Raw genomic sequence first — 72089 nt, 5'->3', positions numbered from 1 at the left:
TAAAGAAAAATTGTCTAACTAGCATGATATCATGAAATCCCCATGTATGTACAAGATCATGCCTATTACATATTTGATGAAATGCTCCTATGAAGGTAGTATGTATTATGATGATAGTTAAGCCTTCGAGTATATTATACTATGTTAGTTTACTTCTATCGAGTCCTAGGGGTATTTGTACCTGAAATATTAGCTGTGTGCCTAGATCCATGTCATGTTTTCACGATACACTCAGTCATGCTATGCATTCTTAGACTTCAGATAGTCTTATGACTTAGGAAAAATCTCCATGATCTCATGACTCAGTTAGTTGTCAGATATCAATAGTATTCCATTAGCCATGAAAATTCAATAACTCAGTTCAGTAAATCATGTTCAGTGTCTATTCATAAGGGAGTAGGAATTAGCACCGAGTGAACCCAAGGATAGGAACTTACCTGTTATATGAGGGCGTGATTCCTAGAAGCAATCCTTGTATTCCAAAACTATGTAGCCAGCATAGGTTGAGACATCGTTGCCTGCTATATGAGGGTAGATGACGTGGATTAACCTATTATGTGAGGGTTCCCACCATTCTAGCTAGAGTTACCTGTTATATAAGTGTTACACACATGTTGTCCTTACCAGTGACGTGGTATTGACAACCTTCCAATCAGGGCATAGATTGGACCCCAACTCTGCTAATATAGCACATTTGGGGCGTGTCGGTTAGATACTACTTCCCTCAGATTCATGTTACAGAATCAGGACTGTTAGATACAGTCAATTAGTATCAGTAATAGAACTCAAATAGTTCTTTAGATTTTAGGACTGTTAGATAAAGTCAACTAGGTTATAGTACAAAACTCAGATATTTCCCTCAGATTCAAGACTATCAGTTATAGTCACCCACGTTATCAGTTATACTCAGATACAGTCACCATGTTATCAGTTATATTCAAATACAGTCATGCATGTTATCAGTTATGTCATATTATCAGTATCCAGACTCAGTATTCATGCTACCACAATATTAGTATTATGTTATCGTATTGTCAGTTACAGTTGTATATTTATGTATGCATTCTCACGTTCATGTTAGAAAGTTAGTTAATATTGATCTTACATACAAACCATTGTATATAGACTACCTTACAGGTATACTCAGTACATATGTACAGACGTATTCATGCTATGGTGCTTTCTTATTATGTTACACCATAGGTTCAGAGACACGAGATTCAAATCAGCAGTAGATTCCAGATTCAGCAGTCAGAGTAGAAGCGAGTCCTCATCCTTTGAGGACATAATGATTTTCTAGTATCTCATTGATTAGCTTATTAGTTGGACTTAGTTGGGGACGTGTCATTAGTTGGACTTAGTTGGGGACGTGTCCCATTAACTCCTTATTCAGATTCTTTAGACGATAGAGGCTTTCAGACTAGATATAGACTAGATACAGACTATTATGTTCAGATTAGATGCAGATTACATACAGACTATCATGTTCAGACTAGATGTAGATTAGATACAGACTATCATATTTTAGACTTCAATTTTATTTTGGGTATTCTATTACCCCACATAGATCATACACTATTTAGTTATGCTCATGATCAAATCTTATGGCCTTTCAGTGCATGCATCCATATTATTATGTTATCTTATGTAGTGTACAGGTGAAAATATTAGTCATGGGTTAGGTTGTCGTCCATCAGGGTCATAAGCATCGTGTAGCATTCGGTTTAGCAAATCGGTCGTTACAAACTTGATATTAGAGTCTAAGGTTCAATAGAGTCCAAGAAAGTCTGAAAGTCGCATCTAGTAGAGTCTTGTACATGGGTGTATTGCGCGCCATTTTATGCGCAAGAAGCTACAAGTTGTTTAAGAAAAAATTCCTTCTTTCACTATTCATGTTGTACCTGTGAGCATAATCACAAGTCAGTCTCTCAGTCTAATGCGCTTCTTATCTTTATTTCAGCACATGCCTCTTAAGAGAAGAAATCAATCAGCCCCTCAGCTCGAAGAACCTTTAGGCGGTCATGTTTCTCATGCGGAGTTTAGGACCGCATTTACTAATCTTGATCAATCATTCATTGCTCATAATGAACGACAAACAGTCATTCCGGCCAACCCAGTTTCTAACTCAGTCGCAACTAGAATTTGGGACTTCACCCAAATCAATTCTCCAACCTTCTCGGGTCTAAGGTAGATGAAGACCCTCAGGAATTCTTAGATTAAGTTCAGAAAGTGACAGACACCATGGTGATGGCTACTGTTGAGAGTGCTAAGCTAGCTTCATACCAGTTGCAGGATATGGCTCATGCTTGGTTCAAACAATAGAAGTATGAAAGATCAGATGACACAGGTCCTATAGAGTGGGAAGAGTTTGTCACTGCTTTCTTAGATAGATTCTTTCCCCAAGATCTTAGAGAAGCCAAGGTGCTAGAGTTCATCAACCTCGGTCAAGGAAATTTGACAATGAATGAGTATTCTTTTAAGTTTACTCAATTAGCCAGGTATGCCCCTCATATGGTTCCAGACAGTACATCTACGATGAGAAAGTTTGCTTTAGAGGTGAACGACAGCACGGTTAATGAGTGTAGATTAGCCATGCTGAACAGTGATATGACCTTAGCTAGACTTATGACCCATGCTCAGCAGATAGAACAGTAGAAAATTAAGTAGAGGGAAAAGCAAAATAAGAGAGCGAAGATCGGTAGTTTCAACATCGCTCAGCCTAAATCAGAAGGAGAAAACCATTCCAAATTTAGTCCTTTGTCATCAGTTCTAGTTCCTTCTATATCTAGTGCTCTAGTTCCTATGTTCAAAGAGGGTAACAAAGATAGAGCGCCAGGCTCTAAGACCCAGGGCAGTGTTAGCAGTGCTCGCATCTATCCTCTTTGCCAGACTTGCAGTAAGCACTATCAAGGTGTGTGTAGAGTAGGTAGTGGCATTTATTTTGGTTGTGGAAAGCCAGTCCATAGAGTTAGATACTGTCCTCATCCAGGTCCTCAGGGTTAACAAAATCGCTCCTTAGCTTAGTCCGATCGCCCAAATCAGTAGGGTGCCACTTCTAGTGCTACTAGCGGGCAACGCCCAAATCGTCTCTATGCTCTTCAAAGCCGACAGGATTAGGAAAGTTCTGCTGATGTAGTTACTGGTATGTTACAGATCTTTCATGTAAATGTTTTTGCTTTGCTAGATCTAGGAGCTTCCTTGTCTTTCATTACTCCTTATATAGCATTTGTCTTCGGAATCAGTCCCAAAATTCTAGCAGAGCCCTTTTCAGTCTCTACCGCAGTGGGTAAAACCATCATAGCTTGATGGGTATATAGGAACTACCCGATTATGATATTTTAGAAAGTCACTTTAGCAGGCTTAGTCGAATTAGAGATGACTGATTTTGATGTCATTCTCAATATGGATTGGTTTCATACCTGCTATGCCATAGTCGACTGTAGAAATAGAATAGTTCAGTTTCATTTCCCGAATGAACCCATCCTAAAGTTAAAGAATAGTGTATCCGCTTTCAGTGGTTAGTTTGTTTCCTACCTTCGGGCAAGGAAATTGATATCTAAGGGATGTGTTTATCATGTAGTTCATGTGAGAGATTTCAGTGTCGAGGCTTCCAATCTTGAATCAGTCCCAGTAGTGAATGAATATTCAGATGTCCTTCCCGAATATCTTACAAAAATTCCTCCCAAAAAGGAAATAGACTTTGGTATTGATCTTCTTTCAGACACTCAGCCTATCTCTATTCTACCATACAGAATGGCACCAGCAAAACTCAGAGAACTGAAAGAACAGTTGAAGGATCTCTTAGATAAGAGATTCATCAGACCTAGCATTTCCCCATGGAGCACACCAGTCTTATTCATGCGCAAGAAAGACGGTTCTCTCAGAATGTGTATAGATTACCGTCAACTCAATAAGGTTACGGTGAAGAAAAAGTATTCTCTATCTAGAATCGATGACTTGTTTGACCAACTTTAGGGTGCCAGTTATTTATCTAAGATAAACCTCAGATCCGGTTATCATCAGCTTAGAGTTAGAGAATGTGACATCCCAAAAATAGCTTTCCGTACTCGGTATAGTCACTTCAAATTTTTAGTTATTTCCTTTGGTCTTACCAATGCCCCAACAACTTTTATGGACTTGATGAACTATGTGTTCAAGCAGTACTTAGAAATGTGCATTATAGTCTTCATAGATGATATTCTGTACTATTTCTGTACTGAACGAGATCATGTAGACCATCTCAGAATAGTACTCCAAACTCTAAAAAATTATCAGTTATTTGCCAAATTCAGTAAGTGCAAATTTTGGCTAAGATCAGTAGCATTCCTTAGCCATATTATTTTTGGTGATGGCATTAGAGTAGATCCTCAAAAGACCAAAGTAGTAAGAAAATGGCCTTGTCTGGAGTTTCTTGGGTTTGGCTAGCTATTACAGATGGTTTGTTGAAGGATTTTCTTCTATTGCATGTCCTATGTCTAGATTAACTTAGAAGAAGATCAAGTTTCAGTGGTCAGATTAATGCGAGAAGAGTTTTCAAGAATTAAAGACTAGACTCACCTCAACTCCAGTTCTAGCATGACAGATAGTTCAAACGGTTTCATAGTTTATTGTGATACATCCAGAGTGGGTTAAGGTTGTGTCCTTATACAGCATAGTAAGGTCATAGCCTACGCATCTAGACAACTTAAACCCTATGAGAAGAATTATGCTACTCATGATCTTGAATTAGCAGCCGTAGTCTTTGCCTTAAAGATTTGGAGGCATTATCTCTATGGAGTTCATGTAGACGTCTTCACAGTTCATAAGAGCCTTCAGTATGTCTTTTCTAAAAAGGATCTCAATCTTCGTCAGAGAAGGTGGTTAGAGCTCTTAAAAGATTATGACATGAGTGTCTTCTATCATCTGAGCAAGGCCAACATAGTGGCCGACGCTCTCAGTATACTATCCATGGGTAGTATTTCTCATTTTGATGATAGTAAGAAGAAGTTAGCTCAAGAAGTACAACAGATTTCCAGACTAGGTGTTCGCTTAGTCGATTCTTCAGAGAGTGGTGTATATGTTCAGAGTAGTTCAGAATCATCTCTAGTTTTTGCAGTAAAAGAAAAGCAAGTTAAGGATCCTAGCCTTGTCAAGCTAAAAGAGTCAGCTCAGAATTAGAAAATTGAGGTTTTCTCCCAAGGGGGAGATGGCGCCTCCGTTGTCAGAGTCGTCTATCTATTCTAGGTGTAGATGACATAAGGTAGCAAATTCTTGTAGAAGTGCATGGTGCGTGCTACTCTATTCATTTAGAGGATACAAAGATGTACCGTGACTTGCAGGAAATCTATTGGTGGAGTGGGATAGAAAGAGATATTGTAAAGTTTATGGATAAGTGCTCTACATGTCAGCAAGTTAAGATAGAGCATCAGAAGCCTAGTGGTATGTAGGAGTTTAGTATTCCTACTTGGAAGTGGAAAGTTTTGAACATTGGCTTCGTGATAGGTTTGCCTCAAACTCATCGTCAGCATGATTCACTTTGGGTCATTATAGACAGAATGACCAAATCAGCTTTTTTCCTTTTATTTCATACTCTTATTCAACCCAGGATTATCCCAAGCTCTACATTAAGGAGCTGGTGATATTGCACGGTGTTCCATTGACTATTACCTCAAACAGAGGTACCCAGTTCACCTCTCATTTTTGAAAAGCATTCCAAAAGGGTCTTGGTACCCAAGTTTAACTCAGTACAACCTTTCATCCTCAGACAGATGGTCAAGCATAAAGGACCATTCAGATGTTAGAAGATATGCTAAGGGCGTGTGCAATTGATTTCAAGGGTAGTTGGGATGACTACTTGCCTTTGATTGAATTTGCATACAACAATAGCTATCATTCCAGTATTTAGATGGCTCTATTCAAAGATCTCTATGGTAGGAGATGCAGATATCCAATTGGTTGGTTCGAAGTTAGTAAGGCCTCAGTCATAGGTCCTGACTTAGTATTCGATGCCTTAGAGAAAGTTCAGTTAATTAGAGAAAGACTCTAGGCTGCTCAGAGCCAATAAAAGTCACATGCAGATGTTCGTAGAAAGGATCTCAAGTTTGAGATTGGTGATCATGTCTACCTCAAGATCTCTCCTATGAAGGGACTGAAGAGATTCGACAAGAAGGGAAAGCCCAGTCCCCAATATGTCAGTCCCTTCAAGATTCTCAGTCAATTCGGCAAGGTCGATTATGAGCTCGAATTGCCTTCAGATCTAGCCTCAGTTCATCTAGTCTTTCATGTCTCTTTGCTCAAGAAGTGTATAGGTGACCCATCATTCGTAGTCCCTATTCAGAGGATAGATGTTCAGAATGGCCTCTTTTATGAAGAGAATCAAGTTGAAATCCTAGACTATCATACTCGTAGATTGAGGAACAAAGAAGTCCCTCTAGTTAAAGTTCTTTGGCGAAATCAGTCCGTAGAGGGAGGTACTTAGGAAGCAGAAGCAGATATGCGTACCAAGTATCCTCACCTCTTTCTCGCCAACTCAGATTAATGTCTAGGTAATAGTTCTCCTTAAGCTTACTCAGTTTCATGATTAGTGTACATCACTAACTTAGTATTCAGTATCATGCTCATGTTACCATGATAAACTTGGTATCAAGTACCACCTCATATTCAGTCATGTATTCATGTATCAGATCAGTTATATAGTATGCATTAAACATGCATTCTTATTGTGAGAAAATTTAGTTCTTCAAAAATTTCAGTTATGCATTTATGAATCAGTTATGCATGCATCAGATATGCATGTTCAGTATGTTATTTTCAGCTTGTCAGTCACGTCTGTCATGAGATCATGTTCCAGTTGTTCATTTTTATCTCATTGTTTCCCTCTCAGTCAATCTCATTCAAGGACGAATGTTCTCAAGGGGGAAATATTATAATACTCGTGCTTTTTCTTAGCTTGAAAATCATCTCAAGGATATTAGAACTTTCTTTTAAATAAGAATTCATTCTTATACACATGTTTTATCCATAATTTTTAATTCCTAACATGTTGGAAATTGAATAAGCTTTCTATCAATATATAATTTGCCTAAATTCGACACCCTGGCAAAGAGTTAGAGCATTTTTAGTGAGACAGTGTTTGACCTGAGCCTTCAACACGTCACGGAGATAGCTCAAATAGCAATTGTCAAATTCCAGTGTTTCTCCACGATACTAGAGCATCGCACCAAACATCCAGGTTATAGACAAGGTGGCAATGCAATAGCTCCGCGTTGCACCACCATTCAGTTTCCAAATTATCAATTTCCAGTGACACGGAGCAATAACGCCACATCGTGCCAAGGGCCCAACTCGGGAAATTTAACTGAAAATTTAATGATGTGTCCAGGGTTAAAAGGGTCAAATTCCTAGCCTTATATAATCACTTTAACACGTGATTAAACCACTTTTCACCTAAAATATTTAGTTTATCTCAAGAATAAACTAGGGTTTATATTGAGGATTCAAATTTAGGAAGGTTTCACCGTCTATCTTCACGAAATCACGGTCTAAGGTATGCATAGTGTTCATTCATGGACTCCTTTCATCCATGAAGTCCAAGAATCTTTTTTAAATACAAGTTATGGATTTTATTCATATTTTCATACTTTGTATATTCTCTTTCATGTTGATAAATGAGGAATTGATTTCTATTCCATGATTTGATGATAAATTCCATGTGGGTTGATTAGTATAGATAAAGATTTATGAAATCTCATGACTAAAACCTTGTATGATGGAATTAGAATTTAAGGATGATGTTTAATTGTTGTATGATGTGCTTTACATGTACTATGCCTACAATATGTTTGATTAAATGCCTAGATGAAGGAAAATTGCCTAACTAGCATGATATCATGAAATTCCCATGTATATACAAGATCATGCCTATTAAATGTTTGATGAAATGCTCCTATGAAGGTAGTATGTATTATGATGATAGTCAAGTCTTTAAGTAAATCATGCTATGTCAGTTTCTTTCTATCGAGTCCTGGGGGTACTTGTACCCGAAATATTAGCTGTGTGCCTAGATCCATGTCATGTTTTCACCATACTCTCAGTCATGCAATGCACTCTTAGACTTTAAATTGTCTTATGACTCAGGAAAAATCTCCATGATCTCATGACTCAGTCAGTTGTCAGATATCAGTAGTATTTCGTTAGCCACAAAAATTCAGTAACTCAGTCCATGCTCAGTTCAATTCAGTAAATCATGTTCAGTGTCTATTCAGATGGGAGTAGGAATTAGCACCTAGTGAATCCAAGGATGGGAACTCACCTGTTATATAAGGGCGTGATTCGTAGAAGCAATCCTTGCATTACAGATCTATGTAGCCAGCATAGGTTGACATATGGTAGCCTGCTATATTAGGGTAGATGAGGTGGCTTAACCTGTTATGTGAGGGTTCCCACCGTTCTCGCTAGAGTTACCTGTTATATGAGGGTTACTCATATGTTGTCCTTACCAGTGGCATGGTATTGACACCTCTCCAATCAGGGCATAGATTAGACCCCAGCTCAGCTATTATAGCACATTTGGGGCATGTCAGTTAGATACTACTTCCCACAGTTTCATGTTATGGAATTAGGACTGTCAGATACAGTCAATCAGTCTCAGTAATAGAACTTAGATAGTTTTTTCAGATTTCAGGGCAATCAGATACAATCAACTCTGTTACAGTACGGAACTCAGATAGTTCCATCAGATTCATGGTTGTTAGTTACAGTCACCCATGTTATCAGTTATATTCAGATACAGTCATTTATGTTATCAATTATGTCATATTATCAGTATCTAGACTCAGTAATCATACTACCATGGTATCAGTATTATGTTATCACGTTGTCTGTTACAGTTATGTATTTATGTATGCATTCTCACATTCATGTTAGAAAGTCAGTTAATATTGATCTTGCATGCAAACCATTACATATAGCCTACCTCACATGTATACTCAGTACATATGTACTGACGTATTCGCGCTATGGTGCTTTCTTATTATGTTACACCATAGGTTAAGAGACACGACTTTCAGATCAGCAGTGGATTCCAGATTCAGCAGTTAGAGTAAAAGCGAGTCCTCATCCTTCGAGGACATAATGATTTTCTAGTATCTCATTAATTAGCTTATTAGTTGGAGTTAGTTGAGGACGTATCCCATTAACTCCTTATTCAGATTCTTTAGACAGTAGAGGCTTTCAGACTAGATACAGACTATCATGTTAAGACTAGATACAGACTAGATACAGACTATCGTGTTCAGACTGGATGCAGACTAGATACAGACTATCATGTTTTAGACTTCAGTTTTGTTTTCGGTATTCTATTACCTTACATAGATATTACGTTATTCAGTTATGCTCATGATCGAATCCTATAGCCTTTTAGTGCATGTTTCCACATTATTATATTATCTTATCCAGGATATAAGTACAGATATCAGTCATAGGTTAGCTTGTAGTCCTTCAGGGTCATGAGCACCGTGTAGCATTCCGGTTTACCAAATCGGGTTGTTACAGTACATCCTGTCCTAGATGCTAATTCAAGTCTCTTATTTTATAAAGAAACAAGAACCCTACTTTGCTTATTCCCTTGTTCTATCTCCCTATTCCCTCTCCCAAGATCACAAGATTGATAATTGATGTATTCTAAGGGTAGCTAATCCTTAAAATAGTTAAAAAAACGAGTAAACAAGAAACCAATAATGATAAGCAAATCAATAAACTTAATTCAAAACAAAAATAATCATGAACGTGGCCTAAACCCCGAATAGGATTTTTAGCCTTTGGATAGATGATACAAACCATAATGAAACTAAATTAAAGAATGATAAAACCTAAAAAGAGGTTGTGGTAGCCTTCAATGCTCCAAGATGTCCAAAAGTATGTAAAAAATATGATATAACATATATTTATAGTATAGGAGAAAGCCCAATCCGTGTTTGAGTATAAAACCTTCAGTTATTGAGCCCAGGAGTGGGTGAGGTGGCGACCTCGTTAAAGCCCCGCTATAGGTAGGGCTTCAACTCCAAATCTTCCTAAGCTACTGGAAATTGTTCTTTCGAATTTTTCTATGGTGAAACGGGCACCGAAATAATCCTACATCGCGGGCTAATTGCCTTTAGGATCAACACGCATCATGTCATTGCAATTTTAGGCCTCTATTGAATCCATTATTGTTTTTTACAATTCCATTGGCCATTTCGTTCAATACATCATGAGTGGCTAAACTCCATTAACCTGAGTTATGGGATCTAGGGTTAGGTCTTGATGAGGTGCTAAGTATTCAAGATTCAAAAGGTGGTAGGATTTCTTGATAATTCTGAAGTTTTAATTAACGTCTGTTGGTTGAAAATAGTAGACACACCGGATTTGATTTTCTTGAGAAAGAAATCAAATATAGTGGGAAGTGAATTATCAACAGGGACTCGGAAATACTTTGTTTAATAGTCAGCACTGTAACAAGGTTGGTTAACCTAAAGTAAAATCTGGGCAGTAAATAGAAATAGTAGGGAATTTCTATTTACTGCCCAGATTTTACCTTAGGTTAACCAACCTTGTTACAGTGCTGATTATTAAAAAAGTATTTCTATGTCTCTGTTGATAATTCACTTCCCACTATATTTGATTTCTTTCTCAATAAAATCAAATCCGGCGTGTCTACTATTGTCAACCAATAGACGTTAATTAAAACTTCAGAATTATCAAGAAATCCTACCACCTTTTGAATCTTGAATACTTAGCACCTCATCAAGACCTAACCCTAGATCCTATAACTTCGTTTAATGGAGTTTAGCCACTCATGATGTATCAAACGAAACACATAATTGAATTCAATATTTGAAATACAAACTTACAGAGATGAATAATAACTAGTGAATCGCAAATTAGATCACAAAGGAAAAATCTCAAAATACTGATAATAATCTCTCAAAAATAGCTGTGTTGTTAAAGTCAAGAAGTAAAGAGAAAAAATATCAAAATATGCTGTCCAAAACTCAAGGTCTCGACCTTCTACGGAATAATAATGATAATAACAACAATAATGTTTTAGAAAACCCTAAAACAAAGCTTTAAATAGTTTACCATAAATCAGGAAACAAAATCAAGGTTACAACTTTTTCTCAGAAAATAAGACAACTATTGGGGATACCTTATCAGGATCCTGACAACTTATCAAGAATGTCGTCAGGTTCTTCTTCAAATATGCACTAGTCCTGTCATAGGTTGACGACAACTTCTGACGTCTTATCAGCACTATGATGACTTATCAGAAATGTCATCACACTTTTGCTCCAATTCTCATGTCCTATCTAAGTCTGACGGTATTCCTGATGACTTATCACCATTATATTGGCCTATCACAAAATGTCATCGATTCTACCAGCTGGAACTCATTCCCTATTTATGGCTGACGACAAATTTGATAACTTTTCAGACACTTGATGGCTTATCACAAAATGTCATCAGAACTTCAACTTTATGCCAATTCTCTGTCTACTAATGACGACCAACCTGATAGCTTATAACAGGGCTGACGACTTATCACAAATGTTGTCAGCCACACTTCTCTTCAGATTTCTTCAAATTTTAACTTCTATGCTTCATTTCATGTTGGTTCTCTACCATATCAACTTAAACTGTAAAATCAAACATAAACTAATCAAAATAACTAAAGTTTCTCAAGACCTTGCAGTTATTTAGAGTTAAAAGCCTCAAATATGTTAGCATATGCTCACACATCAACACCCTCAATTAAAACAATTTCTTGTCTTAAAGCAACCAAAAAATAACTAAAAGAATAAAAGTACAATTTGGTAGCTAACTACTCATATTAGTTTAGAATAATTTCACCATCTCCAAGATCAGTCAATTTAAAACTCAATGTTGATATTTTGAAGAACAACCATGCAACTCACAAGCAACAAGATATGACAAAAATTTAGCAATAATAATCATGACATACCAAGATCACACAATCTGAACAAGTCAGTGACTTAGAAACATACCTAATACGCCCTCACAATAAAGAAATCCCTTTTTCACTCATATCAAAATTCACATACATAAACATAGGGATAATCACAAGTCTCACTCTCAGAATGAAGTTTCAAACACTGCATGTCAAACGCCATAGGCTTTCCCTTATAGTCAGTACCCAAATCTTCAGGTAACTCAGTTAAGATCACTTTAGGGCTTTTCTTAGGCTTGTAATATAGGCTAGGGGCTGGTATGATATTCATGGATATTTTAGAGTGACTATGCCTGTTTGACACTACACTAAAATCTTAGGGTTTCACTTCTCAACCTTTTTTTTTCCTCTTCTTTTATTGATCACACATGTTGAAGATGAATGCGGTCTTTTCAATCATCATATTATCTTTTTATCATCTTTAACACAACTTTCTCTTTTCTTATTCCTTTTTCACCGCACCTACCTTTTTATTCTTTTCTCTTATTCTACCTCTTTTCATGCATCACGCACACCTATGGTAGCCACCCTCAACTTAGGTTGTTTGCCTAAGTCAAGGTGCACAGTGTCTAAGGAGGATCAGGGCTAAAATAGGTTCATTGTGAGGTAAACGAGAAGGTGAGAGGTTTCACAGAAAAATAGGCATATAGGCTCAAATCAGGGATCAAAGGATATTATTCACATTGGGAAGGTCATTTAGGATGAAAGTAGGTTACAATTAAAAATGGCCTATGATCCTTTCCTAACCCCTATCCTAAACATAGGCATGATTAACGGGACAAGTTCTAGATTTGGCACACAACAAAAGCTGAGTAAAACCTCACACACACATGGCACACAAGTACATTGCATATTACTACTTATCTGATTCATGAAATTTTTTCAACAAAAATTGTCAAGTTGCTAGACTAATGCCATAAAAAGATTCACCGCAGCCACAGATGAATGCAATTCACACAGTTATAAACTCAAATCAATGGAGAGGTGCTCAAAAGTCATAAAACAAGCTAACTACCTCAAGTACCTGTATTACTCCTAATTATCTACCAAAAATTTTTACAACAATAGCCTACCCTACACCCTTAACTTAAAATTAAAAATAAAGCTAAACTTAGGGATAAAGTATACCTGGAATGGATCAATCCTGGGGTTCATAGGTTGCCTCCCATGCAACACCTAATTTAACGTCGCGGTACGACTCAGGTATCTCGATTACTTTAAAATCCATCGAGATAGAAATTGTGATACTTTTCATTTACCTTGAAGGTACTGCCTCATCATTTTCAAGTTCCACTACTCCAGATAAGTAGACTTGACTAACTTTGAAAGGGCCCGACCACTTAAATTTTAGCTTACCTAGGAACAATTTGAGTCTAGAATTGAACAGAAGCACCATGTCACCCTTTTGGAAGTCCCATTTCTCTATCCTCCAATCGTGGTATTTTTTCATATTTGCTTTATACAGATCTGCTCGTTCATATGCCGTGAGATGGAATTCATCCATCTCATTCAGTTTCCCCAATCTTAGCTCTGTTGCCTCTTTCCAATTCAAATTCAGCCTGTTGAGTGCCCATAAGGCTTTGTACTCCAGTTCTATTGGTAGGTGGCAAGCTTTTCCATAGACGAACTAAAATGGTGACATACCAATGGGTGTCTTGAACGCAGTTCGATATGCCCACAGGGCATCATCGACCTTTCGAGACCAATCTTTTCGGCTAGCGTTCACCGTTTTGGCTAGGATGGCTTTAATATCTTGATTTGACACCTCCACTTACCCACTATTTTGTAGGTGGTATGGAGTAGCTACTAGGTGCTTTTTCACCCCATATTTTTCTAAAGCTACTCAAAATAGTTTGTTGCAAAAAATGAGATCCTCCATCGCTTATAATAGTATGTGGTACTCCAAAGCGAGAGAAGATATTCCTCTTGAGAAAAGCAACAAGCCTCTTCCCTTCATTATCAGACAATGCTACAGCTTTGACCCATTTTGAGATGTAGTCAACAACAACTAAAATATACTTTATCCTATACGAGCTTACAAGAGAACCCATGAAATCAATGCCCCAGACATCAAACAATTCCACTTCAAGCATCTCAGTCAAAGGCATCTCATGTTTTTTGGAGATTGACCCTTGCCTCTGACATTGGTCATATTTCAGCACATACTCGTGGGCATCCTTGAACAATGTTGGCCACTAATAGTGATCTACAACACCATTCTAGTTGTTCGATCTCCTGCATGGTGACCCCCAACTGAGGAAGCATTACATGCTTCCAATATGCATAATACATCCACTTCCGGTACATATTTACTTATAATATTGTCCGCATATTGCCAAAAAATATATTGTTCATCCCAGAAGTAATGAGTCACATCATGCAAGAATTTCTTCCTTTGATGGAAAGAAAAGTTTTCTGGGATGACCTCACTCACAACATAATTTGCATAATCTGCATACCAAGGCAATTTTTCCATAGTGGTATCCAGGATCTCCTCATCAAGGAATGTATCATTTATCATCGTTTTATCACTAATTTCCTGTTCACCTTCTATTCTAGATAGATGATCTGCAACTTGGTTTTCACAACCTTTTCTATCTTTGACCTCAAAGTCAAATTCTTGCAGCAGCAATACCCATCTAATCAGCCTTGGTTTTGCATCCTTCTTAGCCATTGGATATTTCAAGGTAGCATGGTCGGTGTGGACCACCACCTTGGTCCCAAGAAGATAAGCTCTGAACTTCTCAAAAGCATATACTACAGCCAGAAGTTCCTATTCATTGATGGTGTAATTCTTTTGCGCTCCATTCAGTGCTTTGTTGGCATAATATATTGGATAAAATATTTTGTCCCCCTTTTTTACCAATACAGCTCCAAGGGCAATACCACTGGAATCACACATAATCTCAAATGTGTTTGACCAGTCAGGTGCAACAACAATAGGGGCCTCAACCAGCTTCTTTTTAAGGTATTCAAATGCTTTCAAGCACTCATCATCTAAGGAAAACTTCACTTCTTTCTCCAAAAGTTTGCAAAGTAGATTTGCAAACTTTGAGAAGTCTTTTATAAATCTCCGATAAAAGCCAGTATGTCCAAGAAAACTATGCATTCCCTTCACTGAAATAGAAGGTGGTTGTTTCTCAATAACTTCAACTTTTACTCGATCAACTTCTTTTCTTTTTTCAGAAATTTTGTGGCCGAGAATGATGCCCTCCTTTACCATGAAATGGCATTCCCAGTTAAGCACCAATTAAATTCAACACATCTCTTTAAGGCTAGATTTAGATTTACCAAACACATCTCAAATGAATCACCCACCACAGAGAAATCATCCATGAATACCTCTATGGTGTCTTTCACCGTGTTTGAAAAGATAAACATTATACACCGTTGAAAAGTGGCAGGTGCATTGCATAGCCCAAATGACATCCTCTTAAATGCAAAGGTGCCATATGGGCATATGAATGTCGTCTTCTCTTGATTTTTAGGAGCAATGCAGATTCGGTTCTATCCGGAATAACCATCCATAAAAGGCATCAGGAAGTGGTCTTTCAAAGTCCAAGAGTTCAGCTTGTGGTAGTCCATGCAAACTCTCCACCAAGTTATAGGTCTGAGTGGAATCAACTCATTTCTTTCATTAGCAACCATTGTCATGCCCTCTTTTTTGGGCACGCATTGAATTGGGCTCACCCACTTACAGTCAGAAATAGGGTAAACCACTCCAGCATCCAACCACTTAACAATCTCTTTCTTAACCACCACTTGCATTGGTGGGTTAAGATGGCGCTAATGTTCTATGGTTGGAATACAATCTTCCTCAAGTTGAATTTTATGCATGCAGATGGCTGGGGGAATGTCAATAACATCTATGATGGTCCAGCCTATAGCTCTCTTATGCCTCTGAAGTAATGAAATAAGTGTGTTTACTTGTTTCTCATCTAAATTAGCTGCAATAATAATAGGTAGCATATTTCTGTTGCCAATAAAAACGTACCATAAGTGTCCAGGTAGTTCTTTCAATTCTAATATCGAAGGTTCCTTAATAGATGGCTTGGCTGGTGGTGTTGGTCGATTAGCAAGGTCAAGGTCTAGCTTTTTAAGATCATAAGGATATGAACCCATTCCTGTCAAAGCACAAATGGTCTCTTCATACTCCCCGATGCCTTCACTATCATAATTCATTATAATTATGGCCAAAGGTTCGATAACAAGTTACTCACCTATGGATACTTCCTGTTCGTCCTCATAATACACATCAACTACTGAGAACACACTCATTTCTTCATGTTGGTTCATTGGCTTACCCACATCAAGCCGGACCACTTCATCATTCATCCTGAATAAGAGCTCATTCGCTCTCAAATCAATCAACACACTTATGGTTGTAAGGAAAGGTCGACCCAAAATTATGGGAACCTCAAAGTCCACCTTACATTCCAGAATGATGAAGGCTGCAGGGAATATAAAGTTGGACACCTTCATCAACACATTATACAGAATAGCAACAGTTAACTTTACTAACCTATCTACCATCACGAGTTAAAAGTTGGTGGGTGTGGGATTTCCTAGACCCAACTTTCTATAAACAGTCAGTGGCATCAAATTAATGCTTGCTCCCAGATCACATAATGCCTTGGCAAATTCCATAGTCCCAATTGTACAGGGAATAGTGAATGTGCTCGGATCTGGCTTCTTCTGCACCAAGGTCCTTGTAGAAATAGAGCTACAATGGTGGAGATTTTCCTCCAATTCATAGCTCACAGCTCTTTTCTTAGTGATAAGGTCCTTCATGAATTTTGCGTATCCTGGCATTTGCTCAAGTGCCTCAACAAAGGCACATTTATAATCAATTTCTTGAGCATTGCCATGAATTTGCTGCATTTTACATCATCAGCCTTCTTCTTCAATCGTTGAGGAAAGGAAGGTGGTGATATTGGGATAGTTTTCAACACTACTTCCTCTTCCTTCTAGCTTTTCTTCTCCGAAGCATTAACATAACTATCTAGCTTCTCAGACTTTATTGGTTTGCTTTCTTTGGATTCATCAACAACTACCTTACCATCTACAGATTTACCTACAAAAGTGCCAGGTAATATTTTACTACTTCTAGTGGTAATCACCAAACATGATCCATCATTCTGTGGATTCTAAATTGTATCACTTGGTAATGTTCATGCAGCAGAAAGTTGGCTTATCTGCTGCTCTAACTATTTGATGGCAGTGGAGTGTGAGTGCACCAATTGACTGATAGATGTCAGATTGGTTTTCATAGTGGTCACACCAGAGTTGGTGTCCTCAACTCCCTTCAACAATTTCTTCATCATGTACTCCATGGACATCTTTCTAGAGCTAGTTATAGTAGCTTCTCGATTTCTAGGAGGAACATATAAACCACTCCTATCATTATTACTTCTCCAGTTTCCTTTCTCCCTGTCTTTGTAACCAGGCTTGACATAATTCGCCTATTCTTCAGGCTCTACATCCACTCAGTCTTGAGATGTTACAACTTTCAGTTTCTCAGTCTTTCCTGACAATAAGTGCTTGGTGAGCAAGTTTATCTGAGTCTTTAGATCAGCCATGTATTGATCATGCTCCTCATCTATCCTACATTGTTCAGCAAAAATACCAACAGAAACAGTGGGGATTACTACCATAGACTCCCTGGTATACCAAGCCCAACTCTGTCTGGTCATCCTATTTAGCATATCTAAGGCATCTTGAAAATACAAATCAACAAATGAACCACCACCAGCATTATCTACAATCAACTTTGTTACAAAGTTGAGGGCCCTTTATAAAATCTCCATCAAGTGTAGGTCTGTCATATTGTGGTTCGGACACTATGTTAGCTTCTTCTTGAATCTCTCCTAAGTTTCATGTAAAGCTTCAGTAGGAAGCTGTATAAAATTATTGATTTTTTCCCTCAACTATACCCTCCTGGAGGGTGGAAAAAACCATTCTAGGAATGCTTCTTTCAATTGCCTCTAGTGGGTGGTAGAATCGGGCGTAAGCTCATTCAGCTACAATGTTGCCTCCCCAGACGGGGCCAATGGGAACAACCTCAATCGGATAATGTTCTGGCCCATTCCTGGGTTATCAAAAGATTTGCAAAAGGTGACAAAATTCACCAGATGTAGGTTCGAATCATCCCCAGGAAGGCCACCAAACAACCCCTTCAGATTGATGAGTTGGATCATAGTACTTGTAATGTTGAACTTGGCTCCAGGTGCCAATGGTGGAGGAATAATTGCACCCGTTGCATCTGCCCCATCCATGCCATTATAATTATCATTCAGATCATACTGGATCGACTGGTACTCTTGTCTTCTTTGGAACAAATGATTCCGGTTAACATTACGTGGCACTTGTGCAGCTATCAGCTCTGCATGCCTTTGGTTACCAGGGTTCAATAACTACTCGTCTCTCAAATCTCTGTCCTCTGGGTTTGGATGTCGTGCATGTTGCCTGATATTTTGCACATTCACCTAAGCTCTAGCTAAGGCTGCTAGTCTGTCAGCCTCTTGCTGTTCTGCCATTCTTCCTATTCGTTCCGGTTCTAGATTTAGTGGTAATAATGTTTCTCCGAAACTTCTGGTGCTTGGCATACACTATAAAATATGCAAATAAACAAAAACAACAAATAAACATAAATCTAGGAAACTTAACTAACAGTCAATTAGCGCATACAAACTTTAACTTACAATCATATTCCCCAGCAACGACACCATTTTTTGTAACTCTCAAATTACACTCTTGAATATATGTAAGCGATCATTGTCAATATAAAACTCAACTAGGTTGGGGTCGAATCCCACAGGAACTATGGTGTGAACTCAAGTAGTTTTTGATTTAATCTACTAATAGTTTAATGTTTCCTGAAATGGGTGGGGCGTTAGGTTTAATAAGTTGTTGTTTGTCACTTTACTTTCAGTGTTTGTAAAATCTAGAGTTTATAAAATAACCAGAATTATATTTACTAGGGCTTTCGGTACATGACAGATGCTAAAAATGATTTAAGATTCTCACGGTGGGTAAGATAACAAGCTATCTTTATCAATGTTATGCTTAAATATTTCTCGACCAACATAAGCATTTAATTCCCTAATCCTCTAGGACATAGGGAATTTCTATTTACTGCCCAGATTTTACCTCAGGTTAACCAACCTTGTTACACCGCTGATTATTAAATGAAGTATTTCTGAGTCCCTGTTGATAATTCACTTCCTACTATAGTTGATTTCTTTCTCAAGCAAATCAGATTCGGTGTGTCTACTATTTGCAACCAACAGACGTTAATTAAAACTTTAGAATTATCAAGAAATCCTACCACCTTTTGAATCTTGAATACTTAGCAGCTCATCAAGACCTAACCCTAGATCCCATAACTCAGGTTAATGAAGTTCAGCCACTCCTGATGTAACGAACGAAACACATAATTGAATTCATAATTTGAAAGATAAACTTACAGAGATGAATAATAACTAGTAAATAGCTGATTAAATCACAAAGGAAAAATCCCAAAATAATTATACTAATCTCTCAAAAATAGTTGTGTTGTTAAAGTAAAGAATTAAAGAGAGAAAATATCAAAATATGTTGTCCAAAACTCAAGGTCTTGACCTTCTGCGGAATAATAATGATAATAACAACAATAATGATCTAGAAAACCCTAAAACAAAGCTTTAAATCGTTTACCCTAAATAAGGAAACAAAATAAAGGTTACATTTTTTTCTCGGAATAGACGACAACTATTGGAGATGCCTTATCAGGATCCTGATAACTTACCAAGAATGTCTTCAGGTATTCTTCAAATCTGCACTAGTCCTATCTTAGGTTGACGGCAACTTCTGACGGCTTATCAGGACTGTGATGACTTATCTAAAATGTCGTCACACTTTTGCTCCAATTGTCATGTCCTGCCAAAGTCTAATGGCATTCCTGATGAATTATCACCATTATGATGGCCTAACATAAAATGTCATCGATTCTACCAGCTGGAACTCATTCCTTGTTTAAGGCTAACGACAAACTTGATAACTTATCAGACCCTTGATGGCTTATCACAAAATGTCGTCACAACTTTCACTTTAGGCTAATTCTCTGTCTACTGAGGATGACCAACCTGATAGCTTATCACAGGGTTGACGACTTATCAAAAATGTCCTCATCCACACTTGTCTTTAAATTTTTTCAAATTTCAACTTCTTTGCTTCATTTCATGTTGGTTCTCTATCATATCAACTTAAAGTATAAAATCAAACATAAACTAATAAAAAATAACTAAAGTTTCTCAATACCTTGCAATTATTTAGAGTTAAAAGCCTCAAATATGTTAGAATATGATCACACATTAACTCCTACAAGCCACATGGATCCTAGACATTCCAGGGGTCCAAAAGTGCATCAATCTGCATATTGTGCCTTCATTGAGCCATTCTGGGCCTTTTTGAGTTGTTCCCACTTGATTTGAATCTTTCATATCCTTAATATATCATCAAAATTAATTCACCAATCATCCTATATCATTAAAAACCAAAATTTAAAGCTCAAAACAACACAACATTCAACAAGACGAAATAGAAATATGAGCTAAGCATAGGCAAATTTCACTTTGATCTTTAACTCAAGTTTCAACTCTTACCTTGACTCATGTGCACTATGTACACTCCTAAAACTTATTTACACATATAATAACACATTTTAAACAATAAGGAACACATAGAAAACAATATAATCCAATAAGAGAGGCTAGACAAATAACTAGCTCATGCTAGAAAAACTAGTTTTCTCTGTTGAACTCCAATTGATTCTTTTAAGAACAAACTTGCTTGGAATTCACCTTGAACCATATAAACACTTTTTTTAACATATTTATCTCATTATTAACCATTATACTCAGAATCATCCTCAAAACAAGACTAAAAAGGCTAGAATAGTGATGCTAAAATGCATAAATACACCCAATATCTCCATCGCACACTTAAAGCCTTGTTCATCCTCGAACAACTCTTAACTATAATCATCATCAAGTATGGAGACTGTAATCTTCAACTAAATGTAAGAAACTCAAGCTAGCACTACAATGACTACATAGAATGCAAGTTTCTGCACTAAACAAATTATTTACACAATTGAAATCTTATGAACCCTTCTCCAAAACATCAAGTCTCAATAATTGACTCACCTAATGGAAAATTCATGCTTATTGCTCAATCAAGGACATCATATAAATTATCCATATTCATTAAACATGTTCCACTCACAATAAGAGAGTTACCCATAATCACTCATAATTAAGAAATTCATAGCATGATGGGTACAAGAATCAAATTAAGCTCACTTTCACAAAGAATTCACAAGTTACACATTGTAAACTATAGGATTGCCCTTAGTGTAATACTCCACTAATATTAGAACGTAAATCTTATGATCAATTCAGACCTTTTTGGGTTGTAATGCAGGCTAAGGGATGGGTAGGAACTATTTGGGAATGGTGACTAAACTCTGTAAGAGCTTTAATAACAATTAAAACCACTCTCCAACAACTAAATTACACTTTTTCATCCTCCCATACCTTTTGTTTTTACCCCATCTCTTTTAAGCGTTTTCACAAACACTTGGTGGACACATAGTATACTACCATAAGAATCAATTTGTCTCCTTTTTCACAATCATTGCAATAATTTTAGCATAAATTATATCACAACCATCCACCTCATATCAATTATTAACACCAACAACCATTACCTTTGGGCAACAATTTCACGTTTTTCTTCTACAATTTCTCAACTCCTTTTTCAATTATTTTTTCATTAAAGCACTTAGGAGCTTTTTGGATCAAATTATGATCTATCAAAGAAGAGGATTAGGCTGCATATGAAGCTACCAAAGAAAAGGATAAAGGCTCAATCGGGGTTCACTAAGATAATGCACAGTGGGTAGGACAAATAGAAGGTATAGAATAAGGCTATCAAAGAAATGCCTAAATCATCTCCTAAACCCACATTCTTTATTTTGCTTTACACATACACCGAGCAAGTTCAAGACATCACATGCATCAAGGAATAACATGTAACAAGGAATATACAACATCTCACACGCACATGGAATATGCTCAACTCAATAAGATCATCATAGACTCCCAATCAAACAATAACATGAATTCAAATTTTAGCCAACAAGTAGAGGAGTGACAAACATGAGCCTAAGAGTCTCAAAAGTAGCAATTCACTTAATTTTCATGCTCTTACAAACAAACCCACTTGAATCATGCAGTCAAAAATAGCATCAACAAGAATATCTCACTTATTTCTAACCTAAAAATTTTTAAATTGAGCCAAAATTTAGGAATTCCCCCACCCACACTTAAAAATCTACTTTGTCCCAAAAGTGAATTTAAAAGTAAAAAGATAGAAATACTCCCTGAGGCCTCTAGCCTAGCTAGTAGCATCTTTTGCATTAAAGAGATCCATTGGACCCTACACTCATTCTTCGTCATGCTTCAAGCTCAATTTTATGGTGCTCAGAATTCCCATTAACCGGTGACTCAACCCAAAACAAAAACTACGTGAAATAAAAACTAAATACTTAAAAAAATATACTTAATTAACTTGGGTTGCCTCTAAAGAAGCGCCTAATTTAGTGTCGCAGCATGACCCAAATCAAATTTTTCCTCCATCGTGAGGATATAAATCTCACCCCTAACGTCCCATCTATTTTTTTCTTCGATTATAAGGAGGTGGTACAAATATTAAGGAACCGAGTAATGGTATATGCATGGTAAACCACTCAGCCTTGAAGTGAGGTGTATTTTTAGGTTGCTTGTCCGGTGTAAAATTAAGAATATAGGATTCTTGTTCCTCATCTTCTTACTCTTCCATTATTTTAAATGATTCCACAGACAAGATATTATCTAAACATAATGTAGAAAAATGCTTCTAGTGAGGTCCAACCAATCCTACTTCAAAATTTATACTATCTACTACACACTCAGTTTTATTCACCTTCTCAATTTCAATCTCAAGATAAAGATGACAATTTAATGGCTGTGATTCTTGTGTTTGCTCCACAAATTGGCTAATATCCTCCTCATATTTTTCTTTGCTTGGCCAATATAGACATGGTGGCAGTTGTACCACAAATTGGCTAGTATCCTTCTCATATTTTTCTTCACTTAGCTATTATAGACATGGTGGCAGTGGTAACTCCTTAACCTGTTTGACAAATTTAGTTTCTGAGTACTAGACTTCCTCGAATTATCATCTGCTTCATCTACAATTGGTTAGAAGGTCAATTCTGCATCTACCTCCTTAGTTGTCTGTTGAGCATTGCCCGCAAACATGACTAATTTAGGATTAAAATCACACATATTTGTAGAGTGATATAGACTGTAACAAAACACACACTAACTAATGGTTTGCTGCACAGGTTGGAAACAAATAGGGCCCCTCCAAATGCTTGGATCAAAATTTGGACAAAAATCCTCATGGTGGGGTCCTCTACGAAAATGAAAAGAATCATCATCCCTCAAAAACTATCTATCCAAGACTGACATTTCAAGAAAAGTGTGACAAAAATATAAATAAAAGAAAATAAAAAGAAACTAAAAAAAAACTCTTTACAACTCAATATACAAAAACTAAAAATAAGATAGTTTCCTAGTTACAAGTCCCCGAAAATGGCACCAAAAACTTGACAGGGCACACGCAAGTGTATGTGGTCTTATCAAGTAGTAAAGTGGATTCAAGAAATCCCGAGTATTGATCTCTTAGGGACTTGCGTTCGCCGCCTATCTAATTCTAGTTTAACAAATTAAGAAGAGTAAAAAATAGAGTTTTAGAATTGTAAACTAAAAATAAACTAAACTATTGTGGAAAAGTAAATGACTTTGGACAATTTAAGGATAGAGATCCAGGGTTAAGACTTACGATCAATTATACTACGTTATTGAATTGCATTTGTTAAATTGCTTATCTTGATTGTTGATTTGTACGTTTAATTGCGCGATTAGGTTTCCCAACCTCTAATCTTTTACCTAAGTTGAACCTTACAACTACATCATTGAGCGGGGATGTAATAATCAAATTAGATTATTTAAGATATCTTCCTATGTGTGAATCAAGTAAGGCATCTAAGTACATCCCTGTCCTAGATGCTAATTCAAGTCTCTTATTTTTTAAAGAAACAAGAACCCTACTTTGCTTATTCCTTTGTTCTATCTCCCTATGCCCTCTCCCGAGATCACAAGATTGACAATTGATGTATTCTAAGGGTAGCTAATCCTTAAAATAGTTTAAAAAAAAGGAGTAAAAACCAATAATAATAAGAAAATCAACAAACTTAATTCAAAATAAAAGTAATCATGAACGTGACCTTAACCCCGGATAGGAGTTTTAGCCTTTTATGAAAATATTCATCATCCAATCCCTTGGATAGATGATACAAACCATAAAAAAACTAAATTAAAGAATGATTAAATGTAAAAGGAAGTTTTGGTAGCTTCTAATGATCCAAGATGTCCAAAAGTATGTAAAAAACCTGATATAATATGTATTTATAGTATAGGAGAAAGCCCAATCCGTTTTGGGTTGAAAACCTTCAGTTATTGAGCCCAGTAGTGGGTGAGGTGGTGCCCTAGTTAGATCCTCACTCCAGGTAGGGCGCTGCCTCCAAATCACCCTAAGTTACTGGAAATTGTTCTTTAGAATTTTTCTAAGGCAAAGGGGGCACTGAATTGAGCCTACATCGCTGGTTAATTGCCTTTAGGACCACCACGCTCCATATGGTTAATATTTTTACCCTTATCAATTCATTGGTATTTTTTATAATTTAATGAGCCACACCTATAAGCCACACGTTCCCTAGACATTCCAGGGGTCCAAAAGTGCATCAATCTGCGTATTGTGCCTTCGTTGAGCCATTTTGAGCCTTTTTGAGTTGTTCCCATTTGATTTGAATCGTGTATATTCTTCATATATCATAATAATACATTTAAAAATCATCCTATATCATTAAAAACAACAATTTAAATCTCATAAAAACACAACATCCAACACGATGAAATAGAAACAAGAGCTAAGCATAGGCAAAATTTACTTTGATCTATAACTCAAGTTTCAACTCTTACCTTAACTCATCTGCACTATTTAAACTCCTAAAATTTACTTCCACATATAATAGTAAAACAATAAGGAACACATATAACACAATATAATTCAACAAGAGAGGCTAGACAAGTAACTAGCTCATGCTAGAAAGACTAGTTTTCTCTATAGAACTCCAATGGATTCTTTTAAGTGCAAACTTCTTTGGAATTCACCTTGAACCATATAAACACATGTTTTAACACATTTATCTTATTATTATCCATTATACTTAGAATCATCCTCAAGACAAGACTGAAAAAGCTAGAATAGTGATGCTAAAATGCATAAATATACCCAACATCAACAACCTAAGAAACTCACATATTTTCATCGTTTTAAGTGACGAAAGGGCTATAAATCCATAGCGTATAAGCCTCTAATATAAACTATTTAATCATCACATTATAATGATACGTTTGATTACTGGATAATCATATAATTTTATTATTGTTACAATTTTCTCAACTAATATCTGCAAGATATAGTTCTTTCTTACAAATTAATAGGCTCTAGTCAACTTTGGCTCCACTAATTTTTATGTTTTGATTACTTAATTTTTTGCTCTTTATTTTTAGAATTATTTTTGTCTTTCTTTTCAATTCGATCCTTTTATCCTTAAGACCTTACAAATTCATTTGTAGCTTTTGAGGAGTAAATAAGAACATATGGATAAGACAAGAGGTTAAATCATATAGCAACTCATAGAACATAAATAAGAAAATAATGTTACATCAATCTACACTGTTTAAAAGATAACAATTCAAAATCCAGGACATATGGAGAAAAAGTCAAGAGTCAGGAAAAGCATTTTAGTTGTCATATGACCTGCCATGAATGATGCTAGACGTTACTTCATTTCTTTTAGCGTAACAAAAGTAGTTGTGATTTTCTGTTTTAATGGGTTTAATCCATGTTGTCCTTTTTCATAGTTTTTTATGCCATTTGAGAGTTGTGAAAATGGTTGTCACAGTTTTGGATGCATTCGAGACTGATTTGAGAGAGTTTGAAATTCTTAGAGACTTTAAAAGTCATGAGTTTGACGTTAGACCACATTTTGTATTTTGAGTGTCACATTGACATTTGGAAAGTTCCATTAGATCTAAAATATCAATTTTAGATTAGGAGCATAGTTAGTTTGGATCCCAAGTCTATATTTTGAATTTTAATCCTTCTTTTGGGAACTAGTGAAATAAGCCAAAATGGGGTTTCGAGAACTAATTTGTTGAAAACTATATTTTATTCAAAAATATGACGATGTCATTTAATTTGAAACATAAAAAATAACCTAGTGACATATTTAATTTATTTTTGTGGGGTCCCAAACTAATTTTGAGGAACTGTTTGAAAACTTTGAGGTTGTGATTTCAACTGGTGCTCAACTGACTTTCTAGTACACCATTCCTTCTCTGTGACGTGGTCCATTTTACACAAACATGGAGAAGGAAAATAACCTTCATTGTGATTGCAAAGGTTAATAGGGGATCATGTTGGGTTTGGCCTCTTCACCATTGCGGATGCAAATATTTTGGGTCATTAACCTTCGCAAATGCAAGGCCATTTATTTGTTGCTGTTGGTCCTCACAAACACTAAGGGTGACTTCTCTTATAAGATATTATGAATAGAATAGTATAAATACTTTACTTTTGTGATTTTTATCATCTTTTGACTTTAGATCTTCAAAAAAGGGCGATTTCTAGGATTTTCTTCATCATTGTGCTTGGGTAAGCTCTAAACTCTTATTTCCCCTAATCCTTACTGATTATATATTCAAAAACATAGTTTAATCTTGTTTTCAAAATAAATTTAGGAATTCTTTTGGTAAACTCTTAAAATAGTTTTTCACTAATTTGAACATCGATTTCAACTCATTTTTACATGAATTTTCAGATGTATACTTCTACGAATATGGGGAAAATATTTCTAAAATAAAATTCTTATTTCACCCTATTTTATTTTTGAACAATTTTTGGATCCGATTTAAATATAGATAATATGAGTATCATTAGCTTCCTTTTGACGTATAGATTATGTTTTTGATAGATTTAACTCATTCTGAGACCGTTCATGTAGGATAAGCTCCATGTTGAATGTCTTGGTTTGGATTTTTAGTTCTTCGAGGTAGTTTATGAATTAACTTTTTTCATCCTAGATTGGGTAGTTAACAATTCATGTAAAACATGCTCTAGGTTAGGGAATTAGAGGTAAGAGTTATATTCTTGAGAATATTATTATAATCCCTGCCTAAGCGGGGCCATATTTGTACATTTTTCTTGACTTGAGAGGATATATTCATTGTGATGTCTGAGTAGAGGATTTATATGATATTTTAGTCCTTATTTGTGCAATTAGTTGCCTTATTTAGTATTTTGTCACCTAAGTGGGGGCTTGACTTTTTGATAATAAGCCTTGAGCAGTAATTGCCTTTATTATTATTATAATATACCCAAATGAGGGATTTAAAATGATATTATTAAAGTATTACATGACTATTTATATTGTGGTGTCGTCGATGGATTTTCATTATGAAATATTGTCATTTTGAGTTGATTCTGAGCTCATTTATACCTATATTAAATAGATCATTATCTGTGAGCATCACATTATCATTTCATATATACATATTAATGAAATTGGTACCATTGATAAATACTTATTTTTGATAGAAATAAAGATATTTTACCATACGTTTATACCAAGAGATGTGTTGGCATGGTTGATTAACAAATACTAATTTTGAAAGAAAATGAGAAACTTTATAAAATTTCTATACTAAGGAATGTACCGATAAGATTGATTGAGCTATGAGAGTGAGACTATAAAAGTATATGTGTTGCAAATCTCCTGTGGGTCCTGTCCTGAAGTGTGTAGGATTTTAGGGTGTATACAAAAGTTACACCATCATTGCATTACATTGCATTTGTATATCTTTCATTTACTCTATCTATTTGTTGTCATTTACTTATTCTTTATATAAATATTTTGTATGTAGCTTTCCTTTTCGCTTTTCAACTGTTAGTGGAGACTATGTGACCTACCATTTGAGAACTTTTCTGTATGTAGGTAACATGATTAAAATATATTTTACTTGTTTATTTTTTTCTATCTTGCTTAGTTGGCCTATGATACTTACTGAGTACAAGTGAACCGTACTCACTCCTACTTCTGTGCCCTTTCGATTTAGACCGCAGTTCGAGTGTGACTGTGGTGGTTGATTTTGTGCTATGGTAGCTGGATTTTCAGGTACTAGCATTCTCTATAGTTTTGGATTAATTATAGACCTACTCTACTTTATGTTGCCTTTATCATTATTTGGTGATAGAATTTTGTATTTCAGTTTCTAAACTATGCATTAGATGCTCTTTTTACTTATGATGCTATTTTTGGGAATTTATGAATTTTGTTCAGATTTTTTTCTAATTTTATACATCATGGTTTGTCTTTGTTCTAGCATTTTTGCATTTATAAGGTTTGTTTCATATTTTAATTGTCCTTTCTTCTGTGGGATTTAGCTTACCTACTAAGGCTAATTTCAATTTAGGTAAAATCATGTCATGACTCTAAAGTTGAGGTCATGATGCCACTTACTTTGAAACTAGCCTTAGCAGGTAAGCCAAACTCTACACAAGAAAATAAAGCAAAGTATGATAGAAAAAAACAAAAAGGAGATGCTTCTAAAATGAATAAACATATAATATATATAAGATAGTAGAATCTGAACAACATACAGAAATTCCTAGAAATAGTGACATAAGTAGAAAGAACATCTAATACATAGTCTAGAAATAGAAAATACAAATTTTGTCTCTGAATACAGATAAAGACAAGATAAAGAAGGATGGAGGCTGGAATTATCTCCAAATGAGGAGCTCACCAGATACTCCAAAGATCAACTACGACCATATAAACAAGTTATTGCATCTAGTACGCACACTAGGATTAGCACCAAAAAGGAATAGTAGGGGTGAGTACGATCCACTTTTACTCTGTAGGTATCATATGCAGACTGTGAAACACGTCACTTACAAATAGAAAAGTTTTCAAATGGCATCTCACATCATCTCTACTATGAGTTCTAAGATATAAAGATAAGAAAAAAGAAACAAACTTCATGGTAACAATATTCAAGGGAAAATGTAACAATGTAATGCAATGGAATGAAATGAAATAATGATGTGATAATGATAATATAAGCATGTCATGACCCAAAATAGAGTACATGATAACACCTATCCCATTCTCAAGTACAGGTAAGCCTACCCAACCAAACTCGATAATTAAAGTAAATCATAAGCGAAAGAAGAAAAATAGAATAAATCTCATAATATGAAAAGGTGAAATAGAAATTTCAAGATACATCTCAGGTCTAGTTGCCACTATTACTAGCCTCTAATACAAAATAATAAGGAGATTATTCTAAAATATCTTAAATGCAAAAATAAGCCCTAGATACAAAAAGAAAGATCAGGTAACTTTAAAATCCGTTAGCCAATACCTAAATATCCATAATGCCAATACTGAAGGAACACAATCTACTAACTACTACTAGGTCAAATACCAGCATGGAGTGTAAAAAATAAGAAAAAAAGAAAGAAAGTAAGAAAGAGTGAGTATGGAACACGTGTACTCAACAAGCATCATCAATAATCGACGCTAACCCAAAGTGATGGCAAGAACCACCACCCCAACTATCCAAGGTTCCCCTCAATATACCACTAATAAGTATGACAATCCATCCTAATAAGGTATCCCAGAACAATAGTCATATAAATATTAGTATCAAAGAGTAGGCAAAGTAATTTAGGTGAGTCAACACTAGTCATTTTATGATCGACCAGGAAAGAAAGACATTTACAAGGGAGACTCACTAACACAGTATATCATATTAGATCATTGATGTTCAACCAATAATGTGGGATAAAATAGTGAGAGTGTGTAATTATGTGTATATCATGTTACCTACAGGTGAAATACTATAATTTCACTGATCAAGCCATCGCCATATCCAATATCTCATAATATCAACCCTTAAATCAACCAAGAAAAGATAAAATATGTTGTAATGTAGTGAAATAAATGTAGAATACACAATATCATAAATAAAGTTCAATCATGGTAAATTCAGTATAAAAGTAAATACTGAAACACAATATCAAACCATACAAAGGAATGTAATCAAGGTAATAATGATGATATAAGCCATTAAATGACTTCTGTATACACCCTTCAAGTCTCAATGCTTCGGATAGGACCCAGGGGGTTCATAACCCGTATAGTTTATTATATTTTAATTCACATCTTCAGCTAATAATCATGGATCAAAGGTTTTATAAAGTTTATCATTCACCTTACCAGCAAATGTTCACAATCTAAGGGTTTTATGAAGTGTTTCTTTAAGTGGTACCAATCTTTACACAAATAAATAAAATTAGGATGCATTCCATAACCAAGTCAATATGAAGATAAAGAATTGATACTATATGGTATAAATGAGCTTAAGTCTTTGCATTATGATAATAGTCAAGATATAGTCTATTACATAGCACCACTGGAGTAAAAGTCATGTAAGACATCAATAATATCAAGTCAACCCCCTTTCTCAAACATTGTGATAATGATATGGGAAATAAATCCTTCAAATATGGCCTATAGTATCAATTCAATCCCACTCAGGCATCATGATATAAGGCAATTAATGCACAAATAAGACCAATGATTTTAATTCAAACCCCCACTCAAGCATTCATAGTAATATTAATCTCTCAAGTCAATAATAATATTCACACAAGCCCTAAAATGGGCAACACAAAAATGTCAAACAATCCAAACAACAATATATAACCAAACTTACCCAAATCTAACTTCTTCTTTACATTAGGACCATCTATCCCAAAGATTACATCATTAAGCTAAATTAATATAAGAAGCATTACTCTAGTTAACAGTATGCTCTAATAACCGATACTAATCCCCAATAATTATCTAAACTATTACAAGTCCATTTATACTCTTAATCATTTTATAACCTCAATCATTCCATCAAAATAATAATAAGAGTATAATTATCAGCTAAAAGATCACTAAACCCTGATCAACATAATAATGTTTACCGAACACAATTCAAGCTCAACAATAGGTATCCACTATCAATTATTCAAAGTCAATGGGCCAACTATCTACAATCTATTCTAAGCATTATCACAAATAACAAGACTAACATATGTGATCAATTATCTAACTACTTTCCATCCAAAGACTCAAGTACCTATGGAGGTGCTTTTCATTTCACCTAAGAGGGATATCCAATCCTAAGAGATACCTAAAAATGCAGAAAACAAACGTACAACACATAAACATATTGGAAAAAGTCAAGGTTTTTCTCAAGTTGCCTTTAAAGAAGACCAACAAAGTCTGATACAATACAAAGTATCAATAGAAAAATTACTACCTTAAATTATATCCAAACATGATGAATATAATTAAATGTGACATCTACAAGTCAAAATAAGTCAAATAATATCCATATTTTGAGTCAAAACCCACTTCAAATATCTTTCTAAAAATATAAGAAAAACATTGAGAATTTGTTTTAAAATAATGTTCCCCATATCAAGAGAAATCAAAATCTTAAAACCCAATTGAAAATGAGTTAAAACTGATCTCAAATCAAAGAAAAAATAATTTTATACTTTACTGGGTAAAATTGATATTTTGGATCTAATAGATCTGTCAGAATTTGGCAGGCCCCGACCTTAGGTGATGAGGAAAAGAATCGTATGAACAATTATTTATGAATAATATATGATAAGAAAATGGACTATTGTGAAATTAGAATTGCTGAGGAGAAGCTATACATATATACTAAACCAACCAACTAGCCAAACCAATACCTATTACAAGTGAAACTATAAATATTTTTGAAAATCGATAATGTCTAGAAACCTCTAATGGAATTAATGACTATACAAGTATCAAAATATAGTGTAAAGACTCGGTAAAGTACCAAATCAATCTGGGTCTTACCAACCACCACTGAGAATTCTATGCTTCTATTAGGGAGATTTACTAGCTGAGTACACGTACCTGCAACATGGAATATAGGTCCCATATTAGGAATTCCAGTACGAAGAATTATATGAGTCTATAAGGCATGAAGTAACCATATGTAAAACAAAATCTCAATGAAATTAAATGTCAATACATGAACATATAGGCAAGGATGAAAGACCACCTTTACTTACATTGGTGCAATTATGTGCATGACATTCATTTTTGTACTCTTCTTTGATTTATAATCTTTATAAGACATATTATAAATATGACCGACTGATTAGTGGTAAAGAAGGATGACCCATGCTATGCTTTATACCCATGGGTTACATTCTTCATAAATACACAAACAAGGATTGACCTATTCTAGGCTTTTTGTAACCCTTGGGATACCATCCACAATATTAGGACCGATCCATGTTAGGTCTTCCTTCCACCCCTGGGATACCAACCATAAGTCCATGAATTGGGATTGGCTCATGCTAGATTTTTTTCCCTGAGCTACCACCCGCATATAAATATATTTACTTTACATTATTTTTTAAATCCTTGAGATAGCTATTTTGCTGGCCACAATATTATTGGGTTTTGGGACTATAGACCAGTATTAAGAAACCTATGAATATTCACTTAAGGTAATAAAAATGATGTAGGAATCATTGTCAATAATAATGTCAGACATAGGAGCTTAAATGACACTTTGACATTTTAAATGGAAGCATATGTGCTTATCGAGTAAAGGCATCTAACTTAATTCAAGAGATAAGTACTCCATACAATGATAAAATAGAAAGATACCTAGTAAACAATATCAAATGAAAAGGATGCATGAATATGAGAACTAGTGAAGCTTGTAGATAGATTTAATTTAGGGACAAATACAAATTCCAAGTAAGGAGATCTAAAATATAGATGGAACAAGAAATGATTCTATTAGGTAACATTATAGACTAACAATGTGTAATGACTTAATTTTTGGTGATTTTTGTGAATTATTTATTTATGTGTAATTTGACCACTTTATCCCTCTCCATGGTTGCTTTAAAGAATTTTTGAGGTATGGGGATGACTGATACGATTCTCAATGAATTTTAGTATGACTTATGCTATTTTATGGTTCTTAGAGGCTATAAAGGTTTCATAGTTGACTTTGATCAACATTAATTATTTTATGCGTCAGATGGCGAAATAGACTTGGCTAAAAGATCCGAAACATCAATTTTAGGTTGGTAACATGGTTGATGTATTTTTTTTATTTGGTATCTCATTTAAACCCTCAAATTCGAACGTTGTAAAACTAGGTGATTAGGTTAATTTTGTGAAAACAATTTTTTTTTTGAAAATCTGATATCACCAATAAGTTCAGAGTATAAAAATTAGTAGGCTAGCAGATTTCGTCTATGTTCTCAGGATTTAGGATGAATTTCTAGGTGTCCTCGGAGACATAAAATTTTCCAAGTTCAGCTGGTGTAGCCGCTAAAGCACCATTTTAGCTACTTTAGCAACCAACTCCAATTCGACAAGGGCACTTTAGCGGTGCCCTATCCTCTTTAGCAGAGGCTATTAAGCAACCCTTGTAAGCTTTAGCTGATTGTATACATACCTAAGTACCTCTAAAGCATCACTTGACCGCCTACCCAAGTACTGCTAAAACAATATTTTCTCAATTTTTTGCCATTTTTAGACTTGGAGCTTCTGGTTTTAGAATTTTTGCAAAATTTCTTCCATTTTATGCTTGGGTAAGATCCAAACCCGTATTTCAATTATTTTTCTTCAATTCTTGTCATCTAAATCTCATTAAATATGATTTTAAACATGGAATTTGGGAATTTTTACCCGAAAAATCCTAAATTAGTATTACTTCAATTTAAAATCCAATTTCAACTGGCTTTATCTTGGGTTTTCTTATATGGGTTTCTTTAATCATGGATGATATATTTTTGAGCTAAGATTTTTGTCTTACCCTTCTTTTTCAAAAATCCATTTTAGGGGTCCATTTTGACCCCGACTTGGAAATAGGCTATATGTTTATCATTGGTTTTTTTCTGATGTGTAGATTATATATTTGTATGTTTTACTTAATTTTGAGATTCTTCAGGAGGGGAAGGCTCCATGTAGAAGTTATTTGGACCAAGTTTTATTCATTTGAGGTGGGTTAAGGATTAACTTTATTCAAATGAGTCTAGGTAATTAATATTGATATAAAAACATGTTGTGGGTATGAGAACTAATCATAAAAATGGATTTATTACTTTTTTTCTTGTGTGGGGGCCTATTTTGTTGTTATTTGGTGGTTTTGAGATATTATTTTCTTTGTGTGACCGTGTGGGGCATTATATAATAGTTTTTGCCTATTTTTATATAATTGGTTGCTTTCTTTTTGGTGGAAATTGTCCATGTTTGGATATATATGGTATGAAATGGCATATTATTATATATCATACTTGTAACACCCCATATTTTTGAGCTAGAATTAAATCATTGTTCCTATGTATACAGACTTGGACCCGATTATTCTATGTATATATTTGTGTGTGATTATCAATTCTATAGTGTGTTAATATCTTTTTATATTAATAGAGGTAATAAAAAAATCTTCTAATTCAAAGACGAGTTAAGGACTCTTCTATTGATAGAGTTTTAATGGATTCTCCAACTAAGGTCCACTTTATATGAGCCTATCTCATAGAATATATTGATTCACGTGTCCTACTGTATATCAAATGAATGGTCTTTGAATTTTATTTCCAATGGACTTGGTTTCACCTTAATCTAATATCAGAGTGGAAAGTTTTCTCATTTTACCTCAGCATGTCCTTCTGTCAACAAGGTGATGACTTGAGGTGATAAGCCATCAATTAAGTGACGACTTATCAACCAAGTCGTCAGCCATAAATAGAATGTGATCAACTCTAGCTACAAAGTGATGACTTGAGGTGATAAGCCATTCACCTAAGTGATGAGCTATCAACCTCATCGCCCCCCTTAAGCATGAAGGGTCCAACCAAATCTTTTGGTTGACAACTTAGTTTATAAGCCATTAACTAGTTGATAAGCTATCAACGATGTCATCAACTAAAAATTTCAAAACCTTTTGATTCAATTTTGTAGGGGTATTTTGGTCATTTACTCACCTCATACCTTACCCCCCTCCATGACTTAAATCTCCAAATGAACGTATTTAGCCGTTATCAATCAATTTTGATAGCCATTAACCCTCTTCATTCCCAAGAACAAGATTTGGGTTTCTTCTTAGGTTCATCTCCCAAGAACTTCTAGACTACATTACATTCTCTTTAGGAAAGCAAGAATTCAAGAAAGCATTCAAGATCATCTCCAAGGCTTTTAATGTCAAGCTTTCTACACCAAGTCGAGCTTATTGAGGTATGAGGATTTATGAACAAGGGTATCCTTTCACCCTTGTTCCCAAATTTCATTATTTTAAAATTTTATTTACTTGTTTTTAAGTAGGGTTTATACCCAAGTTTCTATATTCTTGAAGCATGTGATTATCATAAGATTTAAATCTTTAAGTATATTAAGAAGTGCTTATATTTTTGTTTTTAATTTACAAGATTTATATTATGAATGAGATGGCGCTATCTAGATTTGTTATTGTTGGAGTATTTCAAGAATCATATTTGGCATGAAGTTTTGTTCTGAACTGACACGAGTTTAAAGCATGGGCTTTATGCCCTAAGTTTGAGTATTGAGATTTCAAGAAGATTATGATTTCAAGCACTCTATGACAAGCTTATTTCAAGATTTAAAGAAAGAATTGATCTTTTGATCCTCAGCTAAGAGATGGAATCCACATTTGTTTATCCTGATTATAATTTAAACCAAATAGAAACATAATTGATTTTCAATATAAACCCTTATGTTATTTTAAGGTGAATTTCCTAAAGTAAGGGAGTAGTATTTAACACTAAGTTGGGTATGCATCCAAGGTCACATGCCCTAGAACTACAAGCCAATGTAGGTTCAGCTTATTCCCAATATGGATGATGTTACAAATATTGATCACTTAGTTTAGGTCCTATTCCCATGGAAAGGGTAGGACAAATTTCCCCAACATGAGCTCTCCCCATCGTGGGTAAGATGTTGGACTCCATGATAGCTCACATTGTGTATGGCTGTTATAAGAACCTCCCTAAGAAAGTGTAACACCCTGAGACTATACCCTAGGCATCACACGGTGCTTAAGACCCTAAAGAACCAGAAGCAAACCCATGACTAGTACCTACTGTGAGTACTGAATATAATAGTGAAATATATATATGGAAGAAATCTAAAATGCCTTAAGGTTCTAAAAATACTAAAATAATAATAACTACCTATAACTGATAATAATATCTGAAAACTGAATAACTGATGATACTAGTCTGAAAGCTTCTAACTATCTGAATATGGAGTTGATGGGACAAACCCCAACTAACTCTGACTGAACTAACTATTGAACTGATGGAATACTAAAATAATAATGATTTACTCAAAATATGAGGACTCACTACTATAACTACTACTAATAGCTTGAGTTGCTAAGTACAGTCAGGAACCTGAGTGTCCTAACTTATGATATGAAACATCATAGCGCAATAGAGTGTATGCGATCAATATGTGGAATGTACTGATATTCTAAGTAAGTTAAACCTGATTTACATGGGTTCATATGCATGAGATGATAACTGACTAAATGAACATCATGAAGTAGCTGAATGAGAGTATATGCAATATTGTAACTACTGAACATACTAACCATGCAATACTGTGCATATTGGTATACATTATGTATCTGAGATTATACTGAAGATGAGTACTAATTCTGATGGCTAAGTAACTGATAACTAATAGCCATGGTTCTGTAGAACTGACTGAGTTCTTTACTGAATATGGAGACTAAAACTGTAATTGTGTGAGTTATCATCTAACCGACATACCCTGATTATAGACTGATTTGGGGTCCAACCTTTAACCCCAGTTGGAAGGGTGTTAGCATCATTCCACAGGTACTAACACTGGCTGTGAGTCACCCTAACTGGCTGGAAGATATTTTTTCAACCCTCACTGGCATGAAAACTCATACGAGATGTGTCAACCCGTATGTGGCAGAAAGATATCTCAACCTATATTGGCTATGTAGTTCTGTAAATCAGGGATTGCTACAAAGGGTCAAACCCTAACTTACAGGAATTCCCCTATTCCTAGGTTCGCTCGGTGCTGAATTCTACTCACAACTGAAAGACACTGATCACTAGGTTGTACTAAGCTTGACTGAACCAACTTTGATCATATTGACTGATGTAACTGGACTGAGTTCACTGAGTTTTGTTGAATGATTGAGTACTTCTATTCTTGACCTTTCAGTGGGACTATTCTATAACTACTGGAACTAAGTAAATAGTTATATTTCAAATAAAAAATACCCTTAGGACTCGATAGCATAATTGATAAACTCATATCACAACTTAAACAACATGACAATAGGTTACCATTCATTATTTACTCATACGGACATTTTATCAAACACTTGAAAGTCATAGTTTGGTCATGGGAATAGTTTAAACATGTAGTAATTGCATGATTTCAATAATAAGATAACCAAAAGATCACAATGCACAATTTATTCACTAGGACATTTTGTTAAACACTTAGGAGGCATAACCTTGTACATGGGAATGAACAATAAGTTAATGCATCATGACACAATCAATTCACCATTCAAGGGTTTGACATGAGATCAACATCAACCAACATACCCATTGATCTATTATACATGAAACTTATATTTTCTTAACTTTTAAACCCAAATAACAACACAAGCATGAGCATAATTCAATTCTTAACATGGAAATCATAATTCAAGTTTTGAAAAGGGTTCTTGAACTCCAATGGTGGAAGAACACTCAAGGATGAACACCTAACATACCTTGATTGTTGATTTTGTGAAGATTGTTGGGAATTTCATGAAACTTGGACTTGAAATTGATGAACCTAGGGTTTTGTTCTTGAGAGGATTTGTGAAGAATGAATGTATGTTGCCCTTTTGGGAGCTTAATTTCATGTTTTGGCTGAATTGGGTGAGGGGAAAAGGACCTAAATGCCCTTGGAAACTCATAATTAATGAGCAAAACTGTCCTAGTAATGTGATAGGTGATGCCCCACATCGATGAGGTTGACACAATCACAGATGCAACGTGTCGATGGGTACGATGCAATACCAAAGGCAACACATCAAAATCTCATTTTCTTGCTATTTTGGCCATCCAAACATGACTTAAACGCTATTTGAAAATTCCAAAACTCATTCAATATGACCTATTGACATCCCTGATCATGAATCAATTTGAAAATCAATAAATATAAGGCCAAAAAGATCATAAATGATGCCATTGAAATATCGAGGCAAAAATGAGACTAAGTGTCAACACTTTACGGAAATTTTGGAAGTCTGGGACCTCTTTTTGCATGCTATAAGGGACTAAAATGGCTAGGACTTTGCGGGGTCTTACAATATCATCCCCTTGGGAATATTCGTCCTTGAATGAGACTGACTGAACTGAAAAGAACTAAGGAACTGTACTTACACTAACAAGCATAATTGAATTTTGGAGACATAACACATGACTGAACTATTTCATGTATTCATGAATGATATGAGAATGTTATGCAGCTGTAACTGAGTATGGAATATAGTAAATCTACGGAAGGCTATTACCTTAGGTTGAGAATACCAAAGAATCTGAGATCCTTTACTGAACATGGATGAATAGGAACATAAGATCATAACTAAGTGAAAAGCATGATAAATGAACTGAAAATCATGAACTGAATTGATTTCTTGAACACATGCAGTGACATGAGAATGGTTATAAGGCAAAGATAGGAATGAGATAGTGAACTTATAAGTAACCATGATCCTCAGCTGGATCTACTATCATGAGGAAAAGAAGATAAATTTAGTTCATGAAAAACTTGGGGGTGTTACATCTCCCCCTTGGGATAGTTCGTCCCTCCAAATAATACTGACTTGGTTGAAATACTAGGAAACCTAAGATGATGCACGAAATACTTATAAATTGAACCATGATCAAATATCTAGATTCTGAAACTGATGCCCGATGTATGAAGTGAGCTTAATTTGTAGTTTACATGTATAGGAATAGATTAACCCTTGAAATATCCACAATCAGCTGAAGCATTTCTTCAACACTCTTTATAAGAGGTTCTAATAATGTTAGAGAGCAGGGAATCTTGGACATGGTCAGAGTAGGACATTTTTATACTAGCATTGCTACTAAAATCTGAGAGCTTAACTTGGTCGTGCTACAATCTCCCCCTTAGCTTAAAGCCATTATTCTAAGTCTGTGGACCTGACCACTTAACAACCATCCCTAAATTGTACTAAAACTATTTTACTCTAGAGTCCGAGATATAACAATACTGAAAAACACTAAACTCACCTTGAAAGACTACACATGAAAGTGTAAAACCCTACTGATGATACTTTCTTCTAAGATAGAAATCTTAACATTTTATAGCCCTAAATACATCATGTAACAACTTAAGAACTGGCTAACATAGAATTTTCAACTCCTCTTTCTATTAGCTCAACCTTAAATGATTCAAACTTAGATCATAACACAAAATATGGATATCCCCAATTCTTTAATAACTTTACTACTTCCATCATAGCCTACAAATATTAAATCCACAACACATGTTTTGAATCAACAAACATAAATTCTTGTATACACGGCTTCAAGTCTACTTATTCACCTTTAACATGACTAGTCCCATGAAATGTATAATTTTATCAACTTCATATAACACCATCTCAACTCTACTACTGTTGCTAAACTCTTAGTTTCATGCCTTTAACTCTAGATCTTATGCTATCATAGGATTTTAAGACAAAAATTGAGATCACTTCTGACTCCTAAGGACTAAGGTACTACCCCTTCGTTCACTGACTGGTTCATTGAGAAGCTTAAATTGAACTACTCTATTTCTAAAACAACTAAAGTGATTTACTGGGATACTTTAACTGGGCAATTTCTATGTACCCGTATGGCTAGGACAGATATACCCACTAGGGTGGACACTTAGAAGGGCCCTTCTAATGTTTTGGGACATACATTGAACTTGAAAACTACATCGGGGGTTATAAAACAAGGAAAAGCTCCAGGATCTAACAAGGCATACACATGTAAATGAATGGCTGGTAGCATACACATAACCACATCAAGAGAACTTTCCTGATACCGTCGAGACTAATTATATCTAAACTATTCTGACGCTGACAACTATAAGCAATGGAAGTGGAAGCACCCTTCGGAGTTAGGTCATTAGATGAGACTAAAGGATGGTTGGACAGACCTTGCTGACCACTCTTTGGGCAATCTTTGACTCTGTAGCCTGGCTTGCCACACCTAAAATATATACTACTGTCATCTCTACACACACCCTTATTATTCTTGCCAAATTCTTCACAAATCAGATTAGTACAAACACCCTTCCCACCACCTCTTGACTTAGAGCTTGGTGCTCTATCTGGACTATTATTCTAAAACTTAGGAACAGGCGCATTGGCTGAATATGGATCTGGTGTAGAGAATTTCTATCGGGATTAGGAGTGGTTACTACCACTTGACCTTGCCTTTAAACTACCTATTCTTGCCCTTTTATTCTTTCTCTCCTTCTTTCTAAGATCCCCCTTCTCACTCTGCTGAGCATGAATCAAATGCCTATAAAGAACTATAACCCATAGATTGTTCTAAGCAACTACCAAATAAGATAAGGTAGTGAAAGCAACTCTAAATTTGGTGTGAGAGAAATTCTTACTAAGGTGATCTTTCTACACTGGCAGAGGTGCGGGTTATTTCTTATTTTTTTTTCCATTAGTCTTTTTAGTAGGCATATTTTGTAAACGAATGGAAGATTGGAATTAAACAAAGAGTTTAACTTAAGCAAATGCTCACTCACATGATATGAATACTGAAAAAAAGGAACTTTTCCTAAAAACGCCTCATAGCCTCTTGTCCATAAGTATGGCGCTCTACACACCCATGCCCAAGACTCTACTTAATGTGGCTTTCAGACTCTCTAGGTCTATTTAGAACCTTAGGCTATGATACCAAGTTTTTCATGCCATGAGACTACACCTTGGGCGTCACACAGTGCTTAGACCCCGAAGGACCACAAGGTAACCCATGACTAGTACCTAATATATGCAGAAAATTCTGAAAATGCCATAAGGTTCTCAAAATTCTGAAATAATAATAACTGAGTATAACTGATAATAACATCTGATAACTAAATAACTGACAATGCTAGTCTTAAAGACTCTAAGTGTCTAAATATGCAGTTGATCAGACAAACCCCCAACAAACCCTGACTGAACAAACTACTGAACTTCTGGAATATTGAAATAGATAAATTTATCCTTAAAATATGAGGACTCACCATTATAATTGCTACTGATATCCTGAGCTACTAAGTACGGTCAGGAACCTAAGCATCTGAAACTATGATATAAGACACCATAGCGTAAAAGAGTGTATGCGATCAGTACGTGAAATGTACTGGTATGCTAAGTGAGGTAAAGCTAATATACATGGCTTCATATGAATGAGATGATAACTGACTGAATAAACATCATGAAGTAACAGAATGAGAGTACATGCAAAACTGTAACTACTGAACTTACCGAATATACAATACTGCATATGTCGGCATACATCATGTATATGAGATTATACTAAAGCTGAGTATTGAATTCTGATGGCTGAGTAACTGATAACTGATTTCTCTATAGAATTGACTGAGTTTTATACTGAATACTAAGACTGAAACTGTAATTGTGGGAGTTATCACTAGCCGACATACCTCGATTATAGACTAATTCGGGGTCTAATCAGTAACCCTAGTTGAAAGGTTGTTAGAACTGTGCCACGGGTACTAACACTGGTTGTGAGTCACCCTAATTGGCAGGAAGTCATGTTATCAATCCACACTTGTAAGAAAACTTATACAAGACGTGTCAACCCTTATTTGGCTAGAAGATATCTCAACCTACGCTGGCTACGTAGTTTTGTAACTTAAAGATTGCTACTTAGGGTTAAACCCTAACTAACAGGAATGCCCCTATTCCAATGTTCGCTCGGTGCTGAATCCTACTCCCAACTAAAAGACACTGATCACTAGGTTGTACTAAGCTTGACTGAACTGACCTTAATCGTGTTGACTAACTAAACTGGACTAAGTTCACTGAGTTCTATTAACTACTGAGTACTACTATTCTAGACCTTTACTAGTACTATTCTATTTCTACTATAATTAAGTAAACAGCTAGATTTCGGGTAATAAATACCCCCAGTACTCGATAGGATAATTGATAAACTCATATCACAACTTAAACAACACGACAATAGGTTACCATTCATGATTTACTCATAAGATCATTTTATCAAACACTTTCAAGGCATAGATTAAGCATGGGAATAGTTTAAACGTGTAATAATAGCATGATTTCAATACTTAAATCACCAAAAGATCACAATCCACAATTCATTCACTAGGATATTTTGTCAAACACTTAGGAGGAATAACATTGTACATGGGAATGAACAACATGTTAATGCATCATGACTACAACAATTAATTCACCATTAAAGGGTTTGACATGAGATCTATATCAACCAACATATCCATTGATCTATTTTACATGAAACTCATATTTTCTTAACTTTAAAACTGTAACACCCCGTATTTCGGACTACAACAAAAACCATCATTTCTATGCGTAGATGATCCAAAATCCTTAAATACTATGCAAATTTTCTATGTTAATCAATTATGTAGTGTACGAATTTTAACGAGCTTTCCGTCGATATAAGATTTGCACAAATCCGATACCCAGGCAAGATGTTATGGTTAATTTTAGTCTTAGTCATAAAATACTATCATTTTGGTACTTGGCATGTCGTGGAGGTAGTCTATTTAACAATTGTGAAATTCCTATTGCCTAACGCGATTGTGGCGCATTGCGCCAAATTTCTTGGTCCCAACCAGTGGGACAACGCGATGGCTCCATGTAGTGGTGACCCTAAGAATCTTATTTGTCAATTTCCAGTGAGCCACCGCGATAGTGGCACATTGTGGTGGCCCATAAAATCGGGCTCCTAGTTATATTTTATTTCATTTCATTAAGGGTATGTTGGGTAATTCCCCCCCCCCCCCCCCATCAACTTAAACATGGGATTTTTCTCCCAAGAGACCACATTATTTATTTTTTTTTCAAAAATTTACAAGAAACTCTCTCTAGGGTTTCAAACTAAAAATCCAAATATCCTAAGATTTCACTGTGGGTTTTTAATAATTCTTTCAGATTTGGAATTCTTATTCAGATAGCTACAAGAAGCACCCATAAATTATTCGAATAGCATTCCTAAAGCACGAGTTCATTCAAGTTTCATAAATTAAGGTACGCAGGATTTTCATAAAATCTCATGGGCATAGAAATCATGATTTTAAGAATGACGTTTTGGATTTATGAATATAATCATGTTTTAGAAGTTTTGACAGTATTATTTTGGTCTTTAGACCCTCCCTAAAATTTATTAGAAATTGTATACAAATGTAAGTACTCATTTTAAAGATTGATGATTGAAATGAGAGCATGACTCATGAAAAATCTCTCTCTTGTTATGATTTTCCTTTACTCATGATATACTATGGATTGTTTTTAAATTCATCTTGAAGAGCATGATATGAAATGTCTTGATTTATTCTATGACTTGAATATAATTTTGAAATAAAAAGAGAGGGTTATGACTGTTGATAAATGTTGAATATACATAAAATAAAAGAGTGCATGGTTTTTCCAAAAGCACATGACCACCATATGTTTGAAGAATTCTTGCATAGTTTTGACTTATGTTTCGGAACATGAAATTATCTCATACTATTGCAAATGTTGGGTGTTCTGAATTGAGTTTTAATGAAAGAATTATGCTTAATGAATTATGGTTCAGAATTATGACTTGCAAGTTTTGGTATGACGATACCAAAATAGACAATGCCATAACAGACTCAGATAAACATAGAAGCTAGATTTTCATGACTTAAGATTTCAGGATGATTTATGTTTAGAAATGGATAAAATTGGGCATAAAGAGATGTTAGGTGGTCCCCCGAAGAAGGCACGAGTTCAGACAATTCATTGCCCAAAACCATGATTTGTCGATCCAGGTATATTATATTACGCTGGCCTAGTGCCCTGTGGCGTATTAGACTCAGACATTCCAACCCTTGTGGCACACTTGGATTGAGGGATTCCCTGCCAAGTCAATGGAGGACACCATATAGCCCATGGGATTTTAGACTTGTAGGGGAATACCACCTAACTCTAAAGTAATATGAAGATCAAAAATTTCATTGACAGAAAGGTTTTTATGATTATCAAAACGATGCTCATGTGTTTTGAAAACTGTTTTATGTATGATGTCTCAACAAATTTCTCTCCATTGTTTTATTTATATAAAATCTTTATTTTGGATTACTTTGCGTACCAGGACCCCCTTCCTCCCAGGGTCTAAAACTCAGTTCAGAGGTCCTGCTAGGCCGTAGAGTTTTCAGACAACAGTGATATGTACAGTTGGTGAGTCTTCTTTATTCCAGAATTTCTATGTCTTGCAGATTATATTATTTATTTTGGTTTAATTCCACTGAGGGCCTTGTCCTAGTTTCAGACAGTTGTCATTTTTAGATGTAGTAGAGATTTTGCAGACTTGTTCAAATTTTGTGTAGAAGATATGGGAATTCATTTTTCATAGTTTAATTAAACTCAAAGTATGACCATGTTTCCATAATGATTTACAATTCCACATCTTATACTATAAATTATGAATATTATGCATGATTACCAGAGAGACCTTTATGGTTTGCGATGTTCATTACGGCCAGGGCCCCGGTTCAGGTTGTGACAGAAACTCAAATAACAACACAAGAATAGCATAATTCAATTCATAACATAGGAATAATAATTGAAGTTTTGAAAAGGATTCTTGAATTCCAAAGGTGGAAGGAAATACAGGGATGAACACCTAAGATACCTTGATTGTTGATTTTGTGAAGATTGTTGGGGATTTCTTGGAACATGGAATTGAACTTGCTGAACCTAGGGTTTTGTCTTTGAGAGGATTTGTGAAGAATGAATATATTTTGGCCTTTTGGGAGATTAATTTTGTGTTTTGGCTGAATTGGGTGAGGGGAAAAGGACATAAATGCCCTTCAAAACTCGTAAGTTAATAAGCAAAACTGGCCTAGTGATGCGATAGGAGATGCACCACATCGATTGGGTTGATGTATCACGTAGATGGGTATGACGTGATAAATAACGCGATGGGTCAAGATCACATTATCTTGCTATTTTGGCCATCCAAACACGACTCAAACGAGGTTCAAAAATTCCGAAACTCACTCAATATGACCATTGATGTCCCTGATCATTAGTAAATTTAAAAATTGACAAATCTAAGGCCGAAAAGATCATAAATGATTCCATTGAAATATCGAGGCCAAAATAAGACTAAGTATCAACACTTTACAAAAATTTTCAAAGTCTAGGACATATTTTGGCATGCTATGAAGGACTAAAATGACTAGAACTTTGTGGGGTCTTACAATATCCCCCCTTTAGAAATATTCATCCTCGAATAAGACTGACTGAATTTAGATAAACCGAGGAACTGTACTTACACTGACATGCATAACTGAAGCATGACTGAATTTTAGAGACATGACACATGACTGAACTATTTCATCAATGCATGAATGGTATGAGAATATTATGCAATAGTAAATGAGTATGGAATATAGTAAATCTAAGAAAGGCTATTACCTTAGGCTATGAATACCAAAGAATCTGAGATCCTTTTACTGAACTTGCATGAATGGGAATATGAGATCATAACTGAGTCTGAAGCCTGATAAATGAAATGAAGATCATGAACTAAACTAATTTCTTAAACACATGCAGTGACATGAGAATAGTTATAAGGCTGAGATAGGTATTAGAAAGTCAAGTTGTGAGTAACCATGATCTATGGATGGATCTGGTCACTTGAGGAAAAAAATGATAGATTAATTTATGAAAAACTCGAGTGTATTACATCTCCCCCTTTGGATAGTTTGTCCCTCGAATAATACTAACTTGGCTAAAATACTAGGGAAAAAAGCTGATGCACGGAAAGCTTATGAATTGAGCCATGATCTAATATCTAGATTCTGGAACTGATGCCTGATATATGAACTGAGCTGAATTCATAGTTTACATGGATGGGAAAATATTATCCCTTGAAATGGCCACACTTAACTAGAGTATTTCTTCAATGCTTTTTCTAAGAGGTTTTAATAATGTTAGAGAGCAGGGAATCTTGGACATGGTTCGAGTAGGACATCTATATACTATTATTTCTACTAGAATCTGAGAGCCTGACTTGGTCACTTGTGCTACCATCTCCTCCTTAGATTAAAGTCATCATTCTAAGTCTGTGGACCGGACCACTTAACCAACATCTCTAAACTATACTTACACAATTTTACTCTAGAGTCCAAAATATAAGAATACTAATAAACACTAGACTCACCCTGAAAGACTGCACCAGAAAGTGGAAAACCCTACTACTGATACTTCTTTCTGAGATAGAAATGTTAACTTTTTATAGCCTCAAATACATCATGTAACAACTCAAGAACTGAGTAACTTAGAATTTTCAACTCCTCTTTCTATTAGCTAAACCTTCAAAGATTCAAACTTAGATCCTAACACATAACATGCATATCCCTAATTCTTTAATAAGTATACTACTTTCATCATAGCCTATAAATATCATATCCACAACACATGTTTCGAACCAACAAATGTAAATACTTGTATACACTACTTTAAGCATACTGATTCACCTTTCACATAACTTATCCCATAAAATATATAATCTGCTCAATTTCAGATAACACCATTCCAACTTTACTGCTACTGCTAAACTATTGGTTTCATGCTTCTAACTCTAGATCATATGCTGTCATAGGATTTTAAGAAGGAAACTGAGATCACGTTTGAATCTTAAGCACTGAAGTACTACCCCTTCATTCACGAACTGGTTCATTGAGAAGCTAAAACTAAACTACTCCATTTCTGAAATCAACTGAAATAATTTAATAAGATATTGTAAATGAGCAATTTCTATATACCTGTCTAGCTAGGATAGATATACCCATTGGGGTAGACACTGAGAAAGACTCTGCTAAGTTTTTGGGACTGACACTGAACTTGATAACTACATTGGGGGTTACAAAACAAAGAGAACTATAGGATATAACAAGGCATAAACATGTAAACGAATGTCTGGTAACATAACCCGCAACAATATCAAACGAACTTTCCTGATCCTGTCGGGACTGAATTGCATCTAACCTATTCTAAAGCAGACCACTATTAGCACTGGAAGCAGCATCACCCTCCTAATTCAGGTGATTGGACGAAACTAGAGGATAGTTGGAATGACCCTGCTGACCACTCTTTAGGTAATCTCTGACTCTATCGCCTAGCTTTCCTCACCTAAAACATACACCACTACTGCCTTTACACACACACTTATGATTCTTGCCATATTTTTTGCAAAGTAGACTAGTACAAACACCCTTCCAACCACCTTGTGACTTAGAGCCTTGTTCTCTATCTTGACTATTATTCTTAAACGTAGGTACTGGCACAATGGATAAAGGCAGATATGGGGCTGAGAATTTCTAGAGGGATTGGGAGAGGTTACTACTCATTGACCTTGTCTTAAAACTACTTGTTCTGGACCTCTTATTGTTTCTCTCTTTCTTTCTAGACTCCCCTCCTTACTCTACTGAGCATGAATCAAAAGACTAGAAAGGACAACAACCTGCAGATTGTTCTGATCAACTACCAAATTAGCTAAGGTAGTGAAAGCAACTTTAAATTTTGCATGAGAGACGTGGTAATTCCAGTGATCTTCCTACACTGGCAGAGGTGTGGGTTGATTCTCGTTTCTTTTTTTCATTAGTCTTTCTAAGAGGCATATTCTATAAAATAAAGGAAGTTTGGAATTAGACAGAGAGTTTAACTTGAGCACATGCTCACTCGTATGATATGAACACTTAAATAAGGGAACTTTTACTAAAAATGTCTTATTGCCTCTTGTCCATAAGTATGGTATGCTACACACCCATGAACAAGACTCTAATTGATGAACCTTTCAGATTTCTTAGGACTATTTAGAACCTTAGGCTCTAATATCAAGTTTGTAATGCCACGACACTGCACCCTGGGCATCATATGGTGCTTATGACCCCGAAGGACCACAAGCTAACCCATGCTTGGTACCTGCTCTGAGCACTAAAAATAATATGAAAATATATATGTGGAAGAAATCTGAAAATTCCATATATTCTAAAAATATTGAAATAATAATTACTGAGTATAATTAATAATAACATCTGAATAATTGAATATGCTAGTCTGAAAGCCTCTAACTGTCTGAATATGGAGTAGATGGGATAAACCCCTAACTAACACTGACTGAACTAACTACTAAACTACTAGAATACTAAAATAGATAACTCTATCCTCATATCTGAACCTATGATATAAGACATCATAGCATAAAAGAGAGTATGTGATGAGTACATGGAATGTACTAGTATGCTATGTGAGGTAAGGCTATTATACATGGGTTCATATGCATTAGATAACAACTGAATAAATGAACATCATGAAGCAACTGAATGAGAGTATATGAAAAATAGTAACTACTGAACATACTGAACATGCAATACTGTGCATATCGGTATACATCATGTATCTGAGATTATACTAAAGCTGAGTACTGAATTTTGATGGCTGAGTAACTGATAACTTAGAGCTATAGTTCTGTAGAACTGACTGAGTTCTTTACTGAATATTGAGACTGAAACTATAACTTTCGAAGTTATTATCTAACCAACACACCCTAATTATAGACTAATTTGGGGTCCAACTTTTTACCCCAATTGGAAGGGTGTAAGTATCGTTCCATGGGTACTAAAGCTGGTTGTGTAACACCCTAATTTTCTGAACTAGAATGCTTCACGGTGGTCATAACCCCAAGGGAACATAACCTAACCCATGACTGATATTTGTACCTGTACACTACATAATATATGAATATAAATGTAAAAATATGAACTGAAAGGCCATAAGGTTCAATACTAAACATAATCTGAATAATAACAATATCTAAATAAAGTTGTATCATACTACCAAAACAAAACCAAAATACTTAAGTCTGAATCTAGTCTGTAATCTAGTTTGAAATTCTCTAACTGTCTGAAGTAGGGAGTGGAAGGAACATGTCTCTAACTAAATCCTGACTACTAAAAGCCAAACTAAAATACTGAAGTAATAAAGAAGTAATCATATCCTCAGAGAATAAAGACTCACTACTAACTCTGACTGCTGAAATCTATAATGCTACTTCTGATTTGGAACTCGTGCCTCTGAACCTATGGTGTAACAAAAGAGAAAGAACCATAGCGTAAATACGTCAGTACGTATGAATGTACTAAGTATACGAGTGAGGTAGGCTAAATGCAAAGGGGTTTATATGCATGAACAATACTGGCTTATATAAATATGAGAATACATACATGCATAAGTAACTATAACTGAACTCGTGGTGATACTGACTACTATGTCTTAATGCTGACAACATGAGTTTACTGATACTGAGATACTAAATAGTTGAACGACTATTTTTGACAGTTCGAATTATGAAGAACTAGTCTGATTGACTGTGTCTAAAGGTTTTAAAACTGAATACTGATAACGTAAGCTATGAAGACTGATCTAACTAATATAACTGTGATGATCAGCCTAACCGATGTAACTGATACTGAGCAATGGTATCTGACAGTCTAAATCTTCTAATAATGATTAAGAGTGACTAAGCTTGAGATCAGTCCAAACTAACGGGTGATCTCTGGAACTGATATTGAGAATACTCAACTAAATCTGAGACTGAGGTCAAGCCTATCTAATGGGTGAACTCTGTAAGTACTGATACTGAATAACTTTATGTTAGATCAATCCTATCTAATGGGTGGTATATGAATCTGTGGAACTATCTAAGTTCCTTACTGAGATTGATGACTATATCTGACAGTCCTAATTTCTGAGTTCTAATCTAAAGACTGATACTAAAACTGTAACTATGAAAGTTCTCACTTAACCGACATGCCCTGAGTCTGAACTACTGGGGTCCAAACTGTAACCCAAGCTGGAAGGGTGACAATACCGTGCCATAGGTAAAGACCTCTCTGGTCAAGCCTATCTGATGGGTGACCATCGTAGGAAGTCAAGCCTAAGGCAGTATAATAGTCAAGCCTCTTTGATGGGTGACAAGCCTTTTTTTGATGGGTGACTCCTATATCCTGTGCTGGCTACGCAGTTTTGGTGTTCAGGGATTGCTCCTAATGACTCTGCCTCTTTGAAGGGGAGCCTCCATCCCTGCACTCGCTCGGTGCTAGCTCCTACTTCTAACTGAAAGACTCTAAACTGATTCTTAGAACTTTTACTTGATCTGAACTAAAGCTGTTACTGAGTTTCTTACTTGACTAAGCTAACTGAGTTTACTTAGTTCTATTATCTGATGGAATATGAATGAATCTATTATTTGACTGAATGATATTAAGTTTTGAATTGATTTCTTGAATGCTACTGAGATCTGAGTTGAGTACTAAACTGAAGTTGAAATGATAATAATACTTAGATTACTGAGATTTCTTAAGTTCTATAACTGTCTGAGAGTTCTAAATTCTGTAACTGACTGAGTTCTACTGATCATAGTACGACTGAAATTATCTTGAGACTGTCTCAGCTTAGGCACACAACTATATTTTTCGGGTACTAGTACCCCCGGGACTCGATGGAAGGAAACTGACACACATGATACTTCTTGATCATAGGAATAGAATCCACAACTCATAATACCATAAATAGAGGATTTCATACTACACATGGTTCTTAACATCTTATACATGAAAGGGAATGCATATAACATGATTCCAATATCATGAGCATTCCATATCACAATAACAATACATAACAATTAGCATGGAATTCATGTTGAGTCATAAGGAACAGAGCATGGACTTGTCATTTAAGTTCTATTTAGCTATAATACATGATTTCTAGTCTCTTTGGTATTTTATCAAACACCTTGCATGCACACTTTATAGCATAGACATATTCATCACATTAATGATTAAAACCATGCAAAATTCATATATTTCAATTTACATGACATCCTAGTTTCATAAAATCACATAAAGATTCTAGCTTGGGAGTTGTATAACAATCAATCACACAAACAAAATCAACCCACAACATAACTTCATGATTCATAATTTAAAAGGGGATTCTTGAACTCTACGGATGAAAAGAATCCGTGGATGAACACTACACCTACCTTAGATAGGAAACTTTGATGATTTGCTGGAGAGTTCTTGGATTGGAAATCTAAATTCTTGATTATCTTGGAAAAAGGGCTTGAATCTTGCTTTTGGGAGATGATTTTAATAAAAACCCTAATCTTGTGCTTGAAAGTGTAAAAGAGGGTTTTTGAGATATTTAACTAAAGAAAAATAAGAGAAAGTTATGTCTGTTGAGGTTTATAAGTCATGGGAGGTGAAGGAAAATACCAAAATACCCTTATGAAACCACGTCCCAATTGCTGAATATCTTAGCTAACGACCAAGGCTGAAATGTCGTCAAATTTGTGATAAGTCGTCACAAATGTCATCACTTGCGAGCTGGTTTCTGTCTAAGGCTAACGACATTTATGATAAGTCGTCATACTTGTGATAAGTTATTAGAAATGTCATCAATGTGGGTTGGATTCTTCCTAAGGCTGATGACATTTATGATAAGTCGTCACACTTGTGATAAGTTATCAGCAAATGCTGACATGCTGGAGTAAAATAGGCATAAATCTTTGCTCCGATATCGGATTTGGGATAAAGTGGTATCGTTGGAAAGATAATTCAAATAAAGTTCATTTGAAATATAGTAGGTCCTATAATTCGATATACACAAGGAGTTATGGTCGATTGAAGTTGACACAAGATTTGACGCTCACTAAAACTTGAACGATAGTAAAGCTTTCAACGTTTCCTTAAGTTAGGGGACCTCTATGGTCTTAATTCATGCTCAAATAGATTCCAAAACTACATAATTGATTAACACACTAAATTTACATAGGATTCGAGGCTTTTGGAACATCTATACATATGAATAATGGATTTTCATTCTAGTTCGAAATGTGGGGTGTTAGAGGTTGTAAGTCACCCTAACTAAAAGGAAGACATTTTGTCTACCCTTACTGGTAGGAAAACTCATACGAGATATGTCAACCCTTATTTAGAAGGAAGATATCTCAACCATAAATTGCTATGTAGTTCTATAACTCAGGGATTGTTACTAAGGGTCAAACCAAACTGACAACAATGCCCCCATTCCTATGTTTGCTCGGTGCGGAATCCTATTCCCAATTGAAAGACACTGATACTAGGTTGTACTAAGCTTGTCTAAACTGATCCTGATCATGTTGACTGACAGAAGTGGACTGAGTTCACTGAGTTCTGTTAACTGACTGAGTACTACTATTCTTGACCATTACTGGGACAATTCTATATCTACAACAATTAAGTAAATAGCTAGATTTTCATTAATAAAAAAACCCCAGGACTCGATATCATAATTGATAAACTCATATTACAACTTAAACAATATGACAATAGGTTACCATGCATGATTTACTCATATGATGATTTTATCAAACACTTACAAGGCATAGCATAAGCATGGGAATAGTTTAAACATGTAATAATAGCATGATTTCAATATTAAGATCACTAAAAGATCACAATGCATAATTCATTCACTAGGATATTTTCTCAAACACTTAGGAGGCATAACTTTGTACATGAGAATGAACAACATGTTAATGCATCATGACTACAACAATCAATTCACCATTCAAGGGCTTGACATGAGATCTACATCAACCAACATACCCATTGATCTATTTTACATGAAACTCATATTTTCTTACCTTTTGAACTCAAATAACAACCCAAGAATAAGAATAATTCAATTCATAACATGGGAATCATAATTCATATTTTGAAAAGGATTCTTGAATTCCAAGGGTTTAAGGAAACCCAAGGATGAACACCTGACATACCTTGATTGTTGATTTCGTGATTATTATTGGGGATTTCATTGAACTTGATAAACCTAGGGTTTTGTTTTGGAGAGGATTTGTGAAGAATGAATGTATTTTGTTCTTTTGGGAGCTTAATTTTGTGTTTTTGCTGATTTGGATAAGGGGGAAAAGATCTAAATGCCCTTAGAAACTTGGAAGTTAATGAGAAAAACTGGCTTAGTGAAGCGATAGGGAATGGGCCTCATCGATGGGTTGATGTGATTACCAACACATTGTGTCGATGGCTATGACCTGATAGCCAATGCGATACATCGAGATTGTTTGACTTGGTATTTTGGCCATTCAAACACGTCTTAAATGATGTTTGAAAATTCTAAAACTCACCCCATATGACCATTGACATCCCTAATCATTTATAAATTTAAAAGTTGACAAATCTAAGTTCAAAAAGATCACAAATGATGCCATTTAAATGTAGAGGCCAAAATGAGACTAAGTGTCAACACTTTACTGAAATTTTTGAAGTTTGGGACCTCTTTTGGCATGCTATAAAGTACTGAATGACTAGAACTTTGCGGGGTCTTACAATACTCCCCCTTGGGAACACTCGTCCTTTAATGAGACCGACTGAATTGAGAGGAACTGAGGAACTGTACTTACACTGACATACATAACTGAAGCATGACTAAATTTTAGAGACATCGCACATGACTGAACTATTTCATGAATGCATGAATAATATGAGAATGTTATTTAGCTATAACTAAGTATGGAATATAGTAAATTTAAGGAAGGATATTACCTTAGGCTGAGAATACTGAAGAATCTAAGATCCTTTACTTAACATGCATGAATGGGAACATGAGATCATAATTGAGTTTGAAGTATGATAAATGAACAGAATATCATGAACTGAACTGATTTATTAAACATATGCACTGACATGAGAATGGTTATAATGCTGAGATAGGAATAAGAGAGTCAACTTATGAGTAACCGTGATATTTGGCTAGATTTAGTCTCATGAGGAAAAGATGATAGATTTAGTTCATGAAAAACTCAAGGGTATTACATCTCTCCCTTGGGATAGTTCATCCCCCAAATAATACTGACTTGGCTGAAATACTAGGAAAACTAAGAAGATGCATGGAACTTTTATGAACTGAACCATGAACGAATATCCAGATTTCGAAACTGATGCCTGATGTTTGAACTGAGCTAAATTCGTAGTTTACATGGATGGGAATAGATTAGCCCTTGAAATTGCCACACTCAACTAGAGTATTTCTTCAACACTCTTTCTAAGAGGTTCTAATAATGTTAGAGAGCAGGGAATCCTAGAAATAGTTCGAGTAGGACATCTGTATACTGGCATTACTACTAGCATCTGAGAGCCTGACTTGGTCACTTGTGCTACCATATCCCTCTTAGCTTAAAGCCATCATTCTAAGTTTGTGGATCGGACCACTTCACCAATATCTCTAAACTGTGCTGAAACTATTTTACTATAGAGTCTAAGATATAATAATACTCATAAACACTAAACTCACCCTAAAAGACTACACCTAAAAGTGTAAAACCCTACTGCAGGTACCTTTTTTTTATACAAAGATCTTAACTTTTTATACAAATACATCATGTAACAAGTTAAGAACTGACTAACTTAGAATTTTCAACTCCTCTTTCTATTTGCTCAACATTAAAAGATTCAAACTTAGATCCTAACACATAACATGGATATCCCAATTTTCTAATAACTATACTGCTCTTATCATAGCCTACAAATATCACATCCATAACACATGTTTCAAATTAAAAAACTTAAATTCACGTGTACACTACTTCAAGACTACTGATTCACCTTTCGTATGACTAGTCCAATGAAATATATAATCTACTCAACTTCAGATAACACCATCCCAACTCTACTACTGGTGCTAAACTCTTGGTTTCATGGTTTTAACTCTAGATCATATGCTGTCATAGGATTTTGAGAAGGAAACTGAGATCACGTCTGACTCCTAAGCACTGAGGTACTACCCCTTCATTCATTGACTGGTTCATTAAGAATATGAAATTAAACTACTCGATTTCTGAAATCAACTGAAGTGATTTTTTAAGATACTGTAATTAGGCAATTTCTATATACCCGTCTGTCTAGAATAGATGTACCCACTGGGGTAGACACTAAGAAGGGCTTTGCTAAGTTTTTAGGACTGATACTAAACTTGACAACTACATTACAGATTACAAAACAAAGAGAAGCTCCAGGATCTAACAAGGCATAAACACGTAAATGAATGGTTGGTAACGTAACCACAACCACATCAAGAGAACTGTCTTGATCCTATCGAGGCTGAATTGCATCTAACCTATTCTGACACTAACCACTATTAACACTGGAAGTGGTAGCACCCTCCTGAGTCAAGTGATTAGATGAAACTGGAGGACAGTTAGACCGACCCTACTGACCACTCTTTGGGTAATCTCTGACTCTATGGTCTAGCTTTCCACACCCAAAACATCCACCACTGTCGGCTCTACACACACCCTTATGATTCTTGCCATATTCTTTGCAAAGTGGATTAGTACGAACACCCTTCCTACCACCTTGTCACTTAGAGCATGGTGCTCTATCTTGACTATTATTCATAGACTTAGGTACTGGCACACTAGCTAAAGGCGAAGTTGAGTCTGAGCATGTTATGGCCCTCTTATTCTTACTATCTTTCTTCGTATGCTCCCCCTCCTCACTCTGCTGAGCATGACACAAAAGCTAAGATAGAAAAATAGTCTACAGATTGTTCTGATCAACTACCGAATAATCTAAGGTAGTGAAAGCATCTCTAAATTTAACGTGGAATACTTTATCATTTAGAAGATCTTTCTCTCTGGCAGAGGTACGGGTTGATTCTCATTTTTTTACATTAATCTTTCTAAGAGGCATATTCTGTAAATGAAAGGAAGATTGGAGTTATATAGAGAGTTTAACTTTAGCACATGCTCACTCATATGATATGAACACAGTAAGAAGGGAACTTTTCCTAAAAATATCTTATAGCCTCTTGTCCATAAGTATGGCGCTCTGCACACCCATGTACAAGACTCTACTTGATGTGGCTTTTAGACTCCTTAAGACTATTTAGAACCTTAGGCTCTACTACCAAGTTTGTAATGCCATGAGACTGCACCTGGGGCATCACACGGTGCTTACGACCCCGAAAGGCCACAATCTAACCAATGACTGGTACCTACTGTGAGCACTGAATATAATACTGAAATATATATTCGGAAGAAATCTAAAAATTCCATAAGGTTCTCAAAGTACTGATATAATAGTAACTATGTATACCTGATAATAATACCTATAATCTATATAACTAACTATGTTAGTTCGAAAGCCTCTTACTGTCTGAATATGGAGTTGATGAGACAAACCATCAACTAACTCTAACTAAACTAATTACTGAACTGCAGGAATACTAAAGTATATAACTCTATCCTTGAAATATAAGGACTCACCACAATAACTATGGCTTATAGCCTAAGCTGCTATGTACGGTAGAAAACCTGAGCATCTGAACCTATGATATAAGACATCATAGTGCAAAATAGAGTACGCAATTAGTACGTGGAATGTACGGGTATGCTAAGTGTGGTAAGGTTGATATACATGGGTTCATATGCATGAGATGATAACTGAATGAATGAGCATCATGAAGTAATTGAATTAAAGTACATACAAAATTGTAACTACTGAACAAACTGAATATTCAATACTACGCATATCGATATATATTGTGTATCTGAGATTATACTGAAGATGAGTACTAAATTTTGATGGTTGAGTAACTGATAGTTGATAGCCATGATTCTGTAGAACTGACTGAGTTCCTACTAAATACTGAGATTGAAATTGTAACTGTGGGAGTTATCATCTAACTGACATACCCCAATTATTAACTCATTTGGGGTCCAACCTATAACCCTAGTTGGAAGGGTGTTAGCACAGTTTCATGGGTACTAACACTGGCGGTGAGTCACCCTAACTGGTAGGAAGATATCTTATGAACCCTCACTGGCAGGAAAACTCGTAGGAGATGTTTCAACCCTTATTTGGCAGGAATATATCTTAACCTACACTAGCTACGTAGTACTGTAACTCAGGGATTGCTACTAAGGGTAAAACCCTAATTGACAGGAATTCCCCTATTTCTAGGTTTGATCGGTGTTGAATACTACTCCAAACTTAAAGACACTAATCACTAGGTTGTACTAAGATTAACTGAAGTGACCCTGATCGTGTCGACTGACTTAACTGGATTGATTTCACTGAGTTCTGGTAACTGACTGCGCACTACATATCTTGACCTTTACTGGGACTATTGTATAACTACTGCAACTAAGTAAATAGCTAGATTTTGGGCAACAAATATGCCCAGGACTCGATAGTATAATCTATAAACACATATCATAACTTGAACAACATGACAATAGGTTACCATGCATTATTTACTCATATGGACATTTTATCAAACACTTGAAAGGCATAGCTTAAGCATGGGAATAGTTTAAACATGCAGTAATAGCATGATTTTAATAGTTGGATCACCAAAAGATAATAATGCACAATTCATTCACTAGGATATTTTGTCAAACACTTCGGAGGAGTAACCTTGCACATGGGAATGAAATATTTGTTAATGCATCATGACTACAACAATCAATTCACCATTCATGGGTTTGACATGATATCTACATCAACCAATATACCCATTGATCTATTTTACATGAAACTTATATTTCTTTAACCTTAAAACTCAAATAACAACACAAGCATGAGCATAAATCAATTCATAATATGGTAATCATAATTCAAGTTTTAAAAAGTGTTATTGAAATCCAAGGGTGTAAGGAAACAAAGGATGAACACCTAACATACCTTGATTGTTGATTTCATGAAGATTGTTAGGGATTTCTTGGAACTTAGACTTGAACTTGATGAACCTATAGTTTTGTTCTTTATAGGATTTGTGAAGAATGAGTGTATTATTCCTTTTTGGGAACTTAATTTTGTGTTTTGTCTGAGTTGGGTGAGGGGAAAAATACCTAAATACCCTTAGAAACACATAAGTTAATGAGCAAAACTGGCTTAGTGATGCGATAGGTGATGTGTCATATCGATGGGGTCGATGCAATCACCAAATTATTATGTCGATGAGTACGACATGATAGCCAATGCGATGTATCATGATCACATTGGCTTGCTTTTTCGGCCATCCTAAAATGACTCAAATGATGTCTGAAAATTCCAAAACTCACCCAATATGACCTATTGACATCCCTCATCGCGAATAAATTTAAAAGTTGACAAATCTAAAGCCAAAAATATCATAAATGATGCCAATTAAATATTGATACCAAAATAAGACTAAGTGTCAACACTTTACTAAAACTTTCTAAGTTTGGGACCTTTTTTGGCATGCTATAAAGGACTGAAATAATTTGGACTTTGTGGGGTCTTATAGAAAGATAAAAATAAAAGCTTTTAGAACTAAGTGTTATGGCTCACAAATTTTATACTTATGCTTTATTACTCATGTTTATGATTTTATAGCTTTTGTTTTATTCAATCCCAAGGTGAGTCATTTACACTTATCATGCATTATTTAAATATTTATATAAATATTTAGCTATTATTTTACTTATGAATTCACCCCATATACTCAGTACATTACAGAAGTACTGATCCATATATATGTCTATGTGCTACATTATTTCATAATGTAGGTACTAGTTTTATCCCACACATTATAATCAGACAGTGTGAAGCTTCCAGTCAGCAGGTGCTGAGCTCTTTTGATTCGAGGGCTCGATTTAATTATGGTTTGAGTAGAATGTAGTTTTCTTTATTCATTTGTATTGATCAGGAATAGTTGGGGGTCACTTACCAGCTTTCTATAGTTAGTATAAGTAGAGGTTTCATAGACAGTTAGTAGAGTTAATGTATTTAATTTTAGTTTTGTTTTGCATAAAAAGAATTGTAATCGTTTTACATAGTTTTTATTGAACCTAGTTAGTATAGACTTCTCTTTCACATATTTCTTTCAGATTAATGTATCTTATTTAGTTTCTCTCAAGTTATGCCAGTATAAGGGTTTTCTTGGGATCACTTGTGGTACTAAGAACAGTGTGACATCCAAGGGGGTAGTCTCGTGGTGTTACAAACTTCATATCAGAGCACAGAGTTCAAGTGTCCTAGGGTGTCTATGAAGTCGTGTCTAGTAGAGTCTTGTGGAACAATACAGAGATCTTTGTACTTTTATTTGAGACGCTATAGGGCATTTAATAAGAGTTTTTTTCTTTAATACTTTAGATCATGCAGTAAAGTTGTTCTTTAACAAACCTATGTCTATTTGTGTGTTATCCATAATTCTTTATCTATAACTTATTCTTGAGATGACACGACTAGTAAGTTCCAATTCCTCCCAAGATGATGCTCTAAGATTTACTATCAGTAATTTGAGATGTCACACAAGGGGCTTTTGAGGATATCGCTAGTGTGTTATAAGTTCCTTAAGTCGGAAGTTATGCCCTCATCCATATGAGCTGTTAAGTTAAGACAAAATAGGATGTGTATTTGATTCCTTGCTAACCCTTCATTACAGATAGCGTTCATTAAAAGAGAGAGCATGAGCCTTGAGTATTGAATACAATTTTTATTAAGGCAAAGTGTAACTCAGGGTGTTATGATTCATAAGTATTATAACATCTTTAGAGTTGGAAGTATGAATTTAGAAGTTTAGTAGCAAGAAAAGTTGGGGTTAGCATTTGATTGAGGGTAAAAATTGATAGATCTATGTCTTCTATTCAGTAGGATGGGGATGATTTGTCCTTGTGTGTTAACTAAAGGCTAGTGAATATGGTGTAGGCTTCATGGTGGAAGGTAAAGAAGGATTTATTAGTTAAGGTAAATTATGATATGCTTAAAGTAGGAAAGGAGTTTTATATGATATTTCATTATGTTAGAAAAGTATAGGTTCCTAATGAAATTATTATATTGATAAGAATTGGTAATGTGGGTTCTCCTTCAAGTTATGAAAAATAAATTTGTTGATGTTTGTAGAGATAGGGGTATAATTTAGATATATAGATAGATAACTACAAGAGATGTGTGGAAGAAGGATGTGCTTATGGACTGTAATTAGATAGACTGTATGATTATGATCAAATATTATTATTATAAGGTTTTAGTGGACTAGAGTTTCCTGATATTTTGACATGTAAAGAATGGTGTGTGAAGTTGTGGTTAATCATGACTAGTGCTAGAATCTAAGCTTGAACAGTGGATCATCATCAAGTTGGAAATAATGATTATTTGGGATAGTGTGGCTAGTTTTATAGGAGTTGAACGAGTAGGCTTGAGCTAATGTATGCAAGAGTTTAAGTTTATTTATTTGCAATTAAGTATGATATCATAGGAATAATGTTGAGGTGTACCCAAGGTTATATGGGGATTGAATTATTTTTTAAGATTATTAAGTGTCTTGTCTGCTTAGATAATGCCTGTGAGTTTCTAAGTGTGAGTAAGTCTAGTCATGTAGTATATGGTATTCTTGATGGCTAGATATATGATATTAGTAGCCTATGAAAAAAAGGAGGCAAATTATGTGTTTAGTAAGGCAGGTATGTTTGTCGAGTTAATAAAGTGTAAGTCTATAATGATGATTATTGAAGATAAATGAAGTTAAGGGGGGTATGTATTAACAGAGTGTCCAAGAATGAAGTTAGTATTGTCTAGATATAGTTTCTTTAGGTAAGTGAACATTCATGTATAGACCATTAGAGCAAACAAATTAAGGCTCAGTCTTGAGGATATGGAGTAGACCCATAAGCTCAGAATGTCATCTTTGACCCGAGGGGGAGATGGTAGAATAATGAACCAAATCAAGTTTTGAGAATTAGATTGTTTTGCATGTCAAAAAGAGTTGTGATAAGATGTTGATCCCTTCTTTATCTAAAGTATTCCTTGGATTTCAGTTATTATCACACCATATTTATGTCTTGCGTGATAAGTCCATGCCAAAGGCCAATGCTTGTACACTTCATGTATATTCAAGTTCATTCTCAACTTCTGGTGAGTAAAAAACAACTTTACTCTATGATTAGAGTCATCCCTCATACATCTATGATATTAAATAACTTATGATAAGTACGAACTCATGTTTTAGAGTATGATTAGTTCTTAGAACTCATGATACTAATGAAATTTGCATTATGTCATGTATGCCCTCAGTTTAGATCTCTTTAATGAATCCATTCCTTTGACACTCTATCCCTCAAGCCTCATTAAGTGTCAAAGTTATGTATAGTATTCTTTTTAGCTTCAGGTCATTATATGTTAGCCCTTCAGTTACCTCTTCTTATGTTAATATAGTGGTGAGATAATGGATAAGTAATGATTTAGATAAGAGGAAGTTGGTGACCCTAGTTAAGGAAGATTATTTATGCTTTTTCTATCTAAGGCTAAAGGATGAAGGAATATCAAGGTAAATCTTTGGTATATGTCATAGTTAGTTGAGAATTCAGGGCATGTCTTCTTAAGAATAGTGCAAGAAAGATATTACTGATAGAGGGAATTCAGGGTATGTCTTCTTAAGAATAGTGCAAGAAAGATATTACTGATAGAGGTTTAGAGAATATGATAAGTATGACTTTATGGGTGTTTGCTTTGAAGTTCGTATGTGGTTATAATGATAGGCTTGAATGTCATGTTGGGATGTAAAAGGATGAATGTAATATGCGCTAGTGAATCTATGGTAAGAGTTCAGAGTTAGTCATTGAAGTGGTAAGGCATGTTATGCTTAGTGTGTGAGCTCTAAACGAGACATAGAATATTGAATCATTTGGTTTATACTAGTATTATGGTGTGGCGTGTTGTACCTTGTGATTTCGAGTTACGTTTGATGATGGTAAGAGAATTTAATTTAGTTTAGACTTCAATAGATGGACTTATCAATGCCCATGTAAGAATTATAAGTTAAATCAAATGAGTATGGTATTTAAAGGGAATAGTATAGTTGAGAGAGTATTTGAGAAGTGTTGCTAATCTTGAAAGTAAGAAGATGCATTGCCTAAGGCCTAGTAATTTTATCCTAGCTTATGATTTATATGTCTATGTTCCATGCTATAGAGTTGTATCAATGTTGTGATTCCTTATACAAATGTCTAATTCAGATCATGCCCAAGATTCTCTGCTCTCTAATATTATTAGAACTTCTTAGAAAGAGCATTAAAGAAATGCTCCAGTTCAGTATAAGCTTTTAGTATGAGTTAGTTCATAAAGCCAACAATTTAGTCAAGCAATAAGACAGATAAGTTCCTATGGTTTTCCATCTTTCCATCTGGTCATACTAACTGAAGTCTCATGAATATGGCTATTCAAAGAGATAAAAATGTTTGCATCCTGGTAATTTGTGAATTCAGCTTAGTTTTTGCACGATGTATCAATTTTAGATTGTAGATATTCAATCATGATTTAGTCAGTAAGTGTCCCTTGCATTATCTCAGTCTTTCCTTAGTATTTTAGCCAAGTCTGTATCATTTGGGGGATGAACTATCCCAAGGGCAAGATGTTGTAATACCCCTGAGTTTTCATGTACTAAATCTCTCAACTTTTTTTCACATAACAAGATTCAACTTGAAGTAATAGGCAATATTCTCTCATTTTTATCTCACCCTTATAATCATTCTCATATCATTGCATATATTCAAAAAATTAGTTCAGTCATGTATCATGTTACAGACCCAGTCATTGTAACGCCCCAGAAAATGGGTCCCAGAGCGTTACACGGTGCTTGAGGCTACGAGTAGCCCCAAGCTAACCCTTTGAGCCATTTTCATTCAGTTCAACACAAATCAACGGGGTTTTCCATAAATAATCCTCAAATATCAACAGAGTAATCATCATCCAAGAATAAAAGAATTTCAGAAAGATAACAAAATATGACTTATTAGTCAACTCCCAACATCTATACTAGTCTGACAAGCCTCTAAGAAAATCAATAAAACCAGCGAGCCATTGAGACATGCCCCAACTGACTCATACTCAGTTATCAAATGTAAACAATTCTGTGAAACTAACATCAGACATCACATCCTCGGAACATGAGGATTCACCACAACAGAGGATATAGAACAGCGTGCCCGAAGAATCACTGTCGAACCTGGAGCTGAGCACCTGAACCTACATTCTGAGAAAATGCAGCCCACATCTAAAGATATGGGTCAGTACCATGGAAAGGAACCGAGTATATGGGGGTGTATGCAGTTGTATAAACATCATCATCATAAATATTTATAAGAAATATGCAGGATGTATGGAAGACTCACATAGCTGGAAGAAAATCATCATAATCATGAGAGGATGAAATAAGTACAATAAAACATGTGAGTTATCATATAATTTTTCAATCACTTTCAGTTCATCAAGAATATCAATTCTCATAATGTAAATATCACTTAAATCTTTCGAAAGAATAACTTTCATAATTCCACTTTCAAATCACTTCACCATTCACCATAGACACAAGGAAACACACACACACTGGGAGATCCTATAACCGACATAAACCATGTGAGCTACATGGAGGCCAACGTACAACCCACGTTAGGGAGAGCCATCCTATCCTTGCCATTGGAGTAGGACTATCGATATCAAATCCACGTAAACTAGTGATCACTATATAAATCAGCCTCAGGCTCACTCCTACGGGGGCACGTAGTTCTAGGGAAGTAAGGTCGCTTTATACATCCCACTCGATGCTAAAGATTTCTCCCGAACTTAGATCAGATCATTTCAAAGACAATCCACAACAAAACAATTTCAGTAATATATAAAATACATCGGGAGCCATCATGCTTCCCATCTATCAAAATCAACCACGTTGTGGATTTCTTTCACACTCGAGTTCAAAACAACTCCATTAAAACCAAAAGGTCAAATCATTCAAAATATCTTAAATATTCAACATCAACGTGCTTATAACACACACTTTCTCCAAAAAACACAATTTCCAATGGGGATTCATGACCCAAATATCAAAATCATGATAAATATAGTTCAAGATTCATGCTTTATATCTCCAAACATGTAAATTCAGCTTTCAAAATCATAAACATCAAGATTTTATAATAATCATCATAAGATATGGGTTCATGCTTCAAATTCGTAAAAATCAAATAAAAATAATGCCTTTGTAAAGAAAATTACTTTTGGGCACATGAACGAGAGAGAGTTCTTGTTGAAAAAACCCACATACCTTGAATGATGAACTTTAGATCGATACTTATTTTTGAGATGTTAATTGTGCCTTTGAATGATGGTTCTTGGAGTTCTTGAACTAGGAACTTGGAATCTTGAATAAATTTGCAGAATTAATGATGAACTTTGGAGGTTCTTGAAGTTGGATGTAGGAGCTTAGGGTTTTCTTTTTGAGGGTATTTGATGAAATACAATATATACTGCTTATAATAGGCTATAATATAGGGCTTGGACGGATTTTGGGTGAGGGGTAATGACCAAAATGCCCCTAAAAATAAAAAAAATTCTTGAATCTGTCCTTTGGTGGACTGTTTTGATAGTCTGAAGTAGATCAATCATAACATTTTATTCCGATATCAAAATTGGATGAAACGAATTTCATTAAAAAGAGGACTGTCATATCTTTCTTTTGATATATAGTATCTCACCCAGATCATTGTGTACGAGGAGTTATGATCATTTGATAGGCTGAATTAGATCGACCATAACTTTTTGCTTCGATAGACAAATTGGATGAAACCAATTTTATTGGAAAGAGGATTCGTAGAGCTTTCGGTTGATATATAGTAGATCACCCAGATCATTATGTACAAGGAGTTATGATCATTTAAAGTTGGAGCAAAAATACGCCAGGCCTCAGTACTTTTTCCGGCATGTTTTACTGTTCAGTACTATTCACGGTTCGATCGGAATGTTCATAACTCGTCGCTCGGGTGTTCATTTTGGATGATCCACATATCTTTGGAAAGCTTATTTGATAGTCTACGCAATGGTGGGCTATAATCTTAGACATTTTGCATGAAAAATTTATAATTCACTCTAGAAGATAGAACCCAACACGTTTACGCACAAAATTTCAACGAAAAATTTCCCGGGGTATTACATCATCCCCCCCTAGAAACATTCATCCTCGAATGACGCTAGACATGCCAAGATTAGATAGGGAATAGAGCATACAGCTGAAACCATTCGTTAGACTCATCACTACATCATTTCTCACTCCGAATGCAACATAGAATGCATAAATTCAAGACTACAGCTGAACACATAATAAATGACAGCTGAACTGCTGCAACTTTTATCAAAAGTGCATGATTTAGGAAAGAACGGTACCTTCGGCTTGATCGGAGTTCGCGGAAAATAGGTGCGGGTACTTAGATCGCATATCCGCCTCAGCTTCCCAAGGGTACTTAGATCGCATATCCGCCTCAGCTTCCCAAGTTGCACCCTCAACAGATTGGTTTTTCCACAACACCTTGACCAAGGGAACTTCTTTGTTCCTTAGTCTTCGGACACTGAAATCAAGAATCTCAACAGAAATCTCATCAAAAGAAAGATTTTCTTGAATGTCAGCACTCACAGAGGAATCCACTACCACAACATCACTAATATGCTTTATAAGAATGGAGACATGGAATATTGGATGAACAGAGGACAACTCGGAAGGAAACTCGACCTCATAAGCTACCTTACCAACACGACTAAGAATTTTGTAAGGAACAACATAACGGGGACTAAGCTTCCCCTTCTTTCCGAATCTCTTCACCCCCCTCATGGGTGAAATTTTCAAATACACTAGGTCACCAACTTCAAACTCAAGGTCTCTCCTTCTAACATCCGTATATGACTTCTGATGACTCTGCGTAGTTTTCAACCTTTCCCTAATCAACTTAACTTTTTCCATAGCCTCAAATACCTAATCAGGACCACTCACAGCCGCTTCACCCACCTCGAACCAACCTCTGGGTGATCTACACTTCCTCCCATATAAGGCTTCAAATAGAGCCATGCCAATACTAGAGTGGAAACTGTTATTGTAGGCAAACTCTATCAACAGTAAGTGATCATCCCAACTTCCCTTAAAGTCAAGTGCACAAGCTCTCAATATATCATTTAAGGTCTTGATGATCCGCTCAGCCTGACCATCGATCTGCGGATGAAAAAAAGAACTCAAAAACACTTGGGTACCAAGACCCTTTTGAAAAGCTTTCCAAAATTGTGAAGTGAACTGAGTACCCCTATCTGAAATGATAGACAAGGGAACTCCATACAGTCTGACTAGCTCTCAGATTACAATCTAGCGTAATCCTCAGCAGTATATGAAGTAGGAACAGGCAAGAAATGAGCAGACTTAGTCAACCTACCAACCACAACCCAAATGGAATCATGATGGCATTGGGAAGGAGGTAAACCAATCACGAAGTCCATATTTATGTCTTCCCACTTCCAGGTAGGAATACTAAACTCTTGGCATGTTACATACTTAGCTACAAACACTGCTATATTTTTCTTTATGACACTCCACCAATAGATTTCCCACAAGTCTCGGTACATCTTGGTGGCACCAGGATGAATAGAATATCGCACCCCGTGCGGTTTAGCCATAATCCTGTGTCTCAGATCATCAACATTCGGGATACACAATCTACCTTGCAATCTCGACACACCATCTTCCCCTTGGGATAAAACCTCTACTTTTTGGTCCTTGACTGACTCCTTCAGTCTGACCAAACTAGCATCTAAGTATTGCTTTTCCTCCACTTCCGAAACCAAGGAGGATTCGAAACTACTTTGAACTCCTATACTACCTTCAGCAGAGCCAAACAACCTAACCCCAAATCTAGCCAAATGATGTACATCACGAACCAACTCTTTCTTACATTCTACCACATGCGAAACACTACCCATGGACACTCTACTTAGGGTACTGCCACAACATTGGCCTTGCTCAAATGGTACAACACACTCATATCATAGTCCTTTAATAATTCTAACCATCCTCTCTGTCTAAGATTTACTTCTCTCTGGGTAAACACATACGGCATACTCTTATGATCAGTGAAAACATCAACATAGACACCATACAAATAGTGTCTCTAGATTTTCAAAGCAAACACAACAACAACGAACTTAAGGTCATGGGTGGGGTAATTTTTCTCATGGGGTTTCAACTGTCTAGAAGAATAAGCTATCACCTTACCCTTCTGCATTAATACACAACCTAACCCAACTCTCAAAGTATCATAGTACACCACAAAACCATCAAAACCATCAGGCAAAGTCAAAATAGGGGCTGGAGTGAGTCGAGTCTTTAACTCCTGAAAACTCTTCTCACAAGATTCGGACCACAAGAACTTCACTTTCTTTTGGGTCAACCGAGTCATAGGAGACACTGTAGAGGAGAAACGCTCAACTAAATAGCGGTAATAGCTAGCTAAACACAAGAAACTTTGGATATCAGTCGGAGAAATAGGTCTAGGCCAATTTTTAACAGCTTCAGTCTTTTGGGGATCAACTCTAATACCCTCGAAAGAAATGGTATGACCCAAAAAAGCAACTGAACTTGGCCAAAAATCACACATACTGAACTTGGCAAACAACTTGTGATCTCTAAGGGTTTGCAAGATAGTTTGGAGATGATCAGAATATTCATCCTCACTACGGGAGTACACCAGTATATCATCGATGAACACTATGACAAACATATCCAGATATGGTCTGAACACTAGATTCATGAGGTCCATGAAAGCTGCTGGGGCATTAGTTAACCCGAAAGACATAAAAAGAAACTCAAAATGGCCATAACGAGTTCTGAAAGCAGTTTTTGGGATGTCACACTTCCTAACTATGAGTTGATGATAGCCGAAACGAAGGTCTATCTTTGAGGAATAACTTGCACCTTGCAATTGGTCAAACAAATCATCTATTCTCGGAAGGGGGTACTTATTTTTTACGATGACTTTATTCAGTTGGCGGTAATCAATGCACATATGCAAAGAGCCATCTTTCTTTCTCACAAACAACACAGCAGCACCCCAAGAAGAAACATTGGGCCTTATGAAACCCTTATCTAGTAGATCTTTGAGTTGCTCTTTGAACTCCTTAAGTTCTGTAGGGGCCATACGGTAAGGAGGAATAGAAATGGGTTGAGTATTATAAAGAAGATCAATCCTGAACTCTATCTCTCTATCAGGAGGTATCCCTGGGAGATCATCTGGAAAGACATTAGAAAACTCATTGACGATGTTAATAGACTAGAGAGTTAGAGTCTCAAACTTAGTGTCTTTGACTCTAACCAAATGGTAACTACACCCCTTGGAAATAAGCTTTCTAGCTTTGAGGTAAGAGATAAAATGACTATTGGGTGACATAGAATTCCTAGACCACTCAAACACGAATGTACCCGGAAACTAAAACTTGACCACTCGGGTCCGACAATCAATAGAGGCATAAGAAGAATACAACCAGTCCATACCCTGAATCACATCAAAATCTACCATGTCTAACTCAATTAGATAAGCCAACAAAACTCTATGAAGAACGATAACAGGACACTTTTTATACCCTTTCTGGGCAACAATTGAATCTCCCACTGGGGTAGAAACTAGGATAGGCTTAGGAATAATCTCAGGACTCATTTCAAAATTCACAGCAATCAAAGGTGTAACATATGATAAACTGGATCCAGGATCCAACAAAGCATACACATCAAACTGAACTATATGAAGCATACCAGTAACAACATCAGGAGAGTGCTCCTATTCCTGGTGGGATGGTAAAGCATAGAATCTATTCTGGCACTGCCCACCAGCATTGCTAGAAGAAGTGCCCTAAGCTGGGTCTCGGCGAGTCGCTAGAACTGGAGCACTAACAGTCTAAGTCGGGGTCTGAGGGCGATAGTCACGACGCCCTTCTCCATCCTGTGGACAATCTCTAACTCTATGACCCATGTCACCACACTGGAAACAACCCCTCTTCTTACCCCAATACTCACCTGAATGAACCTTACCACACTTAGGACACAGGGGACGATTTGGCTTACTGCCAGCACTGTACTGGGACCTGGATGCATATGACTTGTTACCTTGATCCTGCCTACTTCTAGGCATGGTAGCACTAGCAGATGATGGTGCTGGCATAAATGAATGATCCTGATACTGAGGGTGACTCCCTTCCTGCGATCTAGTCTGACCCTGTCAGTGCTACTCCGACCTAGCTCTCTTATTCCCTCTCATTCTATCTCTCTCCTTAATTTTGTCTACCTCGATCTATTGGGCATGATTCATCAGCCTAGAAAGATTCATCTTACTATTCAGCATAGCAGACCTACACTTCTTAACCATATAACTAGACACTCCAGTCACAAACTTACTCATACTAGCCCGATTATCAGCCACTAAGTCGAGAGCACACTTGACCAACTAATTGAACTTTAGAAGTACTCCCTAATAGTCATAGAGCCCTGTCGCAGGTTCATAAACTGTTCCACCTTCGCCTCCCTCATCTCTAAAGGGAAAAACTTATCCAGGAATGCATCCTATAACTATTGCGAAGTTGTAGGGATAGCTCCCTCATCTCTACCTTTCCTCTAAGCAACAAGCCAGTCATAAGCAAGGTCCTTCAACTTATACGTAGCCAACTACAAACTATGTTCCTCAGATACATGCATCACCTGAGTCATCTTCCGCACCTCCTCTAAAAAAATCGTGGATCCTCATCAGACTTGGACCCATAGAATTCCAGCAGATTCATCTGTATAAAGTCATGGATCCTGAAGCAGCTGAATCACCTCCCTGCTGTTGTGGAGCCGGGGCCGGGTTGGCCTAAATATTTACTGTAATAGCTTGGGCCAGCGCTTGAAAGGCTACCCAAAATTTAGCATGAGACATGTTTTCATACAATGGATCAGCGGGTTGAGGTTGTTGACCATCATTATTTTTTCTTGTTCGATGTGGAGGCATATTTCTGAAAGAGGAGAGCATAATCAAGAGCAGAGAGAGACACTTTAAGCATGATAGACTTCTAAAAGAAAGAATCACACTTTTTCCTAAAATGTCTTGTAGCCTCCTTCTCATAGATGTGGCATGCTACACACCGATGATCAATAGTCTACTTAACGCGGCTTGTCAGACTCCCTAGGACACCTTAAAACTTTAGGCTCTGATACCAAGTTTGTAACTCCCCAAAAAATGGGTCCCAGAGCGTCACACGGTGGTTGAGGTTACGAGTAGCCCCAAGCTAACCCTTTGATCCATTTTCATTCAGTTCAATACAAATCAACAGGGTTTTTCATAAATAACCCTCAAATATCAACAGAGTAATCATCATCCAAGAAAAAAAGAATTTTAGAAAGATAACAAAATAAGACTTATAAGTCAACTCCCAACATCTATACTAGTCTGTCAAGCCTCTAAGAAAATCAATAAAACCAGCGAGCTATTGAGACATGCCCCAACTGACTCATACTCAATTATCAAATGTAAACAATTCCGTGAAACCAACATCAGACATCACGTCCTCAAAACATGAGGACTCATCACAACAGAGAATGTAGAACAACATGCCTGAAGAATCATTGTCGAACCTAGAACTGAACACCTAAACCCACATTCTGAGAAAATGCAGCCCACATCTGAAGATGTGGGTCAGTACCATGGAAAGGAACCGAGTATATGGGGGTGTATGCAGTTGTATAAATATCATCATCATAAATATTTATAAGAAATATGCAGGATATATGAAAGACTCACATAGACCGAAGAAAATCATCATAATCATGAGAGGATGAAATAAGTACAATAACACACGTGAGTCATCATATAATTTGTCAATCACTTTCAGTTCATCAAGAATATCAATTCTCATAATGTCAATATCATTTAAATCTTTCAAAAGATTAACTTTCACAATTCCACTTTCAAATCACTTCACCATTCACCATAGATACAAGGAAACACACACACCCTGAGAGATCCTATAACCGACATAAACCAAGTGACCTACATGGAGTCCAACGTACAACCCACATTGGGGAGAGCCATCCTATCTTTGCCATCAGAGTAGGACTATTGATATCAAATCCATACAAACTACTGATCACCATATAAATCAACCTCAGGCTCACTTCTATGGGGGCACATAGTTCTAGGGAAATAAGGTCGCTTTATACCTCCCAATCAGTGCTAAAGATTTCTCCCAGACTTAGCTCAGATCATTTCAAAGACAATCCATAACAAAACAATTTTAGTAATATATAAATATACATCGGGAGCCATCATGCTTCTCATCTATCAAAATCAACCATGTTGTGGATTTCTTTCACACAGGAGTTCAAAACAACTCCATTAAGACCAAAAGGTCAAATCATTCCAAATATCTCAAATATTCAACATCAACGTGCTTATAACACACACTTTCTCAAAAAAATATAATTTCCAATGGGGATTCACGATCCAAATATCAAAATCATGATAAATATCGTTCAAGATTCATGTTTTATATCTCCACACATGTAAA

This window comes from Capsicum annuum, unplaced genomic scaffold (genome assembly GCF_002878395.1).
Source record: "Capsicum annuum cultivar UCD-10X-F1 unplaced genomic scaffold, UCD10Xv1.1 ctg83390, whole genome shotgun sequence".
Taxonomy (NCBI): Eukaryota; Viridiplantae; Streptophyta; class Magnoliopsida; order Solanales; family Solanaceae; genus Capsicum; species Capsicum annuum.
Note: the sequence above shows the minus strand (reverse complement) of the source record.